Source organism: Cibotium barometz, chromosome 50 (genome assembly GCF_041138505.1).
Source record: "Cibotium barometz isolate CiBa-2024 chromosome 50, ASM4113850v1, whole genome shotgun sequence".
Classification (NCBI taxonomy): Eukaryota; Viridiplantae; Streptophyta; class Polypodiopsida; order Cyatheales; family Cibotiaceae; genus Cibotium; species Cibotium barometz.
In genome coordinates, this window is record NC_141095.1 from 34789240 (window position 1) to 34861328 (window position 72089).

The 72089-nt window shown below is 42.8% G+C and overlaps 1 protein-coding gene across 1 annotated transcript; it reads left to right on the forward strand.

The window, feature by feature from the left end:
- The first annotated feature begins 18986 nt into the window (after window positions 1–18986).
- LOC147610059 (uncharacterized) lies at window positions 18987–56747 on the forward strand. The gene is made up of 6 exons (XM_086786742.1): window positions 18987–19797; window positions 19882–20385; window positions 20488–21293; window positions 21444–21522; window positions 54452–54637; window positions 54748–56747. Exons 1-6 carry the CDS (start codon window positions 19711–19713, stop codon window positions 56488–56490), a joined length of 3405 nt encoding a protein of 1134 aa, XP_086642868.1. The 5' UTR covers window positions 18987–19710; the 3' UTR covers window positions 56491–56747.
- The last annotated feature ends 15342 nt before the right edge of the window (window positions 56748–72089 follow it).

Genomic DNA, 72089 nt, shown 5'->3' on the forward strand with positions numbered 1-72089 from the left:
TAGTCTTGTTACCCTAAGAGTTAGAGTAGTCGTCGTGGTAGTCTTGTTCTTCATCATCATCGAGTCCAACGTGTGTAAGTCAAGATGAAAATTGTTGGAAGCTCCATGGTAGAGATTGTTTGGTATAACTTGCACATCATGCTTACACCACACATAACAACATGCCGACACTCATGCATAAACTCAAGACTATTGATTTCATGATTCCGACATAAATTGCTTAAGTAATAATCACATAGCTTAGAATAATGTTAGTCCAAGTTAGGTGTATAATCTGAAAGTTTACCCTAATCACAAGTCTTTGTGGAGCTAAGAAAATAACTAAAGCATGGAATCGAACGATTGGTTGAAAGTGTATAATAACCGTTTGACAATAACGCTCAAATTGATCTCGTCATGACGCCACTAGAGTGATCCACATATCTATCAACACATCTAAAGTCAATGTTTAAACGATGAAAGTATAGGATTAATCATTAAAAAAAGTCTTTCTTTCTCTCTCTTTTTCTTCTTCTTTTCCTTCTTGTCTCTCTTGTTATTTTTCTTCTTCTTCTTCTTCTTCTTCTCTCTTTTCTTCTTCTTCTTCTCCTCTTCTTTCTCTTTCTTCTCTCTCCTCTTTTCTTCTTCTTCTTCTCGCTCTTCTTTCTTCTTTCTCTTTCGTCTCTCTCCTCTTCTTTCTTCTTCTCCTCTTCTCTCTCCTCTTCTTTCTTTCTTCTTCTTCTTCTTCTTCTTCTCTCTTTTCTTCTTCTTCTTCTTCTCCTCTTCTTTCTTCTCTCTCCTCTTCTTTCTTCTTCTTCTTCTCTTTTCTTCTTCTTCTTCTTCTCTCTTTTCTTTTTCTTCTTCTCCTCTTCTTCTTCTCTCTTTTCTTTTTCTTCTTCTCCTCTTCTTCTCCACTACGCTTCTCGCGCCATGCAGTTCTATTTAATCCCACATAGTGTCTTATTCGCGTAATGAGAGGAGTATAAAGGGTAAGCAATACATATATTTTCTTTAGAAAATATTAAAATTTGGCAAAATCAGGGTCCAACTCTGAGGTAGATCAAAACCTAGTGAATCAAGGAAAAGCTAACCAATCTTTTATTCAGAATGGTATTTTATTTCAAAATGATAAGGTTTATGTATCGGATAAGCCAAAAATTAAACTGAGGATCCTATTTGAGTGCCATGATGCACCAGCGCGGCGGCAAGATATCCGGGCATACAACATACCTTGGCTTTGGTTAGAAGGACCTTTTATTGGCCAAAAATAAAGGATTTTGTTCAAAATTATGTGGTCAAGTGTCATCAATGTCAGATTAATAAGGCAGAGTGCCATAAATCTGTTAGGTTATTACATTCTTTGGATATTCTATCTCAAAAACGGGAAAGTATTTCCATGGATTTCAGTATGGGACTTCTATGTACCAGCAGGGGTCACGATGCCATTTGGGTAGTCGTGGATAGATTGACAAAGATGGCTAGGTTTTTACCCACAAAGACACAAGTTAAAGCGTTGGAATTGGCTTACCAATTTGTCAAGCAACTGTTTAGACTGTATGGTCTACCTTCTGATATTGTGAGCGATCGGACTCTAAGTTCACTGCTCATTTTTGGCATGAATTTTTGGCATGAATTTTTCAAGACATTGGAAACTACTTTGAGTATGAGTTCCTCTGATCATCCACAATAGTCTGATGGAAAAATAGAGCGTGTGAATCAAATTGTAGAGGATATGCTTTGTGCATATGTCTCTAGAAAACCATCAAGTTGGGAAAAATATCTTCTAATGATGGAATTTACCTATAACAGTTCTAAGCATACGGCTACTCGCTATAGTACGTTCATGCTTATGTATGGATATCAACCCAGGGCACCTGCTGATGTTGGTCTTAAGGACATTGAGCTTAATACATCGAGTGATTTCTTGCGTGATATGCAAGAAATGTTGACCCAAGCTCAGGATTCAAGCTATGTGCTATTGGAGTGAAGTCATATCTCTTGGTGGTCTGGGACACTAAGGTAAGGTATGTAGTACTTTATTTTTTATTTATGTGTGCACCCTTGGGCTCAGGGGTGGTTGGGTGGATGAGTATATGCCTTATTTATGCATGTTTATGCATAGTTATTAGCTAGATAGATCTTTAGGGTTTTAACAACCTTCCCTATTGCCTTTGTCTCTTAGGAGACACATGCACCTTGGTGACTACCTCACCGTCGTTCGTTGATCACTCACCGGTGTGGTGCAGTGTTTGAGTGCCATTAATGGTTCTGGTTAGCTGGCTTTGACGGTGTCCGTTATCGACGTGTTGCCTTTAATGGTTCCGGTAGGCTGGCTTTAATGGTGTCCGTTTTGCCGACATATTGTAACATCGACGGTACTAGTTGTACGTTTCACTGCCCAATCGGTTTCCCTCGTCTCTCGACACATGTGCATACGTCTCTCGTTAATGTGACCTTCACGCCACGTGGTTCTTCGATATTCATGCTTGCACTGCTTTGCACCTTCACATAGAGGACCAAGAGATCCTGGGCCATTTGAGTACCCCAAACACACACACACCATTCTGACGGAGCGTACTTGTAGCATTATATCGTGGTGATGTGTGTGAACACACTAAGGACCGCCGAGACTTTTTCCCTCACTAGGAGGTTCCCCCCCGTGCGTATGTATACCCTCTTATCTACTCATTTTGGGGTGTGTACTTATCTTTTGTATCTGGCACACATTTGTTGATTCTAATCTTCTGAAATTGTGTGCTCTCAAGCTTCTCTATCTTGTGTGTGTGCATTGATGCAACCCTAACCCTAATTCTAACAATTGGTATCAGAGCTAGCTTCCTTGACACTTGATCTAGTAGTCTGCCTCCCTCCTCACGACCCTGTTTTTTTTATCTTCTATTGAGATACCCTCTTAGGAGAAGAAGGTATATATTGTAATGTGATGTATATGGAGTATACAAAGTTTTCAAGGTCTGCAGTGCGATTCGAGTGCGTTTTGGACACAACAAGGTTTCTACAAATGTTCTATAGAGAGACGTCATTTTGGATTGGTTCCGTTCGATTTTGGGTGTTTGGACTGTGCAGTGATGAAGATTTGGTGTGCAACAGCATCTACAGTGTCTTCAATAACATCAACCATCATACTTTCGCCAGTTACACACTATTCTCTACTCTATGTTATTTTTCATACACTTTGCAGGTGATTTAGTCAGCTGGCAACCATCCGGGGTTACATTCAGTGAATACTGACTACTTGCAGTGTGTTGAAAGATTTTGCATCTGGTAGACAATCATGGCTGGCAGTAGTGATGTAGTCAACACGTTGTCTGCTGAGGACAAACTACATGTGACTAATTACCCATTGTGGTCCTATATGATGAGGCATGTACTGGTTGCTAAATGCCTTTGAAATGTGGTCAATGGTAGTGAAACTCATCTGTTTCAACCAGTACAGCATCGAGATGTTAAGAAGTTATAGCATATACATAGTGTTGTATGTGGTCCTATGAGGACACCATCTATTGGGAGATATCTCTACTTCGTCACTTTTATTAATGATTACTCCAAAGGCATAAGACATCAATGTACAATGCCATACACACCTCAGCAAAATGGTGTGGCTGAGAGGAAGAACAGGTCTCTCATGGAGATGGCACGATGTATGGTGAAAGCCCAAGATTTACCTCGTTTTTGGTTAGAGGCAACTATGTGTGAAAACTATGTGTTGAACAAATGCCCTACCAAGGCCTTGGAGTCTAAAACTCCTTATGAAGCTTGACATGGAAGGAAGCCTTCTGTGGCTCATTTGCATGTTTTTGGTTGTCTTGCTTATGCTCTTGTGCCTGAGCAACAACGCAGTAAGCTTGATGATAAGGCAGTTAAATGTATATTTGTGGGATATATAGTTAAGAAAGCAAGGGATATAGACTTTACCATCTGGCCTCAAAGCGGCTTTTGGTAAGTAGAGATGTTGTTTTTGTCAAAAACTCAGCTCAGCCCATGCTTTCATGCAAAAAACAACAGAATGTATGCTCACATGACTTGTTTGATTCGCTCCTACCTTTGTTTAATGGAGGGCAACCATATGTACACACCCTTCTATCTACTCATTTTGAGGTGTGTACTTATCTTTTGTATCTGGAACACATTTGTTCATTCTAATCTAGTGAGTTTGTGTGCTCTCAAACTTCTCTATCTTGTGTGTGTGTGCATTGTTGTAACCCTAACCCTAATTCCAACAATATTCTGGGCTCTAATACCAGTGAAATGGGAAAGTACATGGGACCTCAGGAAGCGTGTCCACAAAAAACACAGACGCGAGAGAACATCAGATTGGGTCCCAACTGCCCCCCCAAAGCGTGTGCCAAAAGCATCCTCGCTTGAGTATTTTTATAGTATTTTATTCCATCAAAAATAGATTACATGGTTGTTTTAGCCCAAGCTTTCTTTTTTACAAAAATTGGATAGTGAAATATTTCAAAAATCTCACTTCCAAGAGAGAGAGAGAGAGAGAGAGAGAGAGAGAGAGAGAGAGAGAGAGAGAGAGAGAGAGAGACCCAAAATGACATACACGATCACGCTCCATGATTGTGTGAGCTTTTAATGATAATGTAAATTCTAAATATTCTTTTCATGATAACTATTCGGCCTTAACTTTCTAAGTGTTCTTTTTTATAATTCATAATATTCTTTCTTACCATCTTGTTATTACCTTTAACCTCTCCTTATTAGCACTTGACAAAGGAATGTCAATGACACCACTTTTTGAACCATCTAACTATGCTTTGACCCATTGGTCCTTCATCAATCCAAGCTTGATCTTGTGGGAAAGTGGAAATGGAGAAGAGTCAAAGAAGGGCATTAATACCTAGAAAATAACTCCCTTGCTTTTGGAGCTCCCAATCGTCAAAGAATTCATTAATTTACATATCTAAGGTAAGCCTTGAATTCATATTTATGCTTTTAATTATTCAAAAATGCATAGTTTAGCTCATAAATTGTCATCATCAATTCTATTCTTTGATTTGAATTATTTTCCTAAAGAATAATCCTTTCACTTGAATATTTAGTTCTTTATAAAAGAGAAATTATAGAGGATCAAATAAATGATACCCTTGTACATGTGAACCTTAGGATTTATATTCTAATGGGAAATCAATGGAGGCCCCAGGATCTCTTGGAATTCTCTACTGAACCTAAATATTTGGTGGACCCATAGGTTTAAGCCTCCCTTAGCCTTGCTGGATACTAGGGCTTCCAAAAGAACAAATAATAAGGGAATTAGGAGATTAGAAGACATATGGGATTTCTCTCAAGCAAGATGGAAAGAGCTCCATTAGATTATGGGAGAGCTCACATTGCAACAAAGTGAGATTTAGGTCCTAAGCTCAGTCCTTGCTGAGATGTAAAAGAATTGGTATTCTATAGCATACAATGAATTCCTAGTTTCACGATTGGAGCTGGTTTAATGGGGCTAAACTTGATAGAATCAATACAAAGACATTCTATGAAGAAATGTGTAACGAGGAAATAAATGTCAAATATTGTAACAAAGTCTAGAGAATCATCTGGGATGGGAACATTTGGAAGATAACATGGAATCTGATATGGGATGCTTTGATCCCAGTGAAAGCCCAAGTGTTCTTGTGGAGAGTTTGCCTCCTAGGTTTAAGCTATTCCAAACAAACTTTAGTGTTCGGACATGCCCTAGATGTAAAGTTGCTATTGAGGAAGGGAGACATGCTTTCTGGGAGTTCCCTTCTTTAAGGTGGTTCTAGGGGAAAATAGGTAGATGGGTAGAAGAAAATTTAGGAGTAAGAGGGCTTGGAAGGGACTAGTTATTAGGAAAATTATACAAGATGACTCATGAGATTGATCTGATTTTTTGCATCATTAGGTATCAATGCCTGTGGGGTGATTTGGGTCTCTAGAAATGAGCTTATCTTTTGCAAGGGGGACAAACATGGAATAGAGGCCACTAAAGTTATGTTTGAAAGTATACCATTTTGTTGGTCTATGTATCAATAGGATGAATAATTATAGATATACTGAGGTTGTATAAGCATTACAATCTGCTAACCCAGTATGCATTAACATTTCACCTTCCCATGTATATACCTGAGTTTGATCATTGGTAGGTATATACATGGGATGATGTTAGAGCTAAGTTTCCCAAATTTGGACCAAGATCCAGAAGGTGGTACCTCAAAGATAAGCAACCAGAAGAGATTTTCATGGCCCTAGTGGAAAACCCTCTAGAAAGGAGGCCAATAGTGAAAATATGGATTAAAGGAAAGGAGTTTGAACAACAGTCCCCCAAGGGATACACCTCTGATGTGCTTCTTATTGCTTGTATGCAGTTGGGATACCACTTCTCATGGGGAAATTCTTCTTTCTGGAATATGTGGCAAAAGTATTCCATCTCCCTCTGGAGGGAGCCACCGATGTCCCGTCTCCAAAAAAAAAAGACATGGAGTTATATTTCTACTCCAAAGGGTTTGGCAAGGAGTATAAGATGAACAACCACAGAGAAGCCCACAACCACTTACATTTCTAGTTCATCATTGAGATAATCATCCTCACACATAAGGTCACATACATGTGCAAGAAGGCCTTGGGGTTATACTCGTATACATATGCAAGAAGGCCTTGGGGTTATACTCGTATACATATGCACAAAAGCCTATTGCACGGGCCCACATTTTTTTCTGACAGCTGCTCGACAGTTATAGGGGGAGCTTAAAAGTATTTATCTCAGTTCTCAAAGACAAATATTGGGGACTAGTTGTATCTATTGCATCAAGGCATACTAGATTTTTGAGAAACTATGCATATGCATGGTGATGGTGATTAATACTAATCCTACATTAATATAATGATTAAGTTAATCTAAGATGGGTGATGCCTAAGCATAAACATGATGATTAATTGCTAAACCAATTAAGCAAGAGACTTAAGCACAATTAGGTTACAAGATTGAGATTTGTAGTCATATAGAGGCTTAAGATATTGCTTCATATTTCATTGCTTGAAATGGTACCCTTTTATATGAGGAGGTACACCTTTTGGTTTGCACAACATCAATGTGGGATAATTCCCTTTGTTCATGTGGCTTCATGCTATACTTTGCTCTTGCTTGGCTACTCATTCTCACTCCCTACCTCTTCCTTGTGCTTAACGACACCACATTTCTCAGCCCCCCCCTTGGTGCCATATTTTTAGGCTATTGGTGGTCAGATGTAAGGTTTACAACATATCATCACCCCCCTCATTTCTAACTTGGCTAGGTAACTCAGAGGCTCTTTTGGCTTGGTTACTCTCTAGCTTAGAGGTTGTTTTAGAGATGGTCAGGTGAATTTTACTCCCCTAGTGTGGTACTTTGGCTACTCTTTAGTGGTCGGAGTGTTCTCAAAACATATCAATTTGCCAACTCATTTGGTGGCTTTTACAACATATGATTTAGGTTAGGGTAGTGATTGGTAGCTCCTTTGTTGCTCAGTGTTGTTGCTTCCTTGAGATCTCCTTGCCTTTTCTTGTTGATGAAGATCCCTTATTACTTCCTTCATGCTTCATGTCGATTTTGTGTCCTTCTTCGCATTGTTGAATGCTTCCTAGCTCTTGGTATTTGCTCTTTGGCTTGACTCTTGGCTCTTTGATTGCTTGTCCTTGCTTGTCTTCATGTCCACATTTTAGCGTTATCTTCTTCATTATGCCTTTGGTGTAGACTTTGTCTTTAATGCCACTTGATGCTTCCACTTAGTGCTTTGATTTTTTGTATGTGAGCTCCATGCTTTGTAATGTGGTCACTCCATGCATTTGTGCTCTTGGAAAGTGTTTTGTGCATCTTTGCTTATACATGTGTGTACCCATTCATGCTAATGAGGTGCTTTTCCAGTGTGTATGTTCCTTCCCCAATGAACTTCTCAATGCTTTTTGCCATGTATCTATTTTCCATTTAAGAAGATCTTACCAATGAGCTTTTATTAAGTCTTTATGGCAATGTCTAATCTTATACAAGTGATAGTGAAAATGCTTTAAAGGCTTCTTCTTGATAATAACTCAAATGTCAATTGATGAAATTTGATGCTCATACAAGGCTAATACAACCCAAATGTGTGATTGATATGCTCAATTTTTGCTAATTACTATAAATTTATTGTTACTTGATTGATTAAGAATTAATTATTACTAGGGCCAAAAATTGGAGGATTCAATTGAGCAACTTGAAGAAGTTTTTGATAGGGATTTTTATATAAGGATGTTGCCCTTGATGAGGGAGAAACACATGAGCAAGATCTTCAGCTCAATGTGGGCCGAAAATCGCAGATTATGCTAGAATGGGTGATTGGTTTTTTGATGCTCCCACCTCATGTAGTTAATGGAATGCCTTGAGATTCAAGCTATGGTCAACTTGTACCATGCTCCAAGCTCACCTAAGAGGTCTTAACCTAATTTTGTGTGTGGTGGGATAATAGAAGAAAAAACCAGTTAGGGGAGATGCAACGATTTTTGCTCATACAGCACGAATCTAGCAGAATGGTGTGGTGACAATGGGCATCTAGGAGAGATTGACTTATGGCTAAAAGGATTTGGGTAATGTGCTATGAATTGAGATAATGAAGCTTAGCAAATTTTGACCATAAGAAGGGTGTGAAGATAAGGTTGAGATTAGTGAGCTAATTAGCACTAATGATCATGAGTTAAGTTAATAATGGAGAGGCTCATGATGAGAGGGGAGGCTCTGATACCATGTTGAGAAACATGGGTACAATGTGAATATGCATGGCTATGGTGATTAGTACTAATCTTGTGTTAATATGGTGATTAAGCTAATCTAAGATGGGTGATGCCTAAGCATAAACATGATAATTAACTACTAAACTAATTAAGCAGGAGACGTAAGCACAATTAGGTTACAAGATTGAGACTTTTACTCATATAAAGGCTTAAGAGCTTGCTTCATATTTCGTTGCTTAAAATGGTCCCCTTTTATATGAGGAGGTGCACCTTTTGGTTTGCACATCAATGTGGGATAATTCCCTTTGCTCATGTCGCTTCATGCTAGACTTTGCTCTTACTTGGCTACTCATTCTCACTCCCTACCTCTTCCTTGTGCTCAATGGCACCATATTTCTCAACAATTTTAACACCCATTATAATAGCCTCAGGTATAGCAGAAAAGCTATAGTTTTAGAAGAAAATAAAGAAGGCACAAGATAAGGATGAGGTGTTAACAACAAGAAAAGCAAGGAGAAAACACTTGAAGGGACAAAAGAGTCAGAGAGTTAGGTGGTGACAAAAGTCAATCCGGATGACCTTCTCACAAAACCCATCATAGCTGAAGTGCTACAAGCTTAGACTCCGAGACTTATCCAGTAAGACACAACTATAGCAGGAGGATCAAGCCTTGTTACTTTTCTAGATCATATGGATCCTTCCCTGCTTAAAAGCTACCTACCATTATAAATTTCAAAGCGTGGAATAGATGCACCTCTCAATGTAAGCACTAATAGCTCAAAAGGAGGCTTTACATAATAAATTGAACAGATCCAAAGCTGAGCTGCAGAAGTTGCAACGATTTGAAACAAGGTGGCACACCTTGGAAGTTGAGTAGATAGCCTTGCGTGAGTGATGTAATGTTTAGTAATCTATGTATCACATAATCTTGAATGTTTGAATGATGGTTTGTATGCAATTGTGTTTAATATTTAACTTATGATTCCTATGTTGGTTTATCTAGCAATAACATTATTACAAACAAGTCCTATCGAGCTAGTTAATTCAATTATTTGTAAGCTCCAAGGCTCATTGAGACATCCTTTCCCAAGATTATTAAAATCGAAGACCAACAAGCCAATGCCACACCTCACAAGGAGATGCCCAAGTTGAAACCAAGGAGGAATCGTAAGAGAAACAAGAGAGCTACCAAAGATACCCATTTCACTAATACCTCAAAGATGCCCAAGTTGAAACCAAGGAGGAATCGTAAGAGAAACAAGAGAGCTATCAAAGATACCCATTTCACTAATACCTCAAAGATGCCCAAGTTGAAACCAAGGAGGAATCGTAAGAGAAACAAGAGAGCTACCAAAGATACCCATTTCACTAATACCTCAAAGATCCCCAAGGGTAAAATATGATAAGTGTGGGTACCAAAGGCCTCACTACGCCCAATGACACTAAACTCTTGACTTCTCTAAAAACCAAGATCAAAAATCTAAACCAAGTATGGATCCCAAAATCCAATATTTTGAGCTTGCAAAACAGGCTGTATTTGACTAGCTACTACTGATATGGATCCCAAAGAAAGGGAGAAGTTGTAAACTATAGAATTATCATCCTCACAAGGTTGGGTGAATCATAAAATGCTTCTTAAGATCCCAAGGCATCTACCAAAGGAAAAGGACTAACTAGAATGCATTGAAAATCATTGTGTTCAAAGAGAATACATGAACAAGTCACACCAAAGTAGGTGTGGGTGTCTAAAAAGATCGACAACAGAGTATGAGAACTAGAATGCATTGAAAATAATCATGCTCAAAGAGAATACATGAATAGGCCACAACAAAGCAGGCATGGGTACCTAAAAAGATCAATGAAGGTAAGGTCAAGATGCCGTAGCTATGGGCTGAGGGAGAAAGAGAATAACTCTAAAAACAAATCAAAGAAATCCCATCAACCTCTTGCCTACATGAGATTCCCTTAGGAGGATAGATCCCAATTACCCTACTTCCACACCAATAGTAGGAGTAGAAGAATTGTTGGCTAGCAAACCTCATTCATACGAAGCCCCAAGACCCTCAAGTCTTCAATTCTTACATCAGTAAAACCTTATTAGTAGAGGTGGATGTTAATTACACCTCAAATCATGGGACAAGTTTGCTCAAAGAGAATACATGAACATGCCACACCAAAGTAGGCATGGGTACCTAAAAAGATCGATAACAGAGTATGAGAACTAGAATGCATTGAAAATCATAATGTTCAAAGAGAATACATGAACAGGCCACACCAAAGCACGTGTGGGTGCTTAAAAAGATCAACAAAGGCAAGGCCAAGATGAAGCCGTGGACCAAGAGACAAAGAGAATAACTCTAAAAACAAACCAAAGAACTCCCATCAACCTCTTGTCTACATGAGATTCCCTTAAGATAGATCCCAATAACCCCTACTTCCACTCCAACAGTAGGAGTAGAAGAATTTGGCTAGCAACCCTCGTTCATACGAAGCCCCAAGACCCTTAAGTCTTCAATTCTTACATTGGAAAAAACTCATTGGTAGATGTTGATGTCAATTACACCTCAAATCATGGGATAGGTGAAGCTATTGCTTGCTTATTCACGAATAGCAACACAAAACAGAAGGGAAAGACAAGTGTGTAACCCACCACAATGTCAAGTCATCAGAGGCCAAAATGTGCCAAGGGAATAAGAGTCAAGAGTTGGGTTGTGAAAGGCCAAAAAGAGCCCAAGTGTAAATCCTAAGCACATCACATCTTTAAAGTCAAATCGCTTATGCTAGAGGAGCAAGAATAAGTGTCAAGTTAAGTCACCTATGCGGGATGCGATAGACATAAACATTAGGTCCAAGTCTAAGTCCATTGAGTCATAGAGATTGTTCTACTCATGTACTATTCATGGAAACGTTTTTAGAAAAACCTATTTTTGGATGGAGGACCATTAGTGAGATAATGAAAGGGAAACTTTTCTCTCCTTGGCCTAGTGTACAACCCATCATTAAAGAATTCCATGTTTAATTCTTTCTCGCACTACATGACTATGCCATAAAATTAAATAAGCAACCAGAGTAAAAACCTCGTCTCATCGACCACCCATGGATCCCCACTAAGCATACTTACACAGCATGTTCTATGCATTTAAATATATACCTAGGTGTGCCTATATTACCTACACACAGTCACCTTGGTCAAAGAAGAAAAATGCAAAACAAAAATTTAGTACATTTGAATTTTGGATCAGCCATCTAGAATCCTGATTGCCAATTCCAAATTTTAGATTGCCAAGTCTTACATCATTACCCTTTTTTAGGATCATTGATCTCAATTTTAGATTGTCATAATTCAGATTGTTGATCCCAAAATTATCAAATCCCTAACACTTTTGGATCACTACTCTAATATTTGGATCATCTCATAGACGGATCTCATCAATCGACCCACTTGCCACTTCAACAATCCAATTGAGATTTATATATAATGCAGAATTCAAACTAGGGGAGGTTCATTTCATTGATGATCCAAATTGAGGAAGAGCATACATGCTGCCAAATTTCCTCTAAAATTTCCAAATCACCCTCCACTTGTGCAAGCGCTCATCAGCAAATTACATTGTGCTCCCAACGATTTACATCCACCTTCAGACTACATCAATTTGCATTAGAAATCCAAATCTCTCTTGTGGAGATACAATTACAAATTGGAATTTTGGCATAGCTCCCTCGAATGATGTGGTTGAAGAATGTGCAATACATGCCGAGGATTTTATAGGTCACATATGCTTTGCTGCAAAATTAACATGGGGTCAGCCCCACTACCACCAAAACTCTACCAATTAGTGTAGAAATCTTCAAGCTCCCTCGAATGACGTGGTTGAAGAATGTGCAATACATGCCGAGGATTTTACAGGTCACATATGCTTTGCAAAATTAACATGGGGTCAGCCCCACTACCACCAAATCTCTACCAATTAGTGTAGAAATCTTCAAGCACGTAAATTTAGTATTGTTGCTTTGCCAATTGCATTGCAAGCAGTCTTAGTTGCCAATTGCATTCCATAGGGGCACACTGATCACTACATTGCAGGGTTGAAGACAAGTCTATTAGTCATGTCTATAGCAGGTAGCATTCTTGGGCCTCGTCTCGCAAGACTGGGCAATCTAAAGCTCCAATGACCAAAGAGCTAGTTCCCCCATATATAACATACGAGATTACCATGGACAAGGTGGGATACTTCCGTATAGAGTACTTCCGTATAGAGAAGTTAGAGTAAGTGGGGTGATGTATGCTTAAGTTTCACATAAAGGATGGTCACACTGACAAGAACTATTATGAAATGGCCCCATCATCAGTGGAGTGGCATCACCTAATCATAGATGATGCAGAAGCTAGTCGGCTACCTAGACATCTTTAGAGGGCTACCATGGGTTATGGACGATAGGATAACCAAAGCCTTCCATGTTGATCTAATCTAGGGCCAAGGCACACAAAGAATAATAATTAAACTCACCATGGAGGTAGTACAACCAAATCCTTCTAGGTTGATCCAATCTAGGGCCAAAGTGGACAAAGGGTAATACTTGGACTCACCATGGAGGTAGTACAAAATGCCCTTCGATCCTAGAGTTGGACATGATTAGGTGAAACATAATGCCTCAGAGGTAGAGAGAGTAGCCATGTTTGGCAAGACCAAAATTACAAAGTCCCATTGGATAAATGTGTGACTATAGTATCTCATTAAGCCCGATAAAAGAGAGTACATTCTACATAGAAGCTCATGAATTTTCTCATGAGAGAAGAGAGTACACTTTGCATAGAATTCAATGTAGGAGCTAACATTTGAAAGACTAGGTGTATAGGGTAGGTATAGACTTATTATAATCGCCATTTAGAGTATTGTGCTATCTTGGGACCCTTCAAAAAAACTCATGGAGTTGAAGCTTGCTTGAAGTCCTTCTCTACACACCAATACATCCTCTTACACACATTCTTACAAAGGTACAAATTGACCTTTCCTTGTAAATTATGCAAATTCTTCTTTATGTTCTTATTTTTATAAATGAAGATAGGAAATTCTAGGAAATATTTAAATTAATTAAATTCTTTGTATTTTACCTAGATAGATAATCTTTATGTGAATAATTAACACATAGAGCCTTAGGTTGAGAAATGGACCATGACCCTTGGCTATGACCATAGGAATGGTGTTCTTTTACACCCTAATTAACACATAGAGCCTTAGGTTGAGAAATGGACCATGACCCTTGGCTTTGACCATAGGAATGGTGTTCTTTTACACCCTAAGATAAATTAGGAAATGGATGGAATTACTTGAGCCTATTCCAATGTTGATTTAATTATTGGGGTAGATGCAGGTCTATAGATAAAGGTCTAATCCCTAGCCCTACTAGCAGAGAGAGAAAATTCATGTGCAAAAAACAATCCCTAGCCCTACTAGTAGAGAGAGAAAATTCATGTGCACCAGCCCATGTGTACAAATAATCCCTAAATCAAATCAAAATTTAGGCTAAGCTAATTAGTAGCTTCTGAATGGATTTTTAGAGTAAAGACGATTAGACTTAGCTAGATTAATTAACCGAACCTTAATTAAGGATAGAGAGAGAATGTATATTAATTTTATGTACCATAAAATTAGAATTTAAGCCCTTGAATAGCTTAGTAATTTTGATAATAAATATTTATGAGATTGATTAATAATTTAGCCTAGAATTAAGACTTTAGCTTTAGCTTAGCCCAAATGTGTAATTGTGCAACTAATTAACACATAGAGCCTTAGGTTGAGAAATGGACCATGACCCTTGGCTATGACCATAGGAATGGTGTTCTTTTACACCCTAATATAAATTAGGAAATGGATGGAATTACTTGAGCCTATTCCAATGTTGATTTAATTATTGGGGTAGATGCAGGTCTATAGATAAAGGTCTAATCCCTAGCCCTACTAGCAGAGAGAGAAAATTCATGTGCAAAAACAATCCCTAGCCCTACTAGTAGAGAGAGAAAATTCATGTGCACCAGCCCATGTGTACAAATAATCCCTAAATCAAATCAAAGTTTAGGCTAAGCTAATTAGTAGCTTCTGAATGGATTTTTAGAGTAAAGATGATTAGACTTAGCTAGATTAATTAACCGAACCTTAATTAAGGATAGAGAGAATGTATATTAATTTTATGTACCATAAAATTAGAATTTAAGCCCTTGAATAGCTTAGTAATTTTGATAATAAATATTTATGAGATTGATTAATAATTTAGCCTAGAATTAAGACTTTAGCTTTAGCTTAGCCCAAATGTGTAATTGTGCACAAGTTGCACTTAGTGTAAACTAAGGGTATATTCTACACAAAATTTCAAAATAAATTTCATAGAGGAACATCATAAATTAGATAAATTTATAGGAATTTGATCTCTAGATTATATGAGAATTTCATTATAGGGAATTTAAAAAGAGGTGACCTAGTTGTAGAGAGAGAAAGTTAATTCAAGGTGTAGATTTATTGTAATTCTAGTGAGTATAGATCTTAACCTAAGTTATTTTTCTAAAGAGAAATAAAGAGAAGAGGACCTAGATAAAGCTAACCTTAGGAATTTGTTCTCAAATTGCAAATTCTCTCTCTTTAAAAAGATGGTGAAAGAAGTAATTGATCGTTTAGGCTCTCTATGAAACTGGTCAAAATTGATAAGTGATTTAAATACTAGAAAGTAGGTGGCTGGGTGGACTCAAATTACAAGTGCTTTCTAAAAATCTAGAGACCAAACTTGACAAAAACTTAGGGAAAATGTAGGAATCAGCTTTAGATCATAGAGTCTTTAGCGGAATTAAGGGAGAAACAATCCCTTCATAATCAAGGAATAAGATGTCGTATTAAGCCCAAGAGAGCCACTGATGCCTCCTATTTGTGAGAATTATGAAGTGGACATTTAACTTGGAGGAATCATACCAATTTCTATCGTAAGCTCTATTCCAATCAGCTAGTTGGATTGCCAAATGATAGGATATTGATGTATGGAGGCCCCGAGTGAGTTTGTTGTACCCTTAGACTAGTCTTCCACTGTGGTGTCTCTTTTAGTAGGGGTATGGATTTCATAGAAGTATACATTTCCTTGCTTTTGGTTATGAAATTTTAGATGAAACCCATGTACCCCAGTCAAAAAAACACGTGAAGGCCCAATCAAGAAATACACATTTCCTCACTATTGGTTATATAATTCTAAAAAATTCAAAGAAATTTATTCTTAACTAATTTAACTTAAATAGCATTTAAAGGAATTTAACGAGCTAACATTCCACACTGAGGACGTACATCTGACAAAATGGCAAGAAGTTATGTGAGAAAATACTATGACACTTTCCTATCCAAATGGAAACACATGTATTTATTCCAAGAAACCTGAGTTAGCCAACCATTGAAAGATGCATAATTCTCCAGTAAGCTCATGCATTTATTTCATGAAACATGTTCCAAGAAAAACACGTGTATGCAAACCAAAAACACATGTCATATCCATCAAGTCATGTGATTTTGTTCCAAAGAAACACAACAATTGGGCTCAAGAATAAATCACCTTTCCTTAGGAACCATGTAGTATTCTCTTCATTAAATACGTATTCTTCTTCATCAAAGTATGTAATTTTCTCTAGGAATTTTGTAGTCCCAAAAAACATCAAATCTTGCATTGTTTGCGCGTTGTCCTCCCATAGTATCGAATTACATGTTGTTTGACAAGAAACATGGGTTCTTCTTGTCGATGAATTACATGTTCTTTTTTCTTAGGAAATATCTGAGTTACCTTGTAGAAACATGCATTGTTCTTCAAGAAACACATGTTCATCTAGATAGCTTTAAAGATTCCTCTTGTTGATAAATTTTGGCCCAACACTCAGCAGACTACTTCACTTTTGAATTAAGAAAAAAGAAGAAGCTAAAGCTAGCAAGCCAAGCCCTCGCTTCCAGTTGATAATTTGTTAATGAGGTTGCAAGAAACAACTTGATTTTTTAGAAAAGTTCTTTTCTTTTTGAGAAAACTACATCAAAACGAGTAGAATCCATCCCAAGCACCCTCAAGAGTAAGTTAGCCAGTCAACCCATCCATTGGTGGATAGTTATCTAAGTCACACTTCCTTGGTGTTTGATGACTCCCATTTAGGTTAATAGGCCTCCATTTAGGCCTATTCGTACATGTGGACAGTAAGCCCATTGACACTCCTACTCCAAATTCCCCCAACTGCATCCTAGAGAAGCTTCACTTCTCGACTCCATATGATTTTATCCTAGTATTCAGAATACCATTGCCAATAGGCCCTCTAGTCTTAAGAGGTAGACTCAAAAGCATCAGGATCAGGGGACATGAATGCAAATTTGTTGGGGTAGGAGCAATTCCTCCTCCCTCAACCATAATTGAAATAATAACAATCCGAGCTTATAGTGTGGGTGCTTTTGGATTTTCTAGCTCAATGTTTGGCCTAAGAGAAGGGTTTTCAAGCTTTAACCTGCTACGATCATCCAGCTTGCTTTGGGTCTTGAAGTTCTATAATATCTAGAATGGGAAGGGGAGGAAGTAGAAGGCTTAAGATCGTTAAGCCTTATATCTAGAGGTTTCCATTGTGGATCGAGTCTAGGAGGAGTCTAGGAGTAGGAAGCTCTAAAATAGGGTTTATCCATAAAAGGACCTTACCATCATCATAACAACCCAACCATTCATGGATCACCCATGCATTATTACATTATACACTAGCTATAGGCATACACCACCCCCAACAGCTATACCATGGCACCTTATCCTTACCCTCAACCTCTTGTAATAGCCCTCTTGCAATAGCCATAGGAGGAGAGAAGATCTGCTCAGATTAGCCCATGGAAATAGGGAGGGTGGTTACTACACGAGGATCACAGTAGATACCAATGCCAACACCTAGACCACTAGGGACCACACAGGGATCACACTAGACACACTAGTTCCAACACTTAGACCACCATTGGAAAGAGTAAAACTAATCCACAATTCAAAGATGATGACCAAGTTTGACGGGACTAGTGGCCTTATATCACATATCACATGTGGAGATGCTCAACCAAATTTGCGAGACTTGCAGTTGTATGCGTAACTAAGTTAAGGTGAGTACCTTTCACCTCACAATAATGAAAGGCAAAGCAGGATAGTTGTTTTGTTCGTTGGAACCTGAAGACAAGGGGGATTTCAATACTCTAAAATGTGCTTTCATTTTGAGATACTTCCAAGGAACCTAGAGCCCAATAGAGCATCTTTTACCATATGTGGAGGAGCCTAATTAGACCAACTTTACCATAAAATGTGCTTTCATTTTGAGATACTTCCAAGGAACCTAGAGCCCAATAGAGCATCTTTTACCATATGTGGAGGAGCCTAATTAGACCAACTTTACCATATGTAAAGCAGTTGTTGGAGATTACCTTAACTGTGTGTCCTACCTCCATTGTATGTTGATAAAGACAAGTTTTGAGGTAAGAGGTTGACCAAGAGATTCCTGGAAGGCCTCCAAGACATAACATTACATAACACACTATATGCCAAAGGACATAGGCCCTTGCAATATATGAGAACTAATGGACATAATTTTGATGATAGTTACATGAGAAATCATGCACGCAATATATATGACGATAGAGGCCTCATTTGATGTTGTTCCTTCCAAGTCAAGCTTAAAAGTATAAGAACCCCTGGTAGCACAACTAGTTGACGAGCTCAATGTAAGCAAATGACCCAACAATGGTGTTTGGAGATATAACTTAGGTCAACCCTCTCTCTACTCCAATGATGTGAGTTGGTCTAGTGTCCAACTTGTTCTGTAAATCACACTAGCTCAAAATTACAAGGAGGTATCTACTGGTGCACACATTTGTATGAGAGTTGGTAACCATAACATGATTCGTTAAGAGCTAATGCAAGACAAGTTGAGGGATCAATTTGCAGAGGGATGTGAATCGAGAGTATTGCAGTTTGATGCGATATGCAATTGAGAAGAGCTGGTGAGGCTTGTTCAAGGATGTGAGAGGTTGGACATGGGCTATACGGCCAAATCAGTTGGACATCTCAAGGGCCCATGCCCCCCCTAGCTATAATAAATGCATCTCCTTCGCCCATTGTACCTTTGCAGGCGATCGTGCCTATCGACAATTTGCTTCCATTGCCCAACAGACCCAAGTCTATAACCACCCTCAACAAAAACGTGAAAAGTGTAGGCACCAAAACAACGCCCCACTAGATTTTTCATTATGTCGAAGCAACTCTAAACCTTAAATTTTCGTCATTTTGATCTTAGGTACATAATTTCTTTCCTTGTTCTAAGGTAGGACCGCCATTCCAACCCTTTCCTTTTGATATTTCCCTAGCCTACACTACCTCACGCCCTTCGTGGGCTTCAAGCTTCCATGGCCATGCGTGCCCCTGTCTGAGAAAACACGAAGGGAAGGAATCTGTGTTGGCCCCTGCTGCAGCGCCATCGCCAAGCTCGTATATTTAGTCACCTGTTAATTCACTAGATTAGCCTTAATTGCGGTTTAAATGCCTACTAACACATTTCAACACTTGCTACTTGAGCCATGGCAAGGTGCTGCCCTTGGATTGTGATTAGTGTGGATGAAATTCAGATTAACAAGCTTAATCAGCTTGTAATCACAGTGCGGCCAGTGTTAGCAACCAAAAAATTGTGCTGTCCACGTACTATTACGTACAAAAATCCAGTACTTAAGAGTGGATTAATAATGTTTTAACCCCAGGTTGCATATGCTGGAAATAAAATGCCAAGCGGCATGAGCTGATGATGTGTGCTGGATCCACAGGTCCTTGATGATTAAGGATTAAGCAGGTTTAATGTAATGTTTTCAGTTTTAGGGTTTGCACAGAAGTCTGGCAAATCCCAGCCATGTGGAATGTTGAAAGAGGGGTTTCTGTGCACACATTATACTTGAATTGTGGCCATAGACAAGAACTCAGATCATGGCAGGGCTTCTGCTTCTTTCCAAGGGCGTTTCACTCAAGGGTTGCAAGAAGCTATTTTCAAGAAGCTTTACACATTTCTTGATGGTAGGGACTGCAATATTGTTTTTGAGTCGGCAGTTTGCATCCGCATCGCATCGTGATGTTTTTTTTTTGTTGTTTTGCCTGCAGGAAGTGAGGGAAAGAGGGCAGGTAGAGGTTGTTGGCCAAAGCAGCAAGCTCAGGTTTCTTTATCCAGGAGGAGAAAGCATCTCTGCTGGCCTTATTGAAGATAGCAACTTCCTCCTGTTTACCCCGGCTGGGTTTTCCCATGGAAAAGATTGTCCCCGTCAGCAGCCGACTGTTGCTGAAGTAGCAACTGATTCGTGTACTAACCTACAGCATGTGCGGTTGAGATACACTGACACCTTTGAGGGTAGCTTGGCATCAGGTTTGAACAGGAATGTTCCCCTTCTTGATGGTGCTGATGCACCCTCTGTTGAAAGCAGATGGCGTGCAGGTGTCTTTGAAAGTAGCCACAAAACACAGATTTTATCTTCTGTTGGCGGTTCTTTGATTGGAGCAACCCACACAGCTCTTGTTGACTCGAGGTTTCTCTTGGAGAAATGCCTGGCAGCCATCAATGCAGATCAACTCATGTTTTCTCTTGTGGCCACCTCACAAGTTCATGAACAGGTAGTGCTTTTGCTACATATTGTCTGTGAGCAAGCTTCTGATACAATGGCTCACTAGGGAAAAAGTAAGCTGACAATTAGTTTTTTGGCTTTGCCTTTACAGGTTGTACGCTCTTCTTTTCAATCCTTTGGCATGGTAGACCCAAATCACTTTTTCTTAGTCCAGACACCAATAGCTTCAACTTTGCAATACTGGAACATTTTGTGTCCTTATGTGCCTATGACGGGGCTTCCTGAACCCTCCTCTGATTGCCCGATTCCTGAAAGAGAGATTTCTCAGGAGACGGTTTTGGATAGAGAAGCTTGTCTGGAGAAGATGTTGGAAAAGGAAGATGCACAGGAGACCCTGGTTGATGATGACGGTATCAGGATTGCCAAGGTTTTAAGAGAAGATGGGCTTGAAACCAACATCTTTGACTCTCCATCTAGCTTCAGGGTTTCGATTCCGAAGCATATCATGGAGTCAATGCCATCGGCTCCAAATGACTCTGTAGCGTCTGAGTCTGGAGAAGAGTTCGGTATTCAAGTGAGGATGGTTGCCATGGATAGAGTGGATCTTATAAACTCTTGTATAGAATGGTTACTGCAAGATGGCCCAGGGTCGACGTCTTTCCTTGGTTTGGTCTGCAAATATGGTCCCAACTGTGGCCCTTGTCTGATTCAGCTTTCTCTTCACCAGCGTTGTGTGCTGATCTCGGTTCCGAGCTGGAAGTTTCTGACACCAACACAACATCCGAAAATGCTGAGGAAAATTTTGTCAGATGAAAACATAATCAAAGTTGGGGCCGAGATTCACAAGGATGCTCTTGCTTTGTTTCACTACTTGGGGCTGGTGACCAACAGATGCATCAAAATAACTCATCTTTCCACCGGCCAAAGGCGAAAGAAGGGAGTTCTTTCAATTTTCAGGTTCCATTTTCTCATGGCTCGTCTGCAACAGATTTTAGTCTTTTAACCTACTGATTTCATATGGAGGTAGGAGGAGGGAGGGAGGAACACCTTTTTAAGAGAGTAATGATTTTTGAAAGTTCTGATTATTAGTTTCTATGTTCAACACAGGGATTTATTCAATTGGGGCTGGATGGAAAAGAAGAAAGTTATTGCCAGTGATTGGGGATCATACCTTAATCTTGATCAGGTCAGTTTTTTGTTGTTTGGATATAAAGATAAATTTGCCTGGAGCTGGGCTGCAAACTTATGCTATTCCTTTTTTTAACTAGTGGACTTTTTTGTCCGGACAGTTTTACTGCTCAAAACTTTTGTACTGGCGTCCAGGATTTCCCCCTCTTCACATGCCACCGTTCCAAAAAAACCCTGCGCACCCTGCTTCAAGGGAGGCTTTTGAACTTTCAGATAAACCCCCGAGTCACAGGGATGTGCATTCTGGAGTGTTCACAGTCAGCTCATGATGGGTCTGTTCAGACTGGCCACGGGCATTCCGAGGGTGCCAAACGCTCAACTAGGCTGTCTGGGGCTGTGGGCTCCTTCCCCCAAGGGGAGGCTTTTGAACTTTGTGATAAACCTAGGAGCTACAGGGATGTGCATTCTGAAGTGTTTGCAGCCAACTCATGATGGGCTGTTCAGACTGGCCATGGGCATTTCAAGGGTGCCCAAAACAGCCAAAAACTCAACTGGACAGCCTGGGGCTGTGGCCTGACAACGCTCCCCCCCAACCAAAACCCCCAAAATCCCAACCCAAAAAGGGGAGAAAAACTTACACACCCATTTTTCGGCATTGCAGTCTGGCAGCCCTTGAGCAGACAGAAACACAGCCCTCTTGACTTTCATTTGCAGCCCAATAAGCCTTGGTAAGACCTCTTTCCTCTTGTAATCGTGTTGCCCCCAGGTTAGTCAACCCTGTGATCAAGCATTAACAAAGAGGAGAAACACATAAAGACTCGGACATCTGGCTCACCGTCCAACCTTAGAGCCATTCAGGCTCACCTCTGAGCACAGGGGGATAGTAGCATCAAAGACATAGCTCCACGTGCAAAGTCCCTAGTGTCCCATACCACCAGAACACACCCATCAGATGTAAGCACAGAGTAGTCTCAGGGCCTTGAGTCCAGGTCTGAGGAGCTCTCTCTGAAACTAACTCATAAAGTCACTTATATAGGTCTCCTATAAACTAGGAGCCAAATATAAACTAGGAGCCAAATATAACACGTCTCATAATAGCTACTGACCCCCACTTAAGATGCCTTACCCAGAGGCTATGGTTAACCTAACTTGAAGGTCTTAACCCTAGTTAGCCTTGGGACGTAACATACTTCTCCCCTTAAGAACCATTGATGTCCTCAGCAATAACAATAAATCTAGGGAAGTGACTCTTTAGACTACGCACTGACTCCCATGTGGCCTCGACCTTAGACCGTCCTTTCCATTTGATCAAGGACTCTGAATAGATGGTATGTTGAGACCGTCTACTACATTGATCTAGAACCAGCTCGGGTTCCATTGGAATATAGTGGCCGGACAAAAGGTAACATGTGTGGACAACCCCAAGTGTGAAGGGGGACCAAGGGATAAATATTTTAAGGTTTATAACCTTGGGTGGCCCCTAGGCATAAGTTTTAATAAACTTTATGGGCCCTATGATAAGTATGGGGAGAGGGGGCTACTCCACTTTTAGAGTACACGCGCCTCTCTCTATTCTCTCTCTAGCTTTTTGGGGAAAAAAAACGTGAGGTTGGCTGGAGTGCTGATTTGCAGTCTTGGGAGTTTCTGAAAAAGAAATGCATACAAACAGGCTGCAGGCTGCATCTCTTTCTTATCTCTTGCTTTTGGAAAAAAGAGGGCAGTCGGGCAGAAGCTAGCATGCATGGAGTCTTCTTCTCTCTTGGTCGACTGCAGAACTACGCTGAGGCTCTTTAATCCTTGATGAGGCTGGTGGGCAGCGCTGATTACAGGCCTGGAAACACATCTACAGGACTCAGCGCATCTGGCTACACCTCTCTTTTTGGAAGAAACTGTGTATGGGCTGCGCTACCTTGACTGGCTGCTGTACTACAGAAGATACAGGCGACTGGTTTCATGGGGGAGAAGTCACAGGCTGGCTGCTGTGCTGTACTACATAACAGAGACACAGGCCTCTTTTCTTCTCTCTCTCTCTCCCTTTGGCTCTTGGAGAACTGGACGGCTGCTGAACTTCAGAACGTACAGGTGCCAGCAGGTTCTTTCTTTCTCTCTCCTTTGCTCTTGGCAAGAAGATGGTTGTCAATTGGGAAGTGGGAATTGTGAGAACGGAACACAAGGCTGGACAGCAGGTTCTCTCACAAGTTTTCTCTCTCCCGGCTGCAAGACAAGAGGATAGGATAGTTCGGGGCTTTTCCTCCAGTCTTTTCTTCCTTGTGGAAACTGACATCAAGACTGTAAGTTTCTCTTTCTTTGTGAGCAAGTGGGACTGCAGGTGATGTCATATGAAGTCTCTCTTTTCACTGGCTCAAGACTGCTCTAGAGTGGTTCTCTCTAGCCCTTTGTGAGAGGAAGGGTTTGGCAGTTCAGAGGGTGGAAACAAGACCAGATTATGGGCTGTTTTGGATGAGTTTGTGGACTGGTTTTCATGGCTATGTGCATGGTTCAGTCAGATGCATATTCAAGGCCTCATGGATGAACAGAGTTAGCAGACTAGAGGTGATAACAATGTGGTGTTCTTGGGATACAAGGCTGTGTAACCTCTATGCTAAGAGGTCCTGAGGATTGGCAGATTAGACTTGCAGACATACGAGCCATGGATGGCCATGTTGTAATCATCTAAATCTTTCCATTGAAATTGAATAAAGAAATACCGAAAGGGGTGCCAAGCTTTGGGGCCAACAACTGTCATTCTCCTTTTTGTTTTGGAGCACTCTAGCTTGTGTTTATTTGATTAATTGTCTGGACTACAATTGGATTGGGTGACTGCTATTCTACCGCACTTTGGTTTCTACTAGAGGCCGGCTTCAAGGTTCCTTTGCCGGGGAACATCATCAACTTTCTTAAGGGGGTGAGCTCGTGGTCGTCTCGAGGAAAGCCTTTGCTGAAAATTTCAGCAAGAATGTATGGGGACATGCAACCCGGAATGCAAGGAAACATGTATGGGGGCATGCAGCCTGGTATGCATAGTGGTATGTTTGGAAACATGGGGAGATCAGTAGGAATGCATGGTATGCCAGGTGTGGGAACCGGCAATGTTGACCCTATAATGGGGATGAATGCATGGTATGCCGGGTGTGGGAACTGGCAATGTTGACCCTATAATGGGCATGAATGCAGGGGGTAGCTGTAACACGCGGAAGCTCTGGGAGTCTTCTTTCAGCCCTAAACACTCTTGGAAACCACCTGATGCAAAACGCAGATATAGAGAGAGAGTAGAGAGAGAGAGAGATATGTGCTGGAAATTCAGTATATTCATATGGTACAAAAAGGTACCCTAATCTACAGCCATAGGCTGCCTTACATAAAAGGTGGTAAACACCAAAACAGTCCTACTATTGTGACCCACTCCCTAGTGGAGTGAGTGATCTTGACTATGAGCAAACATGCCTATTTATAGGCCCTTGAACTCTTGGAGTGCTGGCCGACTGTTGGTCGGCTAGCCGACTGGTCCATAAATCACATGTATTGATGCGCCTGCAGCCGCCTTCCCTCTGGTATAGCCGACAGTCCTTTGGTTCAGCTGACAGACCCCTTCCATGCAGCCGACAACATCCTTCACGTCCTTCTCCTAGTCCACACTAGCCCAAACAGCAATTTATGCTCCAAATTCCTGGTTTCTAGTCATCTTTTATGGCTGCCCCTTCTGGATTAGCTTCTAGACATGTCCATGGGCAAACTTGCACATGACATCCCCCTCTGCTAAACTTGATGACGGGATTCCAACCTGTTCTTGGATGACTGTCATCATCCCATTCTATTCCCGAAGTCCCTCTGTCATCCATCCATCTCTGGCAACCCTTTTCTCTGAAAACCTGGCCCGGTCTCCAAAACCACTCTGACTCTGAATAATATCTATGCATCTGGTCCATCCAATCCCCAATCTGTTCCTGCCCTGACTCTGAACACTGTCTTGGTCTTCATTCCTGAGAAATGAGTCTGGCACTCTCACTCCACCCCTTGGAGGATAATCCTCCCTTGGGACCGTTGCCCGAGAACCTATCTGGCTCACAGGACTGCCATCCCCTCTGGCTTTGTGGAACACCACCACCTCCTCGGAGCTCTTCCCGATCTTGTGTTCCTTGCCTTGGGCTTCGTACCTGTGTACTTTCCTGTACCTTGGACCTGTACACCATCATATGGGATTGAATCAGTGTTTAGCTTTGCTGAGCCTGATGCTCTGATACCAATGTAACACGCGGAAGCTCTGGGAGTCTTCTTTCAATCCTAAACACTCTTGGAAACCACCTGATGCAAAACGCAGATATAGAGAGAGAGTAGAGAGAGAGAGATGTGCTGGAAATTCAGTATATTCATAGTACAAAAAGGTACCCTAATCTACAGCCATAGGCTGCCTTACATAAAAGGTGGTAAACACCAAAACAGTCCTACTATTGTGACCCACTCCCTAGTGGAGTGAGTGATCTTGACTATGAGCAAACATGCCTATTTATAGGCCCTTGAACTCTTGGAGTGCTGGCCGACTGTTGGTCGGCCAGCCGATTGGTCCATAAATCACATGTATTGATGCGCCTGCAGCCGCCTTCCCTCTGGTATAGCCGACAGTCCTTTGGTTCAGCTGACAGACCCCTTCCATGCAGCCGACAACATCCTTCACGTCCTTCTCCTAGTCCACACTAGCCCAAACAGCAATTTATGCTCCAAATTCCTGGTTTCTAGTCATCTTTTATGGCTGCCCCTTCTGGATTAGCTTCTAGACATGTCCATGGGCAAACTTGCACATGACAGTAGCAATCTTGTGAGGTCACTTCCTTACGATAATCTAACACCTATGGGTAAGGCGAAGGATTATAAGGATGGGGGAGCTGCAGTAAAATTTGACACATTCAGTGGGACCAAAGATAAGCTACAGGCACTTATCTTTTTACAGCAGTTTGATGTTGCTTTTTCTGGTGGAAATTACACGGAATCCTCGAAGGTGAGAAAAGCCGTGACTTTTTTGAACGGTAATGCATTGCAGTGGTGGTCCACTCTTCTTTTGCAAGGCATAGCACCATCTACTTGGGTACAGTTTAAACAGGTGTTCTCTTGCGTGTGGCTGACATCTATATTTGAGGTAGATGTAATGACAGCATGGCATAAGTTGGATGCATCGAAATGTGAGAATCTTGAGGATTATAATAAGAAGTTTTGGGAAGCTTTACTCTGAGTTACTTCTTATTGTGCAGTGCCATTATCTGAGCAGGTTGAGAAGTATTGTTGTGGGCTGCCCAAGGAAGTGCGTGACTATTGCATAAAGACTCGAGTAACGAATATGTCGCAGATGATAGAGAATGCCATGATGGCAAATGCGTTACTCACTGGAGTCTCATCTGGATTTAAGGGTAGCAAAAGCACAAGCAAGAAAACTGAAAAGTCAGGGCATGCTTCACGTGATGCAAAAGGGTCTACAGAGAAGCGGTATAAGAAGTTACCAATGCCCAAGAGAACTCCCGAGAAGAGAGAGGCTTTGATGGATGCTAAGAAATGCTTTTTCTATACTGAGGAGGGACATATGTCTCTCAATTGTCCCAAGCGTAAGTCCCAAAAGGACTCTGGTAAAGGGGAGCCCAAGTCTAAGAAAGCAAAGCCTTCTGCAGGGTTAGTTCGTGATCTTGTTGGGGAACAGCCAGGTGGTGAGGAGACTAAGTTGTGCAGGGCATGGGGCAAAGTTAGAGATCAGAATACTTTGATTTTCTTTGACACAAGTGCTAGAGCCAACTTTATCTCACCAGATTTGGCTGGCAGGTTGGGGATCTGTGCAGAGGAGATGGGGCCTTTGTATGAGGCTAATATGGCTTGTCCTGGGTATGCAGAACCCGTTACCCCTACTATTGGGAAGCTGAGGCTTCATGTGCAGGGTTATGTGGACAGTGAGGATTTCTTTATCATGCCACTTGATGGGTGTGACGTTTTGTTGGGTATGCCATGGTGCCATAGAGTACATGCGGTGGTGGATACGTATAACAGGAAGATTATTTTGACTCATAGAGGGAAAGAGCATATTTTGGATGTAAAGCTTAAAAGAGAATCTCTTCCTATTGTATCGGCTTCGGCCATTTCATCAGTAATGAAAAAGCATCCTTCCGCGTACTTGGTTTTTGTAAAGGATGCAAAAGATGAGGAGTCTAATTCTAATTTGTCTTTGTTAGATAAAGACAAGACTGATTTTCTACGTGAGTACAAGGATTGTTTTTCCGAGTCATTGCCAGGAGAACTTCCTCGGGAAAGGCCAGAAGATCATGCTATTGATCTTATTCCGGGGAGTACCCCACCAACAGATGCTGAAGAAGAAAACGCAGCCAAAACACTTCAAAACCTGCCTCTGAAGAGCAAAACACAGCCTGTAGGGCTAGCCACAGCAACCAGAAGAGGGCTGGACCAGAAACGCAGCAAGGTACTGAAATGCAGCTACTGTATGGGACTAATCTGCAGCCGGAGAAGTGATGGAAGCAAAATGCATAGCAAAGTGGGCAGATTTGCAGAGTTTGGAACAGCTTGGACCTAAGCGTATGATACTCTCACATGCACTCTGCACTCAGTGCATGGTGACAAGATGGCTCATCATCAGAAGTGCAGCAGTTGTACAGTTTTAGAACCCAATAGGATGATATTTGTCGTACGCCGTGACCCCATTGTACATCCTCAGTCCAAGATAAGTCAGGCACGAGCTACGTAGGTCATTCCTCAGCCTTAGTGGGTCAGTCAGTCAGTCAAGTCCCTTAACCCACTTGGAGAGAATCATTCATGCATGTAGAGTCAGTAGAAGCCTTAGGGTTTGCATCAGAAAGCACTCTGCATCTTGCATAATATGCATACATATGCCTGTGCATCATTTAGAACATCCCCAAAGCCTTAGGGAATTTACTGGGATTTATCTGGTATTTTTCTCATATTTATTAGTATTTATTTATCATTATTTGCATTATTGGGCATTTATAAATATTAACTTTATTAAATGACCAACCTCCAGTTAGTATAAATAGGCTTGCCTAGAGCCTCTTTTCCTCATTCAGTCTTCATTGTGCTAAGAGCTCTCCTCTCTCTTGCTTTCAGCCCAAGACTAATCCAACCCTAGAGCCCATAAGCTTGCTTCTCTAGCCCTTGAGAAACCCTAGCTTCATTCAGCCCTAGGTGCTTGCATTCAGCCCTGAATTCAGCACTCAGTTCAGGCCTAGATTCAGCATACCCTTCACCCTCAGTTCAACGCCAGAAACCAGCAGTTTGCAGCCTGCATATACCTGCGTTTTCTGATCCAGCAATACAGTAGGCTGCGTTTCTGTCCCAGCCGTACAGCAGCAGCTCCTGCAGTCCCTGATTCACATGCGTTTCAGTCCACAGCATCCTCCACACCTCAGCGTTTCTGTCCACAGCAGATTCCAGCCCTGAAGCAACAGTCTACAGCAGTTTCCAGCCCTGAAACTGTTGTTTGCATCAGTGTCCAGCCTTCTATGCATCATCAACACATTTAGCAGTCATCTGGTGAAGGTAACACAGCATTCATATGTGTTTTCAGCATTCTAACAATGTGTAGAACAGTCCACCTTCTTCTTCTTTGAGCCTCAGGTGTGCAGCCCTTCCTCATGCCCTTGGGAGGAGTGCATAGGCTCGAGATCAAGTCATTGAGGTGTTTCTACAGCAGTGTACAGATCAGCCGCTCTCCGATCCTCCGAGATCTTGCGTTTGGCTTATCTACAGTCCAAAGTCATTCTCTCTAAAGTAATAAAACAAATACTATCTCGTTATCGGGATAGGGGGCCCTTCAGTGGGTAATTCGGGACCCAATCTGGTGTACAGTTCTCATATCTCTCTCTCTCTCATCTCTTTAAAGTTTGAAGTAAATGAAATGGATTGCTAAACTCACGAAACTCAGGATACAGAAGACGGTGTGAGCATATTGTGTGACAGGATCAACCAATACAAAGTCCTCCGCTGCATATCACATTGGTATCAGGTTCAGATAGTCCACACACACCGTATCCTAGCGTGGGGGCATCCTCGGATGGTTAGATTGCGTTCCGGCACGACCACCGACTTCAGCATCATGTCTACAGGAGAGAGTACTCATCAGCCGGAAGACGTCTCCCCCGAAGGAGACCTTGTTCTTCCGCCTACAGCAGACACCATAGCTCTTCTTAGAGCTCAGAACCAGCTGCTCATGGAGCGTCTCCAACTCTTGGAGGCAGCAACAGCACGTCCTTCTACACCTCCAGCAGCACCCGACTACATCTCCCTCTTCTTTCAGATGGAACAACAAAGGAGAGAGGACGAGGCCCGAAGGCGAAGAGAAAAAGAAGAAAGACGGGACTATGAGGAAGCCCAATGCAGGATCGACGAAGACCGGCGTCAGGCTGAACTCGCCGCTCGGGAACACCAACGTTAGCTTGATCGAGAACGTATGTTACTCGAACACCAACGGGAAAAGGAGGCCATACACCTGAGGTATCAGCAGCTCTCCTCAGTCTCCCCAGTCATAGGTGTCACCAGCCAGCATCCCGCAGCAGCAACCACCATCATTCGCAGTCAACCGAATTTCAGCAAGTATGATGGTAAGTGTGACCATTCTTTAGTTAATCAATTTGTTCATCAGTTTAATGCTCATTTTCCATTAGCTAAGATCACAGACCCACAAGACAAAGTCCACTTAGCGGCTCCCCATCTCACTGGTGAGGCAGTCACTTGGTGGCAGCATTGGTCTAGTATTCATACTGACCAGGCCACAGGTGTCACAGCCTTTGACTGGGACATCTTTGTCCATGACCTGAAGACGAGATTTCTCCCGCCCCAGTACATGACCGGTCTGAGAGACGAGTTCTATGGACTCAGACAGAACGGATCCCCAGTGCTTCAGTTTTCCGGTAAGGTTATTACTTTAGCACAGCAGTTAGGGTTATTTGAGCAGGCCAAGATGGAGCAATTCATTCGTGGATTGGACTCCAACATTCGGTTCACAGTTCGTAACTTTGAACCAAGTACATATAACCGGGCTCTGACTCTCGCTCAGAATGAAGAAATGAAGCTCAACGGGGGCAAGCCCAAGCAGACATCTCAGTCCAGTACCCAAGCAGACATCTCAGTCCAGTACCCAACCCCAGCAGCAGCAATCAGCTGCACAGACAGGGAAAGGTAACGCATCTTCTAAAGATGCTAAGAAGGACAGCAGTAATAGCTCCAGTTCAGGGGGTAAGAAGGATAAAGAACCTAAGAAAACCCCTGATGAAAAGGCTAAAGCAGGCATTACTGGAGGTTATCTTCCTCCAGAGGAGCAAAAGAAGTACCAGTCAGAAAATAGATGTTTTTTCTGTCATATTATAGGGCATGGTAAGAAGGATTGCCACAAATGGCAAGCGGCACAAGCTGCCAAAGCTCCTTCTACCACAGTTGCCACAGCCTCCCCAGCTCCTCCAGCCCCGCCTACTACCTCAAATGCAGTTCAACTTTTACCTTCCATGCATCCTATACCATCCGTGGTATTTGATGCTAAGCAGGAGGGTGAGAGCGATGCTGCTCAGAAGAGCCTCATCCGAGCTTATGGCTCTGCCCAGGGTCGACAGTTTGTAGTCCTTTTCGATATGGATAGTTCTGAAGACGCCATCTCTCCCTCGTTGGCTAATAAATTGAACTGCACATTAGTCCCATATCATCTGGATGTGGACGGGTTTACACCTGGTCTTCGCACCCACATTTCCAAGAAGGCACAGCAGTTTGCCTTTGAAGTTCAGAAGGCCTCATTTCAACGAGATTTCATCGTCTCCCCTCTATTAGGGTGTGACATGATCTTAGGAATTCAGTGGTTCCGTCAGTATGAGCCTATTCCCAATTGGGCACAGGACACTTTTACTATTTGTAAAGGTTTTCTTGAGCCTGTCATGATTCGGGGGGATAGAAGCATTCTTGGCATCCCATTGATTTCGCATCTCCAGGCCCGACGAGCTATCCGCAAGGGAGCAGAAGGAGCACTCCTTTATGTTCGTGCTCAAACAGCCCCTCCCTTATTAGTAGCATCCATTACATCTTCAGTCCCTCAGTTAGCAGACCTCCTATCCAGACACCAGGACATTATGCTTAGGGACGATCTCCCATCCATTCTCCCACCCTCTCGCCTTGAGGACCATCACATTGATTTGGTCCCTGGATCAGATCCTCCTTGCAGGTTTCCCTATCGTCTTTCCAAGACTTTAGAGGGCGAGTTGGAAAAGCAGTTATCTGAGCTTCTCCGAGCCGGATTCATTCAGCCTTCTTCCTCCCCATTTGCTGCACCTATCCTATTTGTCCAAAAGAAGGACAAGTCTGCACGCCTTTGTGTAGACTACAGGGCATTAAACAAACTCACTATCAAGAATAAGTTTCCTATGCCTAGGATAGAGTACATTTTGGAGCGTTTAGACGGTGCTAAGTTTTTCACTAAGATCGACCTCAAGAGTGGTTACCATCAGGTCCGCATTTTTGAAGCTGACATTCCAAAAACAGCTTTCAGGATAGAGTGTGGTCACTACGAGTTCGTAGTCATGCCTTTTGGGCTTACAAATGCACCCGCAACGGTCAATAAGATGATGTCTAGGATTTTCGCAGTCCACATTGGGAAGTGTGTCTTCATATTCCTTGATGACATACTAGTCTTCTCAGCCACTGCGGAGAAGCATGAGAAAGATGTGGAGAAAGTCTTGCAACTTTTGCGAGATAATCAGCTCTACATAAACGCCAAAAAGTCTATCTTTGGTGTTAAGGAAGTTCAGTATTTGGGCTACATCATTGGTTCCGATGGGATTAGACTGGACCCATCAAAGGTTCAGGAGATCTTAGATTGGGACATTCCTAAGACCGCCCAAGAAATCCGTTCATTCGTAGGTCTTTGTCAGGTCTATAGCACACATGTCCATCAGTTTTCCAACCTTGCAGCACCTCTTACCGACTTGCTCAAGGGGGTGAAGACTCGCAAGCAGAAAGTCTCAGTTACAGGTAAGGCACTTGATGCATTCCGTGCACTCCAGAAAGCTACCTCAGAAGCACCTGTATTAAAGTTAGCATCATGGGACGAACCTTTCGAGGTCATCACCGATGCCAGCAATGTAGCCATAGGTGCAGTCCTCCAGCAGGACAATAGACCCGTGGCATATTACAGCAGAAAGTTGGATGTCGCCGAAAAGAATTATTTGGTATATGACAAAGAGCTTTTGGGTGTGATCACAGCGCTCAAACATTGGAAGCCTTTTCTTTATGGACAGGCTTTCATAGTGAAAACAGACCACCAAGCACTTAAGTGGCTTCAGACTATGCCAAGTGCCCAGTGGAGTGATCGACAGGCCAGGTGGAGTCAAATCTTCCAACAGTTTGGAGGTATGATTGAATACATCCCTGGTAAGCATAACCCAGTAGCAGATGCTCTCAGTCGAAAGTCCAGCATCCAGGCAGTCCAAGAAGCTACCATTCTCGAAATCACGGGGAAGGACTTGGATAGTATGAAAGACCAATATGTCGACTCCCCTGAGTTTGGTACTCAGTATAGTTTGGCCCTCACTTCTGAGCCTGGCCACTATTCAGTACAGAACGGTTGGTTGTTCTACAAGAACTGTCTCTGTGTTACTCGGGAAAAGCGTTCCGCTCTTCTCCACGATGCCCAAGACTCCTTAGTTGGAGGACATAGGGGTATCAACAGTACCCTCGAGAAATTAGAACGGTCCTTTTATTGGCCAAAGATGAGGCGTGATATCTATGCACATGTACAAGCCTGTAAGATTTGTCAAAAAGTCAAGGTTCCCCATACAAAGAAAGCAGGTTTACTTCAACCTTTGCCTATCCCCGAGATGGACCTTTCATCGACATATCTATGGACTTTGTAGGGCCTCTACCAGCATCCACTGGATCTCGTAACACTCAGTGTTTTACCATTGTGGATCGCTTTAGTAAGTTCTGCATGCTCATCCCATGCAAGTATACGGCCACAGCCGAGGACGTAGCCCGTCTGTTTCTCAAGCATTGGTATCCAATTTGTGGTTTGCCTAGCACCATAACATCAGACAGAGATTCCAAGTTTACCTCGCATTTCTGGAGGGCATTATTTGAAAACTTTGGAACTAAGTTGCAGTTATCTAGTGCATTCCATCCCCAGACAGATGGCCAGACAGAAATTTATAATCAGTTGGCCTTCGATGTCCTCAAGTCATATTGTCATGACCAGCAGTCCAAATGGGAGCACTATCTTCCATTGGTCCAAGCTATATTGAACGACACTCATTCATCCAGTGTCGGACGGACTCCATATAAAGCAGCCTTTGGTCGCCGTTTTTCTTCTCTTTTGACGAGAATGGTGTCTCCATCTTTAGAGGCTAATAAAACCACGGAAGCATTTTTCGAGATCATTGAGTCAGTCAAAGACCGCTTGACCAAAGCTCAGGAAGCATATAGCAGATAGGCAAATAAATCTAGACGAGATGTCCACTTCAAGGAAGGGGATTGGGTCTATTTGCGTATCATGAAACAAAGATTGAAACAAGTGGGCAAACGTTGTCCCAAGCTTTCATTCCGTAGTTTTGGCCCTTTTCCAATAGTTAAGAAGATAAGTGATGTCTCAATGAAGTTAAAGTTGCCTGCCAGTTGGACAATGCATGATGTTTTCCATGTTTCTTGGCTAAAACCATATGTTGGTCCAGAAGTGTTTGATGTTTCAGATGAACAGCAGCCAGACGTGGTAGACGAGGCAGAAGCTATTGAGCCTGAGCAGATCCTTCTTCATCGATGGAAGCATGGTTTCGGTCGACGGATTCGTCAGTTCTATACGAAGTTCCGAGATCGAGACACCCACGAAGCCGTATGGCTCGACGAAGAGTTCTTCCAGGAGTACCCCCAGTTATTGGCGGACTACTTGGAAGCCATGAACCTGCCGCCAAGCTAATCAGGAGGGAATGTCACATGCACTCTGCACTCAGTGCATGGTGACAAGATGGCTCATCATCAGAAGTGCAACAGTTGTACAGTTTTAGAACCCAATAGGATGATATTTGTCGTACGCCGTGGCCCCATTGTACATCCTCAGTCCAGGATAAGTCAGGCACGAGCTACGTAGGTCATTCCTCAGCCTTAGTGGGTCAGTCAGTCAGTCAAGTCCCTTAACCCACTTGGAGAGAATCATTCATGCATGTAGAGTCAGTAGAAGCCTTAGGGTTTGCATCAGAAAGCACTCTGCATCTTGCATAATATGCATACATATGCCTGTGCATCATTTAGAACATCCCCAAAGCCTTAGGGAATTTACTGGGATTTATCTGGTATTTTCCCATATTTATTAGTATTTATTTATCATTATTTGCATTATTGGGCATTTATAAATATTAACTTTATTAAATGACCAACCTCCAGTTAGTATAAATAGGCTTGCCTAGAGCCTCTTTTCCTCATTCAGTCTTCATTGTGCTAAGAGCTCTCCTCTCTCTTGCTTTCAGCCCAAGACTAATCCAACCCTAGAGCCCATAAGCTTGCTTCTCCAGCCCTTGAGAAACCCTAGCTTCATTCAGCCCTGAATTCAGCACTCAGTTCAGGCCTAGATTCAGCATACCCTTCACCCTCAGTTCAACGCCAGAAACCAGCAGTTTGCAGCCTGCATATACCTGCGTTTTCTGATCCAGCAGTATAGTAGGCTGCGTTTCTGTCCCAGCCGTACAGCAGCAGCTCCTGCAGTCCCTGATTCACATGCGTTTCAGTCCACAGCATCCTCCACACCTCAGCGTTTCTGTCCACAGCAGATTCCAGCCCTGAAGCAACAGTCTACAGCAGTTTCCAGCCCTGAAACTGTTGTTTGCATCATTGTCCAGCCTTCTATGCATCATCAACACATTCAGCAGTCATCTGGTGAAGGTAACACAGCATTCATATGTGTTTTCAGCATTCTAACAGTGTGTAGAACAGTCCACCTTCTTCTTCTTTGAGCCTCAAGTGTGCAGCCCTTCCTCATGCCCTTGGGAGGAGTGCATAGGCTCGAGATCAAGTCATTGAGGTGTTTCTACAGCAGTGTATAGATCAGCCGCTCTCCGATCCTCCGAGATCTTGCGTTTGGCTTATCTACAGACGACAGCAGGTGTGGACTATCCACGATTAAACACAGCATTTATTCGGGTATTTAGTGTGGTACTTTGTCCAAGAGCTGGCCGACCACCATCCTCAATCCATATTAGCATAAGTCATAAATCAGCAATCATCAAGTCATTTCTTCAAGTCAGAAGTTCAACATGAAGTCAATATCAACATCAGCATCATAGATGTGTTCATAGATCTCATCTCAATTGTAGTCATTTGCTCATTAATATAATTGCGTTCATCTAAATTCATCTCTACTGTAATTGCACTCATTAATATACTTGCATTGCATTCATCTAAATTCATCTCTACCATAATTAAGTTAATTAAGGTTGTAATTACTACGATCAGCCTCATCATATAACATCACTTGTCTCTTTTTGCACGCTCTATTTGATAATATGGGAGCCAAATTGAATTTCTCTTATGCTTATCATTCACATTCAAATGGACAGAGTAAAATTGCAAATTCAGCAGTGCTTGATTTGTTGAAATGTTAATGTCTCTGACCACAAATCTATTAGAATTGTGCATCTCAGTGTTTTGGGGCTTTACTATTTATCTAGGATTTTACTGGATTTTCTCCTATTTATTTGTCCAGGGCCAGTCAGCCAGCCCTAGAGGCAGTCGGCCAGTTCCCTCTTGCACTATATAAGGAGTTCCCCATTATTCACTCATTCATCCACTTCCCTTGCACATAGTTCAACATCCAGTTGCTGGCCATTGCCATTGTAAAGCTTTACTGCTGTTATAAAAGGTGATCTTGTCCAACCCTCTCAATCTTCTTTGCACTCTCTCATATGTTTACTGTTTATGCTTCCGCTTGTGCATTCTCCTTCATGGTATCTGTGATATGCAGCGGAAGACTTTGTATTGGTTGATCCTGTCACAGAATATGCTCACACCGTCTTCTGTATCCTGAGTTTCGTGAGTTTAGCAATCCATTTCATTTACTTCAAACTTTAAAGAGATGAGAGAGAGATATGAGAACTGTACACCAGATTGGGTCCCGAATTACCCACTGAAGGGCCCCCTATCTCGATAACGAGATAGTATTTGCTTTATTACTTTACAGAGAATGACGCCTGGTTGATTGGCTGTCTAAGCCCCTTGCTGCAGTCGACTGTTGTTGGGCTACGGACTGGGCACTTATGCTCCTCCTGAATGCTTGTGATGATGATGATGATGAAGTTGATAATGTTGATGATGAAGAAGATGATGCTGTAGATGATGGTGGTGCTAGCTTGTCACCATGCAACCCGAAGGGTGTGCACATGACAAGGGGTGCGAGGATCACGATCTCCCACAATCATCTTTGGCATGTCATGGTGCTTGAAAATTTGGGCAAAAAATATCTTCGCCATATGCTCTGGTTTTATGGTCTTCCGTACTAGAATGAAATGTGTCTGTTTACTAAACCTATCCACAATAGTCCAAATAGCATCATTTTCTTGCTGCGTTTTGGAAAGATCCATGATAAAATCCATGGTGATACTCTCCCAAGGCTGATTTGGAATTGGCAATGGTTGAAGCAAGCTTGGAGTCTTATGCCTATCAAATTTGACTTTTGTGGCAAACCAGACATTGGTGTACATAGTCATCGATGTTTTTACGCATCTGCGGCCGAAAGAAGTACTTCTTTAAAGCCTGCGTAGTGGCAATAACCCTCTTTATTGCCCCAGATTCAGCCCTGTTTTCAGCATCTTCTTCTTTGTGTTTTTCTCCCAGATCCACAGCCCTTGCTGCTGCGTTTTCTGGACAGCAACGTATGGTCACTTCTCCTCCAGTTTTGGTGTCTTCAACTGCAGCCATCTGGCGTTTTCTGATCAGCGTTTTTCTCACTTGGAGATTAGACAAAAGGCGGCCTGTTTTCTACAGGACAGCAGCCTTTTGTGCTGCGTTTTCCTCTCCGGTGGCCCTTTCCCCTTTGCAGAGGGGGCTTGTGGTGTTGCAGGCTTTGGTGGCACTCTTGGTACCTGTGGAGGACACTTCTTCTTCAGAGTTTGTGCATTTTTTGAGATTGAGCCCAAGCTTTTGTGATGGCTGCACCGACTTCTCTTCATATGTTTGCTGAGTCTGCCAAGTTGGATGGTTCCAACTATACCCTATGGGAGGTGAAGGTGAAGTCGGCCTTGCGTGGCGTGGATCTTTGGGATTGGCTTGTTACACTAGCCAATGCCACCCCTCCCACCCTTGCTTCCGGTGGTGCGACTCAGGCACAGATTGATATTTGGCAGTCAAATGATCGACGCGTTTTCTCCTTTCTGATGTTGAACTGTCAGGATGTTGGTTTGGAAGGATTTTGCAGATCTCTATGAGAATAAGTCTCTGGTCGGATTTTGGCGTTGGAAAAGCAACTTATGAACTTATCAGTTTCTGCCTTTCCATCTTTATCTGGTTTCATCTCGAAGATGAAAGATCCTTGGGACGAGCTTGCTGTTTGTGGCAAGGACATCTCCACTGAGGATATGGCTATTCGGCTGCTCTCCAAACTTCCAGAGAGGTTTGATGCATACTTTCAGTCTCTGGTTTCTTCTCCTCATCCTGTTCCAGTTACTTGGGAGGAAGTTCTCCCCTCCGTTATGCAGATTGAGTCTCGCTTTGAGGAGCGTACTGGCACCTCTGGTGGCCCTGATGGAGCTTTGGCAGCACGAGATAAAGGGAAGACTCAACAAAAGAAAGGAAAAGGGGGTTCTGACAAGAACTCCAAGGATTCCGACAAGGATAAAGACAACAAATCTTCAAAGAATAAGGACATTGAATGTCATTATTGTGGCAAGAAGGGTCACAAGTCACCCCAATGTCACAAGAAGAAGTGTGATGAAGCAGCAAAGAACTCTTCCTCAATGGCGGTGTCTCAACCCAAGAAGGATGATGGCATTCTTCTCTTAGCAGGTACTCGGCGTATACTTGCTCTTGTGACTTCTCAATCACGGTCTTGGATTGTTGATAGCGGTGCTACTGCTCATATGACACCCCATCGAGATTGGTTCGAGGACTTCACTGCCAGATTAGGCGAGATGACTCTGGGTGATTCTTCTTCTGTGCCAGTGCATGGTCATGGCACTATCCCCATCTTCCGTTCTGATGAGGACAAGAGGTACTTCTCTGACGTTCTGTATATTCCAGATTTGGCTTTTAACCTTTTGTCAGTGAGTGCTCTTACAGCTCAGGGTGCGGAGGTGATCTTTTCTTGTTATGAGATTACCATTCGTGATAAGGCGACTGGTAGCATCTTGGCTCAGGGAGTCCAAGATAGTGGTCTCTACAAGTTGACCGCTTTGCTTTCTTCTGGTGCTTCTTTTGCTCTTTGGCATGCTCGGTTTGGCCATTTGAGCTATCAGCTTCTGCAGCGAGCTTCGAAGGATGGGTTGGTTGAGGGATTACCGACCATCAAGGCTTCGTCTTCTGCTTGTTCTCTTGTTTACAAGGGAAGCAACACTGAGCCGCCTTTCCGAAGGAGGCGACACACAGATCTTCGACATCACTTGCTCTCATTCATGCAGACTTATGTGGTCCTATGAGTACCGCGTCCTTGAGTAAGGCATTGTACATGCTCGTGATGGTGAATGATTTTACCAGATATACTTGGGTTTTCTTTCTGAAGACCAAGGATGAGACTTTTCAGCACTTCTGTGATTGGAAAGCTGAGGTGGAAAAAGAGACCGGTCACTCGGTCAAGGCTCTCAGGACCGATGGAGGGGGTGAGTTCATATCCCAGGAGTTCCAGCAACATTGCAAGACACATGGCATTCGGAGACAGCCTACTACATCATATACTCCATCACAGAATGGAGTTGCCGAGAGGAAGAATAGGACCATTATGGAGATGGCCCGTGCTATGCTTGAGCATTCTTCATTACCTCGACGTTTCTGGGCTGAGGCGGCTTCCACTGTTGTCTACATTCAGAATAGGTCTTCTACTGCTGCTCTTCCCAACAAAACTCCATATGAGGCTTTCCATGGTGAGAAGCCCTCCGTTGTTCATTTCCGGATATTTGGGTGTACGGCGTGTGTTCATGTGCCTAAGGAGCACCGCTCCAAGTTGGACTTAAAGTCTCAGCGCATGACTTTTCTTCGATACAGCAGTGTGTCCAAGGCATATCGTCTTTATGATCCTCAGGCCGGTAAAGTTGTTGTGAGCTGTGATGTGGTGTTCGACGAGACTCCTACATCTTTAGAGGGGGGTGGTGAGCTTCTGCTTCCTTCACCTCCGTCTCCGCCTCCTTCTCCTTCTCCTCCTGTTCCCGCTGTTTTTGTTACACCTCTAGCTGAGGATACTCAGTCAGATGATGATGACCCTGCTCCTCCTCCGGCGAGTTCGAGCAGATCTGTACCTGGTTGGTATTATCAAATAGTTCGTGATTCTGGGTTACGTGAGCTTCCTTCTGCTCTCCGCCTGGTTCTCTTCGGCGGTCTTCCAGAGTTACAGGGAAACAAATTCATGAGGGCAACATGTTTGTTAATTATGCTCTTATGTCTACTATCATTAATGGTCCTTCTGATCCCACTTCTGTAGACGAGGCTCTTTCACATGAGCCTTGGCATCGTGCTATGCAGGCGGAGCTAGATGCTATTGAACGGAATGGCACTTGGATTTTGGTGCCTTGACCTCTGCAGTGTAAGGTGATTGGTGTGCGTTGGATTTTCAAATCAAAGTTCTGAGCTGATGGTAGCGTCGACAAGCACAAGGCGAGGTTGGTTGCCAAGGGTTATGCTCAGCGCCCTGGTGTCGACTTTGATGAGACCTTCGCTCCGACGGCCCGAATGACTACCATTCGCACCGTTCTTGCACTTGCACGACATCATAGATGGCCCGTTTTCCAGATGGACGTCAAGTTGGCTTTCCTGAATGGAGAGCTTACACAGGAGGTTTATATTGATCAGCCGCCAGGATTTGTTGTTCCGGGCAAACAGGATCATGTGTACCGGCTGAAGAAGGCTTTATATGGTCTAAAGCAAGCTCTGCGGGCTTGGTACCAGCGGATTGATGAGTTCTTTCAGAAGCTCGGCCTGCGCCGTTCTTACGCAGATTCGAACCTTTATATCCTTCTTGAGAGGGGATTGATTGTTATCATTGTGGTCTATGTTGATGACCTCATCTTTACAGGTTCTTATTCTGTGTGGATCCGTTCTGTTATGGATGCTTTGGAGTCAGAGTTTGAGATGACGGATCTTGGCCTCTTGCATTATTTTCTTGGCTTTGAGATTTGGCAGACCTCGAAGGGCATTTTCTTCTCTCAGTAGAAGTACACTCGGGAGATTCTCGACAGATTTCAGATGACTGGGTGCAAACCAATATCTTCTCCTATGGATATTGGTGAGAAGCTTTCTTCACTTGATGCTTCTCCAGGGACTGATCAGGGACAATATATCGGGTTCTCATTGGTTGTTTGGTATGGTTGACCTACTCCCAATTGGACATATGCTTCGCAGTTAGTTTATTGAGTTCCTTCTCATCCAAACCCCGTCAGCAGCATTGGCGGTGTGCTCTCAGAGTTCTTCGGTACTTGCGTGGTACTCTGGATTTTGGCATCTTTTATGGCCAAGGACGCACTGTTGTTGGATGGTCTGTCTCAGACTGGGCTGGAGATCCAGAAACACGGCGTTCGACCACTGGTTGTGTTTTTTCACTTGGGTTTGGAGCCATTTCTTGGAGCAGTAAAAAAGCAGCCCACTGTGGCGCTTTTCTCTACCGAGGCTGAGTACCGTGCAGTTTGTTATGCTGCATGTGAGGTGATATGGTTGCGGAGATTATTGGAGGAGCTCGGTTGTTCTCCTACCGGATCTACTCTTCTTTGGTGTGACAATCAGAGTTGCATCGCCATCGCCAAGAACCCTGTGTTTCATGCTCGTACGAAACACATTGAGATTCAGTATCACTATGTTCGTGAACGGGTTCTTGCTGGGGATTTGTGTTTGGAGTATTGTCCTTCCGCGGAGAATGCTGCAGATTTGTTCACCAAGCCAGTTTCTTAGGCTTCCTTGGCTCCTCATCTTCGGATTCTCGGAGTTTGTTCAGCATCTGGTGCTGAGAGGGGGTGTTAGCATATTCATCCCCAGATTCTGCTCTTTTATGGTGCCCATTTGGTCCCTTTTGCATGGCCCTTGCTTGTGGGCTGGCCACCTCTTTTTCTACTATTTTTCAAGGATTTTTCCCGGCCTTTCTGGCATTTACCAGTCGGCTATGTCTAGTAGCTCCAGTCGGCCTGTTTTGTAGCTCCAGTCGGCCATGTCTAGTAGCTCCAATCGGCCTGTTTTGCAGCTCGAGTCGGCCAGCATTCCCTTACTATAAATAGTGGGTGCTGGCCTCTCTTTTCTCATTCAGTCTTGTACATATTTTGCTCCCTCACTTATGAGACTATTCGTGTCTCTTGCTTGGGACTGTTTTGCTTCAGTATATTCAGCATAGTTCTCTCCATATCTCTCTCTCTTGTGCACTCTTTGTTCAACACATTCTAGTGCCACTTTGCTTCCACTCTATGCACTCTTTCACTTCACAAATGGAAGCATGGATCAATCGAAGACAAAGACAATTCAATACAAAGTTCGAAGACCATGGTACCCATGAAGCAGTATGGCTTGACAAAGAGTTCTTTCCAGAGTACCCCCAACTCCTGGTGAACTACTTGGAAGCCATGAACTTGCCGCCAAGCTAAGCAGGAGGGAATATCACATGCACTCTGCACCGGAGTGCTATGTGACACACTAGCTTTATATCAGTGCAACATGTATACAATAGGATTATCTTTTTTAGGAATATTTTGTCGTATGCCATGATGCCATTGTGAGCCCCACCCGGGACATGTCAAGCACGAGCTACGTAGGTGAGTCTCCACAGCCATAGAAAGAAAGAAAGAAAGATTTTATTAACGTCTTCCAAAAGACCGAACTCGGCCTATGAGACAAATCAGTGTACTTGTGTGGGGTATCCTCTGTCATCCCAACAAAATGAAAAAGTACTGAACTAAAAAAGCTGACTCTGGGTGTGCAATAAGTACAATGAGTGGGGGAGGTGATGGAGCTCTACTACTAGGAGAATGCAAAGCTATATGCATGGAGTATACAATCATGATATGCAACCTAGCTAGCTCCATCCTGTACCATACAGGGGGTATTGTGATATGCAGCGGAAGTCTTTGTATTGGTTGATCCTGTCACACAATATGCTCACACCGTCTTCTGTATCCTGAGTTTCGTGAGTTTAGCAATCCATTTCATTTACTTCAAACTTTAAAGAGTTGAGAGAGAGATATGAACACTGTACACCAGATTGGGTCCCGAATTACCCACTGAAGGGCCCCCTATCCCGATAACGAGATAGTATTTGCTTTATTACTTTAGAGAGAATGACTTTGGACTGTAGATAAGCCAAACGCAAGATCTCGGAGGATCGGAGTATGGCTGATCTGTACACTGCTGTAGAAACACCTCGATGACTTGATCTCGAGCCTATGCACTCCTCCCAAGGGCATGAGGAAGGGCTGCACACTTGAGGCTCAAAGAAGAAGAAGGTGGACTGTTCTACACATTGTTAGAATGCTGAAAACACATATGAATGCTGTGTTACCTTCACCAGATGACTGCTGAATGTGTTGATGATGCATAGAAGGCTGGACACTGATGCAAACAACTGTTTCAGGGCTGGAAACTGCTGTAGACTGAACCTTCAGGGTTGGAATCTGCTGTGGACAGAAACGCTGAGCTGTAGAGAGGGCTGTGGACTGAAACGCATGAGCAACAGGGACTGCAGGGCTGCTGTACGGCTGGAACAGAAACGCAGCACTGCTGCTGTACGGCTGTGCAAAAACGCAGGTGAATACAGGCTGCAAACTGGCGTTGAACTGTGGACTGAATCAGGGCCTGAACTGAGTGCTGAATTCAGGGCTGAATGAGGCTGAAGACAGGCACCTAGGGCTGGGCTGAAGCTATGGATCTCAAGGGCTGGAGAAGAAAGCTTATGGGCACTAGGGCTGGATTAGTCTTGGGCTGAAAGCAAGAGAGAGGAGAGCTCTTAGCACAATGAAGACTGAATGAGGAAAAGAGGCTCTAGGCAAGCCTATTTATACTAACTGGAGGTTGGTCATTTAATAAAATTAATATTTATAAATGCCCAATAATGCAAATAATGATAAATAAATACTAATAAATATGGGAAAAATACCAGATAAATCCCAGTAAATTCCCTAAGGCTTTGGGGATGTTCTAAATGATGCACAGGCATATGTATGCATATTATGCAAGATGCAGAGTGCTTTCTGATGCAAACCCTAAGGCTTCTACTGACTCTACATGCATGAATGATTCTCTCCAAGTGGGTTAAGGGACTTGACTGACTGACTGACCCACTAAGGCTGAGGAATGACCTACGTAGCTCGTGCCTGACTTATCCTGGACTGAGGATGTACAATGGGGCCACGGCGTACGACAAATATCATCCTACTGGATTCTAAAACTGTACAAATGTTGCACTTCTGATGATGAGCCATCTTGTCACCATGCACTGAGTGCAGAGTGCATGTGACATTCCCTCCTGATTAGCTTGGCGGCAGGTTCATGGCTTCCAAGTAGTCCGCCAATAACTGGGGGTACTCCTGGAAGAACTCTTCGTCGAGCCATACGGCTTCGTGGGTGCCTCGATCTCGGAATTTCGTATAGAACTGACGAATCCGTCGACCGGAACCATGCTTCCATCGATGAAGAAGGATCTGCTCAGGCTCAATAACTTCTGCCTCGTCTACCACGTCTGGCTGCTGTTCATCTGAAACATCAAACACTTCTGGACCAACATATGGTTTTAGCCAAGAAACATGGAAAACATCATGCATTGTCCAACTGGCAGGTAACTTTAACTTCATTGAGACATCACTTATCTTCTTAACTATTGGAAAAGGGCCAAAACTACGGAAAGAAAGCTTGGGACAACGTTTGCCCACTTGTTTCAATCTCTGCTTAATGATACGCAAATAGACCCAATCCCCTTCCTTGAAGTGGACATCTCGTCTAGATTTATTTGCCTATCTGCTATATGCTTCCTGAGCTTTGGTCAAGCGGTCCTTGACTGACTCAATGATCTCGGAAAATGCTTCCGTGGTTTTATTAGCCTCTAAAGATGGAGATACCATTCTCGTCAAAAGAGAAGAAAAACGGCGACCAAAGGCTGCTTCATATGGAGTCCGTCCGACACTGGATGAATGAGTGTCGTTCAAGATAGCTTGGACCAACGGAAGATAGTGCTCCCATTTGGACTGCTGGTCATGACAGTATGACTTGAGGACATCAAAGGCCAACTGATTATAAATTTCTGTCTGGCCATCTGTCTGGGGATGGAATGCACTAGACAACTGCAACTTAGTTCCAAAGTTTTCAAATAATGCCCTCCAGAAATGCGAGGTAAACTTGGAATCTCTATCTGATGTTATGGTGCTAGGCAAACCACAAATTGGATACCAATGCTTGAGAAACAGACGTGCTACGTCCTCGGCTGTGGCCGTATGCTTGCATGGGATGAGCATGCAGAACTTACTAAAGCGATCCACAATGGTAAAACACTGAGTGTTACGGGATCCAGTGGATGCTGGTAGAGGCCCTACAAAGTCCATAGATATGTCGATGAAAGGTCCGTCGGGGATAGGCAAAGGTTGAAGTAAACCTGCCTTCTTTGTATGGGGAACCTTGACTTTTTTGACAAATCTTACAGGCTTGTACATGTGCATAGACATCACGCCTCATCTTTGGCCAATAAAAGGACCGTTCTAATTTCTCGAGGGTACTGTTGATACCCCTATGTCCTCCAACTAAGGAGTCATGGGCATCGTGGAGAAGAGCGGAACGCTTTTCTCGAGTAACACAGAGACGGTTCTTGTAGAACAACCAACCGTTCTGTACTGAATAGTGGCCAGGCTCAGAAGTGAGGGCCAAACTATACTGAGTACCAAACTCAGGGGAGTCGACATATTGGTCTTTCATACTATCCAAGTCCTTCCCCGTGATTTCGAGAATGGTAGCTTCTTGGACTGCCTGGATGCTGGACTTTCGACTGAGAGCATCTGCTACTGGGTTATGCTTACCAGGGATGTATTCAATCATACCTCCAAACTGTTGGAAGATTTGACTCCACCTGGCCTGTCGATCACTCCACTGGGCACTTGGCATAGTCTGAAGCCACTTAAGTGCTTGGTGGTCTGTTTTCACTGTGAAAGCTTGTCCATAAAGAAAAGGCTTCCAATGTTTGAGCGCTGTGATCACACCCAAAAGCTCTTTGTCATATACCAAATAATTCTTTTCGGCGACATCCAACTTTCTGCTGTAATATGCCACGGGTCTATTGTCCTGCTGGAGGACTGCACCTATGGCTACATTGCTGGCATCGGTGATGACCTCGAAAGGTTCGTCCCATGATGCTAACTTTAATACAGGTGCTTCTGAGGTAGCTTTCTGGAGTGCACGGAATGCATCAAGTGCCTTACCTGTAACTGAGACTTTCTGCTTGCGAGTCTTCACCCCCTTGAGCAAGTCGGTAAGAGGTGCTGCAAGGTTGGAAAACTGATGGACATGTGTGCTATAGGCCTGACAAAGACCTACGAATGAAAGGATTTCTTGGGCGGTCTTAGGAATATCCCAATCTAAGATCTCTTGAACCTTTGAGGGGTCCAGTCTAATCCCATCGGAACCAATGATGTAGCCCAAATACTGAACTTCGTTAACACCAAAGATAGACTTTTTGGCATTTATGTAGAGCTGATTATCTCGCAAAAGTTGCAAGACTTTCTCCACATCTTTCTCATGCTGCTCCGCAGTGGCTGAGAAGACTAGTATGTCATCAAGGAATATGAAGACACACTTCCCAATGTGGACTGCGAAAATCCTAGACATCATCTTATTGAACGTTGCGGGTGCATTTGTAAGCCCAAACGGCATGACTACGAACTCGTAGTGACCACGCTCTGTCCTGAAAGCTGTTTTTGGAATGTCAGCTTCAAAAATGCGGACCTGATGGTAACCACTCTTGAGGTCGATCTTAGTGAAAAACTTAGCACCGTCTAAACGCTCCAAAATGTACTCTATCCTGGGCATAGGAAACTTATTCTTGATAGTGAGTTTGTTTAATGCCCTGTAGTCTACACAAAGGCGTGCAGACTTGTCCTTCTTTTGGACAAATAGGATAGGTGCAGCAAATGGGGAGGAAGAAGGCGAATGAATCCGGCTCGGAGAAGCTCAGATAACTGCTTTTCCAACTCGCCCTCTAAAGTCTTGGAAAGACGATAGGGAAACCTGCTAGGAGGGTCTGATCCAGGGACCAAATCAATGTGATGGTCCTCAAGGCGAGAGGGTGGGAGACTGGGTGGGAGATCGTCCCTAAGCATAATGTCCTGGTGTCTGGATAGGAGGTCTGCTAACTGAGGGACTGACGATGTAAGGGATGCTACTAATGAGGGAGGGGCTGTTTGAGCACGAACATAAAGGAGTGCTCCTTCTGCTCCCTTGCGGATAGCTCGTCTGGCCTGGAGATGTGAAATCAATGGGATGCCAAGAATGCTTCTATCCCCACGAATCATGACAGGCTCAGGAAAACCTTTACAAATAGTAAAAGTGTCCTGCCCCCAATCGGGAATAGGCTCATACTGACGGAACCACTGAATTCCTAAGATCATGTCACACCCTAACAGAGGGGAGACGATGAAATCTCGTTGAAATGAGGCCTTCTGAACTTCAAAGGCAAACTGCTGTGCCTTCTGGGAAATGTGGGTGCGAAGACCAGGTGTAAACCCGTCCACATCCAAATGATATGGGACTAAAGTGCAGTTCAATTTATTAGCCAACTGGGGAGAGATGGCGTCTTCAGAACTACCCATATCGAAAAGGACTACAAACTGTCGGCCCTGGGCAGAGCCATAAGCTCGGATAAGGCTCTTCTGAGCAGCATCGCTCTCACCCTCCTGCTTAGCATCAAATACCACGGATGGCATAGGATGCATGGAAGGTAAAAGTTGAACTGCATTTGAGGTAGTAGGCGGGGCTGGAGGAGCTGGGGAGGCTGTGGCAACTGTGGCAGAAGGAGCTTTGGCAGCTTGTGCCGCTTGCCATTTGTGGCAATCCTTCTTACCATGCCCTATAATATGACAGAAAAAACATCTATTTTCTGACTGATACTTCTTTTGCTCCTCTGGAGGAAGATAACCTCCAGTAATGCCTGCTTTAGCCTTTTCATCAGGGATTTTCTTAGGTTCTTTATCCTTCTTACCCCCTGAACTGGAGCTATTATCGCTGTCCTCCTTAGCATCTTTAGAAGATGCGTTACCTTTCCCTGACTGTGCAGCTGATTGCTGCTGCTGGGGTTTGGTACTGGACTGAGATGTCTGCTTGGGCTTGCCCCCGTTGAGCTTCATTTCTTCATTCTGAGCGAGAGTCAGAGCCCGGTCATATGTACTTGGTTCAAAGTTACGAACTGTGAACCGAATGTTGGAGTCCAATCCACGAATGAATTGCTCCATCTTGGCCTGCTCAGATAACCCTAACTGCTGTGCTAAAGTAATAACCTTACTGGAAAACTGAAGCACTGGGGAACCGTTCTGTCTGAGTCCATAGAACTCGTCTTTCAGACCGGTCATGTACTGGGGCGGGAGAAATCTGGTCTTCAGGTCATGGACAAAGATGTCCCAGTCAAAGGCTGTGACACCTGTGGCCTGGTCAGTATGAATACTAGACCAATGCTGCCACCAAGTGACTGCCTCACCAGTGAGATGGGGAGCCGCTAAGTGGACTTTGTCTTGTGGGTCTGTGATCCTAGCTAATGGAAAATGAGCATTAAATTGATGAACAAATTGATTAACTGAAGAATGATCACACTTACCATCATACTTGCTGAAATTCGGTTGACTGCGAATGATGGTGGTTGAAGCTGCTGCGGGATGCTGGCTGGTGACACCTATGACTGGGGAGACTCAGGAGAGCTGCTGATACCTCAAGTGTATGGCCTCCTTTTCCCGTTGGTGTTCGAGTAACATACGTTCTCGATCAAGCTCACGTTGGTGTTCCCGAGCGGCGAGTTCAGCCTGACGCCGGTCTTCGTCGATCCTGCGTTGGGCTTCCTCATAGTCCCGTCTTTCTTCTTTTTCTCTTCTCCTTCGGGCCTCGTCCTCTCTCCTTTGTTGTTCCATCTGAAAGAAGAGGGAGATGTAGTCGGGTGCTGCTGGAGGTGTAGAAGGACGTGCTGCTGCTGCCTCCAAGAGTTGGAGACGCTCCATGAGTAGCTGGTTCTGAGCTCTAAGAAGAGCTATGGTGTCTGCTGTAGGCGGAAGAACAAGGTCTCCTTCGGGGGAGACGTCTTCCGGCTGATGAGTACTCTCTCCTGTAGACATGATGCTGAAGTCGGTGGTCGTGCCGGAACGCAATCTAACCATCCGAGGATGCCCCCACGCTAGGATACGGTGTGTGTGGACTATCTGAATCTGATACCAATGTGATATGCAGCGGAAGTCTTTGTATTGGTTGATCCTGTCACACAATATGCTCACACCGTCTTCTTTATCCTGAGTTTCGTGAGTTTAGCAATCCATTTCATTTACTTCAAACTTTAAAGAGTTGAGAGAGAGATATGAACACTGTACACCAGATTGGGTCCCGAATTACCCACTGAAGGGCCCCCTATCCCGATAACGAGATAGTATTTGCTTTATTACTTTAGAGAGAATGACTTTGGACTGTAGATAAGCCAAACGCAAGATCTCGGAGGATCGGAGTATGGCTGATCTGTACACTGCTGTAGAAACACCTCGATGACTTGATCTCGAGCCTATGCACTCCTCCCAAGGGCATGAGGAAGGGCTGCACACCTGAGGCTCAAAGAAGAAGAAGGTGGACTGTTCTACACACTGTTAGAATGCTGAAAACACATATGAATGCTGTGTTACCTTCACCAGATGACTGCTGAATGTGTTGATGATGCATAGAAGGCTGGACACTGATGCAAACAACTGTTTCAGGGCTGGAAACTGCTGTAGACTGAACCTTCAGGGCTGGAATCTGCTGTGGACAGAAACGCTGAGCTGTAGAGAGGGCTGTGGACTGAAACGCATGAGCAACAGGGGACTGCAGGGCTGCTGCTGTACGGCTGTGCAAAAACGCAGGTGAATACAGGCTGCAAACTGGCGTTGAACTGTGGACTGAATCAGGGCCTGAACTGAGTGCTGAATTCAGGGCTGAATGAGGCTGAAGACAGGCACCTAGGGATGGGCTGAAGCTATGGATCTCAAGGGCTGGAGAAGAAAGCTTATGGGCACTAGGGCTGGATTAGTCTTGGGCTGAAAGCAAGAGAGAGGAGAGCTCTTAGCACAATGAAGACTGAATGAGGAAAAGAGGCTCTAGGCAAGCCTATTTATACTAACTGGAGGTTGGTCATTTAATAAAATTAATATTTATAAATGCCCAATAATGCAAATAATGATAAATAAATACTAATAAATATGGGAAAAATACCAGATAAATCCCAGTAAATTCCCTAAGGCTTTGGGGATGTTCTAAATGATGCACAGGCATATGTATGCATATTATGCAAGATGCAGAGTGCTTTCTGATGCAAACCCTAAGGCTTCTACTGACTCTACATGCATGAATGATTCTCTCCAAGTGGGTTAAGGGACTTGACTGACTGACTGACCCACTAAGGCTGAGGAATGACCTACGTAGCTCGTGCCTGACTTATCCTGGACTGAGGATGTACAATGGGGCCACGGCGTACGACAAATATCATCCTACTGGGTTTTAAAACTGTACAAATGTTGCACTTCTGATGATGAGCCATCTTGTCACCATGCACTGAGTGCAGAGTGCATGTGATAGGTATAGAATGGTATACATCAATGAAGGGGGTGTCCATAGCTCCCTGAAGAGAGTTTGCATGTGTCAGTTCTCTTACCCACTTGGAGAATTCATCGGATAGGTTCATGTAGAGGTCAATCTCAGCTTAGTGTTAAGCTTTTACCTTAATTAAACATGATTCAAGTATCTTAATGCTTAAATACTTGAGTAAACGTGAGGCAAAGAGCGGAAAGCTGTGTTGTTTGCATTGAGACACAAGGCCTTGTTAAATAAGGCCTGAAGAGGTACAAATGAAGAGGCACATCCCTGATGAAAGGATGTGACTCTTGAATGAGTAGTTATGTCCTTTGGACGTAGAGATGTGTCCTTTTAGATCCGCTACTCGTTCGGCATAATGAATGGTAGTAGCAAGGTCGACAGGGTTGTACTTTTGCACATCGGTAGAAGTGTGGGGTTTAAACCTTCAATGAAGGCATGAAGCTCGTTCCCTGGGAACAAAGAATCAATCTCCAGTATCAGATTAGTGAATTGTTACATATAAGAAGCCAAAGAACCAGTTTGGTTTAAGTGGCGTAAATGAGTTCGGGCTTGAAAATCCGCATTGGTAGGAATGAATTGCTTATGAATGACCCGCTCAAATTTTCCGCACGTCGTAACCGTTTTTCTAACATGTTGTCGCTGTTGCCACCAAAGTAAGGCAGTATCCTTAAGTAAGGATGCAGCAAATGTAATCTTCTTGACATCGTAAGGATCATCGAGTCAAAATACAGGTGAAGTTTGTAAAGCCATTGTTCAAGGGTACGCTTATTGCGTTGTCCTCCATAGGACTTAGGAGGTTTAACTTCCAATTTATTTGTTTTACTAGCTTGCAAAAGACGACAGAGTCTTAAGAGCATCACTTCCACCTTAGGGGGAATGTTGTCTTCATTGTCTAGTACTGATGTTGTAATGTCAACTGCTGGTATAGAACTGGTATGAGAATGGTGATCCGTCTGCAACTGTTGGAACTGAGAAGCCAATGTGGCCATGGACTCTTGAAGTTGCTTTTGAAAATGTTGTTGCATCTGCTGTAAAGCTTGTTGCCAATCCGTTGGAGCTAGATTGCTAGGCTGGTGGGTTTCGTCCTCTATAGTAGTAGGCTGAGATGAAGACTCTGCAAATTGAGGCTCCTGGGGTTGTAGTTGTTGATGCCTTTGGACCCTAGTGAGAACCATTGGCAAGTAGGGGGAGCATATACATTATGTGAATTGGAGAAGGTAGGTTACAAGTTGGCGAGGCTGTTATAGACCATCCTGTATAAGGAGGAAGTTCAAATGTAACCAAGAGAACTGGGATTGGTTGTTGTCGATGAAGAGGGAGTAGAGGGGCTTTTCATTTCTATGTAACCCATAAATCCCGATTCGCACACCTGAAGTGCGTAGTACCCATATGATGATGCATTGTGGCTTTCTTGAAAATTAAAGTGCCACATTGTCTTGGCTGTTGTGTGTGCTATATTTTGCGTTTTTTTAAAATGATGAAAACAACAAGGTATATGGGCTAATCACACCTGAGATGTTTGTGTTTGAAGAAGTCCGACTGAATGCAGCTACTGCACCAGTCAAGCACTAAGCAAAAGCTGCAAATAATGTAGACTTGCGATGCCGAAAGGTTGGAACAACGCCATGAACTCGTGAACCATGTGCAGAAGGGGGAGAACTTGCCGTCGGAGAAACCACTGAGATATGCGCACAGGGGCTGGCCGTTTTTTTTTTGGTTGTTTTTCTCTTTATTTCTTTTTTCACCGGGCTGGCCACATTTGCATACGTAAGGATTGCTAGCTGTTTTTTTTTTCGCTGGTCGCTGGTCAGCTGGCCATTTTTGTGTTAAAAAAAAAATGTTGGTCGACCTGGCCTCCGTCGGTTGCCTAGGAAGGCTTGTGTGAAAGCCTTAAGTTATAAAGCTTTAAAGCTTTATGCTTTCGGTTAAAAAAAAACGTTTAATATTTTTTTCGCTAAAACGTCAAACAACGTGTTGAATGGGGAAAGGGGTGGTGACTTCTTGCAATGTTGCCGTTTCTGCCTAGAAGAGCCTGAAGGTTGACGCATGGGAGTTCAGAAGGAGTTTGGCACTAGTTGGGCAAAGCAAGAATACCCGGTGAGGCTCACAACTAGCCATCGTTTTTTTTTTCAAATTTGGGGGAAAACTAAAATCAAGAAAAATTAGGCAAAGGGGCCAAAATTGGCTGGAACATTCTCTCCTGCTCTTCCATACAACCCTTTGATTTTAGGGTTAGGGCTGGCTGATTTTTAGGGTTAGGGTTTTTTGATTTTTAGAGTTAGGGTTAGGGTTTTTTTGGATATCCTATAGGTTGGAACTTGTTTGCTATGATACCATTGTTAAGCTTTTAGCTTAATTAAACATGATTAAAAATATCTTAATGCTTAAATACTTGAGTAAACATGAGGCAAAGAGCGGAAAGCTGTGTTGTTTGCATTGAGACACAAGGCCTTGTTAAATAGGGCCTGAAGAGATACAAATGAAAAGGCACATCCCTGATGAAAGGGTGTGACTCTTGAATGAATAGTTATGTCCTTTGGACGTAGAGATGTGTCCCTTTGAAGAGATGTGTCCTTTGGTGATGACCCATTTGACAGGTTGTGACCCTTCATTGGTGTCCTTTCAATGAATAAGAGTAATTAAGGATAATTAAGGGAGATCAAGTCACAATCGTGACATTTAGTCATTGCATTAGTCATGGCATTTGCATATGGGCCAGCCCATAAGGCACCCCATCATGGTGGCTGCCTTGCATATGGGGTTAAGAACCTTGTGCCACCATTCATAAGCATGTCGGCCGTTGTCAAGTGCCCTAGAGGGCGTGGGAAGCCAGTAGAAGCCTCCATGCAAAAGTCGGCCAGCATAAAGACATGCAAGGCATAAGTCGGCCAGCTTAAACATTGATTAGCAGCAGGCCGTGAGGTGCTCCAGTTGGCCAGCATTAAACGGCAAAAGGGACGTTGTGCGCAGCATTTAATGCTGTAAAATAGCATTTTTTGTCCGTCAAAACAGGCCGACAGCATGAAGATAACTGACCAGCAGCATAAAATCATATATAAGCAAACGCTTCAGCAATAGCATAAATCATTCTCATCAAATCAGTTTACAATGATGTGTGCCTAGAGCCCTCTGGCCTTGTGCATACATTCAGCATACAATACTTCATTGTGCTACAGTCCCAAGCCCTTCACAAAGAGCTTCTTCAGCGTTCAGCCAGCATATGTGCAGCCCGCAGTTTTGGGTTTGCATAGTGGTCATCAAAAAGGAGCTTGGACAGCATATGGTTCAGCCTACGTTCAGTCTACTTCGTCCTTGCGTTCGACAGTCCTCAGTCATCATTCATACTCATTGTACAAAGTTCCCCAAAGAAATATAACCAAATACTCTTGCTTGCAGTGGGTGTGTGCCCTTCAGTGGATAATTAGGACCCAATATTGTATCGACTCTATCTTCTTTCTCTCTTCTCTTCTCTCTAAAGTAAAGTGGAATTGCATAAACTCACAGGTATAAAGAAAACTTTGTTATGTGTTATGATGATCAACCTATTGCATGCTATAGGAGATCAACCTTTTTGGTATCTTTTTGGATAGGTTGCTGTAGTTGTACAGACTTTTCATTGTAATTATTCACCATTAATTCAAGGATTAGAGTCGGATACTTGTGAGTACTTGTTTGAAGTTCGTTGTATATCTGTTCACACTTCACTGCACTAGTAGTCTTACATTTCTAGTCTTCTTGGGCTGATTGTGCTAGTATAGCCCATGAAAATTATGGAAGTCAGTATAGCCCACGAAATAACAACCCTCTTAACTTGGTAGTTGACATGTAAATTTTGAATGGTGTCACAATGGTGGGTATGCAATCTGGGTATGTGTGGATTAATGTAATCAAAATACATCTATATGTGGTATGCATCTGCTTGCATCATATCCTGGTGCATCATTTGATTTCATTAGGTTTATGTAGTCATGGTAGGTACCACTAACAAGGTGCTTGTCTGACAGGTCAAGTATACGGTTCTAGGTGCTTGGTCATCTCGATTAGTCTGGGCTCGCCAGAGCGAGATGTGGAAGGGAGATGCACCTTCGTTTTCGCTGAAAAACATGCCATATGAATTACTAAATTATTTTGGAAGGTCGGTTTTCAGCCGTGAGTTGGTGAATAGGAAGGATAAAGACACAACTGTTGAGGTATGTGGTGGACACATCCTTACTCCTTTCTGCTTGTACACTTGAATGCTATCCATTGATTATTCTAGAAGTGCAAGCTGTACAGGGTTCTGACTAGTGTTGTACGTCAGATGACGGGTGCGAAGATTGAGGTCCACAAGCACTTTTTGAAGCTTCAGCAAAGCCATTTCCGGTCCCGAGTGCTGGGACTGAATTCCACGGTGGAACTGAGATTCAAAAATGGCCGAGAACCTGAGAAGTATCTAACCATGGTGCGTAGAGGAAACAAAGTTGTATTGGACCCTGACAGGTCTTCAGAGGCTCCTGCTAATAGTAAAATATCCCAGGAAATTGACATAGATGTTGCTATGATCAGTAAAGTTCTTGTTGATAATAGTGACAATGCAGATGTGCAAAGGCGGAAACTTGAAGATGTCTTGTATTTCCTGCTGTGTACTCCACCTGCATGCCCCCCTCACATTCTGGTAGCATTGGGATGCTCGATTGATAGTGTTGGAGTCAAGCCCAAGTCTTTTGATCTAGAGAGAGCATGCTTGGATAGCTGTAAGACACAGCTCAACTCCAGCCAATTGGATGCATGGCATCATATACTTTCAAATCCTCTGTCAGCTGTCATAGGACCACCTGGAACAGGGAAGACAACGCTGATAAAAGCGATTGCCAAGGCGTGGGAGCATTTGGGAGAGACAGGGGAGACACTTCTTTGTGTGGCTCATCAAAATGTCGCTGTTAGGCACATGGCTGAGTCAATGGTAAAGGAAGGGATCACAGGGGTCTTGTTGTTGATCAGTGAAGACTACTATGTTGATTGGCACGAGGAACAGTACACACAAGTAAAGGACTGTATAGTGATCTCAGGACCTCAGACAGCTGCTGGCATGAAAACTTGGGCGTTCCGGAATAAGGTTACAGCGCCCAAGGTCATTCTCTGCACACTTGCTGTGATTGGAAGCCAAGCTTTCTATACAGGCTTGATGGGGACCAAAGTTTCTTTCATGATCATTGATGAATGCTCTCAGGCTGCGGAGGGACACTTGATCTCAAACTTAGTATGCTTGCCTCATCTACAAATGCTTAGTGTTCTTGGAGATCCTTCCCAGCTTCCTCCTTATGGAAAACCACTGCAAAGCGTCTTTGATTTGGTTTCACACCAGTGTGATGTTAAATTTTTGCACCAACAGTACCGGATGCCATACTGTATCTCTAAGTTTGTGTCAGAGGAGTTCTATCAGGGGAGACTGGAGACTGTCACAAATAATGACCAGATGGACCGTCGCTCAGTAGCCAAACCTTTGATGTGGATCACTGTTTCAGGTTTCCCAAGACAGGCTTCTGGCACCAAGAAGTCTCTATGCAACATAGCAGAAGCAGAGGCAATTGTAAGCTACTGCAAAGAATACAAGAAAAAGATTGATGAGGCAGGGTTAGAGCTAACTCCGGGAAAATTGATAATCTTGTCACTCTACGAAGGCCAACGCATTATGATTAGCAAATTTTTGAAAGAAAGTGACCTGGAGAAGATTCCAGTCTATAACGTGGATTCGTTTCAAGGGCAAGAAGCTGATGATGTTCTCATTTCACTGGTGGTAGGTGACCGAGGCTCGTCATTTGCCGTGGACAGGAACCGAGCTTGTGTTTTGCTGTCAAGAGCCAAGCGCCTCATGTACATCTTTGGCAATATGGATTCCGTAAAGGCTTCTAAGAAAGGCAACCATGCAAAGGTTGATAATATCTGGAGAAGTTTAGCAAACTACTGTGAAAAGAATCAGTGGGTTGTCTGTGAGGATGACTTTAGACATATGGTTGAGTCTATATTTCAAAAAGATGATGTGGAGGTTCATCAAAAAGATTAATATGCAGGTGCTTAGAAAAGCGTAGGTGCAATATTGTTTTTGTAATTTTCTTAGCAGGGTGAAGGAAGAAATTTTGGCATTGGCATGAAACCCCTCCAATAGCTAGTTATGCTCTCACAATCATCTATGGCGTGATGTCTACTCCAATAGCTATCATATTGCTAGATAAAAAATTACTCTCAGCCTTTTTGATCTCGCTGCTGCACACCCGTGCATTCTTGTCAAATGTGGCATCAATAAGATAGATTCAACTTGCATATGGGTTTTGATGTTTTCAGTGTGAGTCAAGTCCTTTTCGAGACCCACCAAGGATCTTATCAACGTGTCGTTCTATACCCTTCGTGCGTGATGCTGAGTGCATGGTCATTCGTTTGGTTGTCATGATCACGGTGAAATCTTGTAAGAACTCTGCAGACTAGCTCATTCTTGTCATTGTTGTGATTATCATGAACCCACCTTGAGGTTGTCTTTGATTATCAGCTATGACACAAATTGTCTTGCTGCAAGGATGGCATTGGTATCAGTTACTTGTGGTCACGTGGCCCGACTATAAGCCATGGCAGGATCACTAGATCTTGACAACTTGTAGATATTGCTGCAAAGGCCCAAGTTCTGACTGACCTAGCTTGCCACTGTTGAAGGTGGTGTTATTTAAGACCGGCTATAGTATTGGGAGATTCAGGTCAGAAGACCCCCAAAACTCCCCCCCCCCCCCACTTTTCTTTTTTTCTCCCCCTCCCCTCATGTGAATGATGTCCGTCTAAATAAATTGGATGTTCTATGCGGGCGGGGTGAGGGATCCGATGGCATGCCATATGTGCCTGGCAGTTATGTTGCCAATTTGGCTCACGTCTTTGGGGTCCACTAAGGCACCGGAACCAAGGAGGTAGGAATGGGTGAAATTTGAAAGTGTCAATTGAAGGGTGAGACTTGTGCCACCTTCCTCATAAAGCCATTCCTACCATTATGGCCCAAGCAATCGTGCCCCACATGACAAAGTAGATTGCTAGGTTTGGAGGTGAACACGTGGAGAATCCTCCACCAAACCTGCGGTGCCTTTGGGCAATCCTGAATGTAGTGGCTCTGCGTCCCTCGAATGCCAAACTTGTGCAGAATTTGAGAGTGGAGGCAACCAAGTGATCATGTTTACTATGCGAACTTGGCGGTGGGGCATGGATAGATTTAGGACCGACGGTTTTCTCAGATGCTGATCTCCATCCAAGATTATATAGAGGTCTTAGATTTCTTGATTATGGATCTAGATAGGGTTGATGTTATTCTAGGAAAGCAATGGTTTTATAGCCACGATGTTCATGTTGATTAGAAGAATCATACTTTGTCCTCTCTTATGGAAGGTCTTTCGATTTGTCATGAGGGTAATATTGCAGTCCCATCCTCTATTTTGGTAAATTCAACCAAACTTTGTAATGTAATTGGAAATTCAGATCACGAGGTGTATCAGCGTGTTCCTAATCCCCCTTCATCTAATGTTAATTGTAGCTTAAATACGGTTAAGTTGGATGCTTGGGAGACAGGCTTCGGAAGACATTAAGGTAGATTTTGTTGATGTCTTCCCTGTTGAATTGCCTTATGGTTTGCTACCTAGTAGGTCTATAGATCATAAGATTGATTTGCTTCCAGGGTCTTAGCTTGGGAGTATAGCACCTTATAGGATGAGCCAGCTTGAAGAGGATGAGATTGCCTGACAATTATCGGAATATCTCCAGATGGGACATATATGTAGGAGTAAATCTCTTTGGGGAGCTCTAGTGCTTTTGAAGCACAAGAAGGACGGTACTTGGCGGATGTGTGCGAATTATAAAAAGTTGAATAGTTATGAAAAAAATAGGTATCCTCTTTCCAAAGTGGATGATTTGATAGATAGATTACAAGGTGTTGCCTATTTTATGAAGATTGACCTTTGTATTGGTTATCACCAGATATGTATATCTAAGGAGGATGTCTTTAAGATAGGTTTTGTACGTGTTATGGCCATTACGAGTTTCTCGTATTACCTTTTGGGCTCACGAATGAATGATCTCTTTCGAACTCTTTCGAGATTATTTGGGCAAATTCATTGTGGTATTCTTAGATGATATTTTAGTTTATAGTCATACCCTCGAGTAGCATGTTAAGCATCTCAGGGTAGTCTTGGGGATTCTAAGACGGGAACGACTATATACTAAACTCTCTAAGTGTGAGTTTTGTGTAAGGAGCTCATACATCTAGATCATTGGATTTCTTGGGATGGTATGAGCATTGATCTTGAGCGGGTCTAGAAGGCGTTGGATCGGCCAGTTCCTCAGATAGTGAGGCAACTTCGGGCATTCTTGGGATTCACTATCTTTCTTAAAAAGTCAGTGATGGATTATTCGAATGTGATTGTTCCACGAACCTTCTTAGAGGACAAGGGCAGAAGCCCAATAGTCCTATTAGCTGGAAAAAGAGGCTTGATGACGCTTTCTAGACTCACAAGCTTAAAGTGAAAGAGGCACCCATTTTAGCCTTACCGAAACCTGGCAACCCATTTGTGGTTGAGACTGACGCTAGCTATCTGATTCCAGGAGGGCCGACCTATGGCATTTGAAAACAAGAAGCTAGAAGAAAGCCACGTTAGGTGGCATACTCAAGAGAAAGAATTGTGTAGTGGTTATACACTCATTGAAAATTTGGAGACATTACTTGCATGGATCCAAATTTGTTACCTTGGCTGATGATGAGTTGATCAAGTACATTTGTGATAGACATGAGTTGAGAGGGAGGAAGACATGGTGGGTGGAACTTATGCAAGACTTTGATATGGAGATTAACTATAGGAAGAATAGTTTGATCCGGGTTCCAGATGCTTTGAGTCGAATTGGAGAGGTGAATCTTTTGAGTTTCACTGAGATTAGTGCTGATTTGTATGCTTCCTTGAGGGTGTTGCATTGTACCGATGGGCATTTCAGTTGGTATAGGGAGCAAGTTCAAGAAGGGAGCTTCACAGTTTTAGACCATGACTCAAGTGTACCAATTGTTAGGGTGGCTAATAGTTAGTACTTGATCCTAAATGGATTACTGCTCTAGGATGATAGAGTCTGTGTACCGGATTGTGTTGTGATTAGGAAGAAGATTCTTTATGAATGTCATGATTCTCCTATATAGCAGGTTATCCGGGAGAACGGTGGACTTATGATTTAGTAAAACGGATATTTTACTGGCCTAAGATGAAGGCAGAAGTCCAAGACTATGTGGTGGAGTGTCATTAATGTCAAGTTAATAAGGTTAAACATCTTAGAGCTGGAGGGTTGTTACATCCTCTAGAGATTCCTTTTGGGAAGTGGGAAAGTATTTCCATGGATTATCACTAATAATGAGCCATAGCCACTTTGTTATAACGTCCTTGTGGCCTTTCCCTAATCCCAGGGCTCCCCAACCCTAACTAAATTACGACTTAATCTTGAGGATTAGTGTTAGGTACATAACAACTATTAAGAGACTAAGGTTATGTAAAAGGGGAGGAGAAGGGTGTGTGTGTGAATGGACTTATGGTCTACTAGCTCACCTATTTAAAGGTGGAGCTAGAAGGCATTTTATGAGCATGAAGCTTAGTTGTATTTTGAGCAACTTAATAAACAAGATTTTTTCTTGTATTTTGTGATTCTCTCTCCTCCACATATTTGATCTATTTCATGAGCACCCCACGAATTCTAACATGGTATCCAGAGCTAGGTAACTTGTTGCAAGGTGTAGAATAGGTCAAAAAAGTGGTTTTTAGAGTGCATCTCATCTACCCCCCAGCCAGTGGTGGAGGCCTTCTAGCAGCTTGAGGAGGACGAATCTCGGCATGCTTTCAACTAGGAAGATGAAGACGACTACTGGGCGCTCAGTTTCGTACCACCAATTGACAGGTTTAACCTCTGGAGGCCGCTGCATTAAGATTTGAGCAGGCCATCGTCGTTTCTTCTGCGCAGCTGCTGTTGTACAGCCATTCGCCGTCTGTAGGCGATTATAAGCTATGCAGGCTTAGGGCTTTTGAAGCCCATAGTCTCAAGGCTCTACAGCCGAGAGATGAGTCTCAATGGCTATCCGATGCGCTCGTAAGAAGCAAAAGACCAGGGTCCCCCTGTGAGGAAGCCATGGAAGCTTCAATAAAAACTTCACAATAGTGTTTTTTTTCACTAATCTCCTCTTCTTAGCTCTAAATCTCTTAAGTGCCTCTTGAAAGGGCTTTGCTCCAGATCCTCTGAAGTTGTTGGCATACACTATGAGGTGCTCATAAGTCTCATTCACATCAAACGTCGTCAAGCTTCATCAACATCTTCAAGTGCACAAAGCTTCTCAAAGTGTGCTTATAAGCACTAATAGTGTTGATTAACACTAATGAGGCTACTAATCCAACAAAGGGGAGCCATTCCAAAGTGTTTCTAAACACTAAGAGTGTTCTTAAACACTAATGGTGAATCTAATCACCAATGCAAGTGTCATTAGACGCTAGAAATGTGCTCTTAAGCACTAATAGTGTTGCTAAACGCTAATGGTGATCTTAATCACCAAGCAAAGTGTTCTTTGACACTAATGAAGCTAATCTCCATTAGAATTAGTGGTTGGGTACAAACCCTAAGTGCTAAACCATAAACTTCACCATCTTAATCTCCTTTTTTATACAACATCCTTGGCTTGATTAAGGGTTTGTTGCACTCTCATAAACCTTTCTCTTTCTACTTAAGCCAAAACATCACAAATTTTTGGTTTTTTCTTCTTCATAAATCAGCCCATTACTCTCTAGTAATCTCCTTCAATACCCAATGTCAAAGGACAACACCCAAATTAAGAAGTTCTCAGGAGAGGGCTTCCACACTTGGCAAGTCCTTGTCAAGTACAAGATGATGTCCAAAGGTTTTTGGCCATATCTCCGGCACTAAGGTTATTGATCGAACTAAGGTTGAAGATATTGAAGATGATGAGAGGGCACAAGCCATCATGATGCTTCATCTTGATGAGGCTCTCATTCACCATGTGGACCAGCTTCCGACTACAAAGGAGAAATGGGATGAGCTTGACAAGCTCTATGGAGCTTGTGGTAAGAATTCCAAGATCTCACTTAAAATGAAATTTTTCAGCTTGGAACTCAAAGAGGGAGACGACATTGGAGCCTTCATCTCTCACTTGAAGGGCCTTATGGCTCAACTTGCATCAGTGAATGCGAGAATGGATGAAGATGATGCAGTGGGGCTGTTTTGCTAAAAGCAGTCAAGAAGGTGTATCCCACCTTAGTCACCACCGTGAAGAACATACCTAATCCCACCCTTGAAGGAGTCATTCAATCTTGTCTTGATGAAGAAAAGAGACCAAAGGGAGGAGCTGAATCTTCAAATGCAATAACTTCATCGAGCATCGAACAAGCTTTGTCACATCAAGTGATCAAAGAAAGATGTGTCCATTGCAGAAAGGTGGGTCATTTGGCAAATAATTGTTGGACCAAATATCCCAACAAAATGAAATGTAACAAGTGTAAACAAATGGGACATATCACTTCTGAATGTCCTAACAAAGAGTCAGAAGCTAACTTTATATCAGCCCCTAACTCCATTGAGAAACTGTTTTAAATCTCAATGTAACCACACCTATATTCCTAACCTTGTACGCCTAATGTTATAAAGGCATCCTATGTCCAATACCACCTATTCCAATTTTTTCATAGTTGGTATTGAGGGGGAGTATTAAGAGACTAAGGTTATGTAAAAGGAGAGGAGAAGGGTGTGTGTGTGAATGGACTTATGGTCCACTAGCTCACCTATTTAAAGGTGGAGCTAGAAGGCATTTTATGAGCATGAAGCTTAGTTGTATTTTGAGCCCAACCTGTATTGCGAGAGCGAGACTCTATAGGCTCTAATCTCACTGATGAGGATTTGCATATAATTATAAAGAATTTTCTATGCATGTATATATATCATAGTAACATGGAACTTCTGTTTCTTAGCCAAAATTTGTGGAAACTCTGTTTTTTGAGTCATTTCCATTTCCGTTTCATCGTTTCTTAATCACATGAGAATTTTTTCATGTTGAAGCTGGGAAACCATGAGACTCAATCTTTGTGATCATACATAAACCATTACTAATGGTGAAATAGAGACTTGCATAGCTTGTGGATGCATGGTGGTGAGTGCTTGAAACATAGTCTCTATGATGGGTATGCTTGCAAGAAGACATCATAATGGATGCATGGTGGTGAGTGCTAGAAACATAGTTTCTAAGATGCGTATACCCGCTAGAACACATTATGATGATCTAGAAAATCTTTTTCCTAGTTCAGAATTCACTACTATAACTAACCAACATATGGCTTAAAGCAAGGATATCTATAGGTATATACACTATATGGAGACCAACTAGTTGATCAAGTAGCTAATATTGGTCCACATTGCACAACTAACAATTATTCAGGCAATTTAGAAAACTTGTAGCCCCTTATATTGATGACATCCTAGTCTTTTCTAAAGACCTTCAAGAGTAAAGGCTCCCTAAGAGTCATCAACTTTTCTTTCCCAATTGATCTTTGAGAGGACTTCTTCATTTTTCTTGAATAGAAAGTCAAGATCTTCTTGCTATTTTTTCCAAGATTTCTTTAGGTCCGTAACGTGATTATTAGGCTGAATATTTTCATTAGCCAAAAGATTATTATCTCCTATGGCTTTGTTGTAATAGAAAGAAATCCTACTCAATTTTTTGAATTGTTTAGCAAGTTAGATTAATTACGGATGATTTGGGTGGTGATTTGTCTCTACTCCTTGAAAAGACTTTGGTTATTTGTGCAGCTTGTTGGAGAGTGATCTCGTTTGTTTTTCCTTTCTTTTGGTCATCTTCTTTAGATTCTTCTAATTGTAGGAAAATCTTTTGGAGCTGTTTAGTACACTTGCTGGAAGACATCATAATGATTTAGAAAATCTTTTTCCTAGTTCATAAGTCACTACTATAACTGACCAACATGGCTTAAAATAAGATTACCTATGGGTGTATGCACCATACGGAGACCAACCAGGTGATCAAGACTATAATACTACTCTAGCCATTGTAAACTAGCAATCAAAGGCTCTCTGAGCAATTAATGAAAGACGAGTTCAAATAGAGCAAGCCATTTTCCATGCAAATGAAAGACAGCCTGTTAGAATAAAAAATACAAAAAAAATTCTCAGAATCAAAGGTTCCCTTGATCAAAATATTTTTATGTAGAAGAATTCTTCATCTTCATATGTTGATCCTTCCCAAGCCATATCTTCCCTGAGGTTATTGCTTTTTTGTCTATTCTAAAAAGTTTATTTACATTCTTCATTCTATGAGGTTGTCTGTCATTTGCTTACAAAATGGCTTGCTTTGTTTGAACTGTTCGTTCATAAATTGCTGAGAGAGCCTTTGATTGCTATATATAGAGGAATGGGTACCTATGCAGATGACACCTAAGTGTACATAGTTAAATCATAAATCTAAAGCATTCTTAAGATCTTTTTCTCTATTTAGAGAGGATAGAAGCAATGACATACAAAAGAGTAGTAACCATTGGGAAGAAATGGCTTTGGAAGAACCAAAGAATGAAGAAGAAGAAGCAATAAAATGGTTTGGGTTTATATGAAGTTGTTACCTTAACAATAGTGCTAACAGAGACATTGAGAGATTAGCCTCATGATCAGAATCAAAATCATGATAACTTCAATGATCAAAATCTTTGTATATTAGGCAAGACAAACCCTAGAATGAGGGTGGAAAAACCTAGGACTCTGAATACAGGAGAGTAAGCTTCGTCTCAAAGGAAGTTGCGTAGGAGGATGACTTGACCAATGATGGAGAGAATGCTGCTCATGGCCTCTGCAAAATGAAGAGGAAGAGAAAGAGAAAGAGAAAGAGAAAGAGAAAGGGGACCACTAGCCAACCCAAGCTCCCCTTTTGTCCCCTAAGCATTGAGGAGAGGGCTAAGACCCTCTGAATTTTGATGTGAGGGTGGGGGGATTTTTTTTGGCGAGCAATTGCGTGCGAGCGGTTTCCAAAAATTAGCGAGAGCAGTTTTAAAATAATGGGTTTTTTTTGGCTATATAGCTCTCTCTCTCTCTCTCTCTCTCTCTCTCTCTCTCTCTCTCTGTGAAAAGTAGAATAAAATTATTCCAACAAAATGATACAGCCCAATCAAAAGAAAAATAAAATTATTCTAATAAAATGATACTCCATAACATTCTTACACATCCCATACATCTCTAAAGTTAATTTTGGAACATGAGTTGTCCACTAAACCAATTCAGGGTAAGTCCGTTCTCTATGTAGACATTCAATTACCTCCCTTTCTATCAAAATTGGATGAACATATTTTCATTTTGGCTCAATCCCATGACTCTACACAAATATAAGTGCTTGCATGCTCAGTAGGGTTTTTGCTTTTCTGAGCCTTCCCAAGAAATTTGGACATGCGCATGATGGATGCATTTTTATGTGCACATCATAACTTCCCACATGAGAAACTTCTCCAAACGTCTCAATGGTCAAAGCCTCATGTTTGGAATCTTGAAACACTTGCACTTGTGTAACTTGTGCATTAATATCTAGTGCTTTCTTAATCCTTTTTGCAGCTTCTTTTGAAATGCCTATTTTGTATCTTATGCGACGACCATCTTGTGACATATCATTTCTGAATGTGTTTGCCTCTTCCTTGGGAATTGAGCTCAAAGGAGCTTGTTTCTCCCTTCCCAATGTCTTACTTTGTAAGTTATAGCCGGCAAGCACCAATGCGTTGACCTTTTCAATAGTTAGATTAGTGCCTTCAGCCACTAATATGACTGGCCATATAGCAGGCACACTGTGTGGGGGATGGCTAGTGCCTTCCACTGGCCATATAGTAAACACACTGTATGGGGGATGGTCAATGTTTTTATCTCCACAACCTATGTGTGCATGATGTCATTATTACAAAACCACATCATTTGACTAGTCTTCCCAGTAGCATGGGAACTTGTTGCAAAAAATGATGGTGCATGTACTACTTTTGCACATCCTATAATGATGCGACCACACTTACTACTCCCTATATGATCCAAACAGACCACACTTGCTACTCCCTATATGATCCAAACACTTTACTCGGCTGACCATTGGAGTTCTCCTAATTTCCCAAAATGTCTTGTGTATGGGTGCTTCCATTATGACAGTCACTTGATTCATATCTTGTGTCCACATCTTCATCGTCGTCGATAAAATGTATTTCTTGTGATGTCCAATAGACCTCCTATCTCTCACGTGTGCACGTTGTACTCAGGTATATAACTAGCATCATTACCCATATCAATTACATTAGATTACTGTCTCTTGTGTTAGGGTGATTCTCGATCACATGCCACGACGGAGTTGGAGCCTTGTACATGGGTGTACCTACAGTGGTGCTCTTTACTATCCTTACAACTTGTGCTAGCCTTGGAGTATGTACATTTTCCCTCTCAATAAGCTTTTCAAGACTTGGACTTGCTCCAATATTCTTGCTCGTCATGTATGAATTTTGCTTTGCACTCTAAAACAACAAAGCATTAGCCATGTCTGATGATACACATGCATTTGTAGAGTGTTATTTTTATTTGAACCCCTCCCCGGCTAGCTAGCTTCCATGTTTAGCCTTTGATAAGTTTGTTCGTGGTGTTGAACATGACTGATCACTGCTCTTCTAACAGTTTGAGACATATTAGAAACATCATTAAAGACACTGTTTTTTAAGACAATGGTTCTTATACATACTGAAACCATTACATTGTCCCAATGTGCAATGCGCACTTCACGGTGGCAGGTATATCTAAATCTCTTACATTTCCACTATGCCACCATTGTTGGATAAGTCAACCTTGAGCTAGTGTAGCCTTTATTTTTTTGTTTACATAGAATGGTTACATTCAAAGGATATGTATCTTCAAGTTCGGTGTGGCGTCATTTCCTTCATAAAGGAAGAAGAGGCAGAGTTATTAATGAACTTACAAACCTCAACATGTATACAAATATTTTGCAAGTTTGACAAGAGGTTCAATGTCTTGTATACAAGTATTCGGTGGTGGTGAATGGTTTAATTGTTTTTCTTTTCAATAGAGTGACTTGTGTGCATGTACCATACACACTAGGCCATGATATTTTTCTTATGCAACGTTTTGATCTTGCAAATCCAAATACTCTACTACTGTTAACCATATATTGGTTAACACATTCCTATGACAACTATGTCTACTCACTTATGTAATGGGACCCACACTATATTGTAAATCCTTTAATTTGATGAGGGAAACACCCTAAAGATGTTCCCAAGTATCGAGCTTCAAAGGAAAAACAAGACGATCTTGGTCAGTTGGCCAAACCATAGAAAAAAGCCTTGTAATTATGTTTTGGGTGCCTTGGGTCACTTACTCCTGGGCGGCCTAGTGGGAAAAGACTTGGAACTAAGCCAATTTCTCTTGTTTGTAACTCATTCTCCCATTTGTGCAATAGGAGTGGAGTGTTCTCTCTCCCTCTCTCTTGCAACTCTAATCTAGCATGTGTGGTGTGCTTAGGGTTAGGGTTTGGGAGTACTAATCATTTGTTCTCTCTTGCTTCCCTCTTGCTTCTTCTCTCCCTCTTTCTTGAGTGATTAGGCTACCATCACGATCGTCTTTAGTGGAGATCCCACTCGATTTTCACAAAAGAGGTTGCACCACCTGTTGGGTTAGCAACAACCGCCTCGGTGTGTAAATGAGTGCGGGAGTATAGCGGCGACGAGCGGCTATGGTGGAGCTCTTGAGCATTGCTTGAGCTCGACAGATCGGTAACTTCCCATGACATGTTAGGGTTTTCTTAACATCTTTGGTGCCACTGCTAGGAAGCGCCAATCCACTACTTATCAAAGCCTTCTTTGATTCGAATCCGACAGAGTCTCTATAGCCCGGTGCCACTGCTGCCAATCCACTGCTAGAAGCGCCAAGGCTTTTTTTTTATTCGAATCCAACAGAGTCTCTATAGCCCGATGCCAAGTAAGTAACTATGGCATTCGGTTTTTGGGTTGTTTGATTTATTTTGTTGTTTTTGTTTTGATTTTGTGCATAGCTTGTGGTTGGGAGTAGGATTAGTAAGTGTTTAGCAAAAAAACTAGAGATTTGGGTGATCAGAGAGCTCAAAGAATAGGATTTTTGTTTAAACATAGAGTGTTTTTTACTAGTTTTTTTGCTTTCAAACATGTTTTTTGTTAGATTAGTGTAAATAGGTAGCTTAGGAATGTAAGATAGAACCTTAATCAACCAAAAAACAAAAAAAGCACCAACTGATTCCACAAAGGGTACTCTCTCACCCACAAAAACTGGTAAGTTCTCGATTGCCCTCAAACTACCACTAGAACTAAACCTACTAAGAATATGGATTGGACTCCCGAGTGAGAATGGTCTACAACGGTGGTGGCAAGCCCACATATATCCTATGGTCCACACCAATATCATATTCTTGGATGCGTGGAAAACCCTTGGAAGACCCACACTTACAAAAAGAAAACACTTAGATTCAAATTTCACATGAAATGTGTCTTATGAGTGTTGGGTATTTCATGCCTAAAATCTCTATAGGAAATAACCAGTTGGAGTGCAGATTTCATGTCATAGATGCAAGCGCACTCCAAGGCCAGATTATCATTAGAAAAGAGTGGATGGATGCCACTCACTGCCAAATCAATTGGCACAAAGAAATGACCACCATGACAGTTAATGGCAAACAAGCCACCGTTCTCTTGTGTCCCTAAGAGGAAATCATCCAGACACCCTCACCCCCGATTGCTCTTCCCCCTCAAGTCCCATCCTCATTAGCGATAGTCTCCCCTGTTCTCACACCCCATGCCTCACCAAAGCTAGTCAAAAGGGCACTGTCGACACCCCTCCAACAATGACAATCAAGCCGCCTCATTGTTTACATCCCCCCTAACTCTACATCCTCAACCATGCACACTGCACTCACCCTGACTTCTTACCTTTATCACATGACAATCAATGGTGGGTGCGCAAGAATCTTCTTGTAGCTCAAGTTTTCTACGATGGCTACACAGAACTTTGGAACCCAAAATGGCCATCTCCAAAACCCAAGAGCAAGAAGCAAAATAAGCCAACAAAAACTAACCCCAAGCCAAAGCTTCCATGTTGGCTAGTCCCCGACCGCCTTCTACGACCAAGGATACTATGAAGGCAACACTCTCTTTTGGCTATCCAAGAACGCCACCTGTGCTCATCCACCAAAACAACTCCCTAGGAAGTTGCGACGACAAAAGGAAACCCCAAGCATAGTGAAGGCAATGATGTTGGGTGCCTACCAATGTGCTCAATGCTCAAGGCTTCCATGAAGGCAACACACACCTATGGCTCCCAAAGCCACAATCAATAGCCTCTCCTTAGCGTTGACAACCTTCTCATAGCTCCAAGCCTTGTCGACCCAAAACTAAGAAGCCTTGTCAACAACAATGGGCCTTCATCACTTGGCAACGATGGGTGCCTAAATGTCTCTTTGACGCCTAAGGCTTCAATGATGGCAAATCCATCATTTGGATCCACGGCATAACCCTCAACAATTGGCCCAAACCATAGAAACCAAGCTGGTACTTGTCCAATCCGCCGATGATGATGGTTTGGGGACCAACGGGCAAGCAAGTCCCCTCTTCATCAACTAAATCCTATGGACTTTCCCACACCAAAACCATGGGCACTCAAAAGATCAATGTGCCCAACCCTTTCAACCATAGGAGCCTCATCATGACACTCTACCCCGCCCCTCGACTTTGTCACACGGAACCAAGGGGCAGTGCTACAAATGTCATAGCTTATCCAACCACTCAAAGATAAACTTAAGGCTAAGCTCACAAATCTAGCCAAATGGGCTAATCAGTACAAAACCCTTTTTAGGGGTGCTAAACAATAAGCACATGTAAGTACTCACCCACATGAGGAACCAAAAAAAGTCTCTAGGTGATTAGGAATATCTAGGTGATTATAGGACCATAGGCACACCTATTGCCCTTGCCTATGCACAACACATGCAATTCTCATAGGGCCTTGTCCTATGCGCACACATCGCACACAAAGCTTCATCATATCGGCAACCATCCAAGTACATCTCTCGATGGGGAGACCATGGTGGACGTAAGCCTGATCAATGGTATGACCCATCACTTGAATCTTCTTAACCACCCCCGCTTCACCCGAATAACTATGCTTCATGCCTACTCAATCCTATCCATAACTTCTTCTTATGCTCATCACCTATGGATCCTCGCCACCATCAACTACCACTCTCATCAACATAGCATCCCATTTCAAAGAGCTACAATGAAAAAAGAAGCTAAACCACTAAAAGAAAAAGAGAGAACACTACACCTAGATAAATCCACACCTATAATGGGAGCCAAGATACCCATCACGGTGTCTTGATAATGATGCTAGAGATTGACATACATCACCATCGAACTACAATATCTCAAAGCGCATGCAGTTTCCATCCGAGTGACCTTCTTGTCTCTTCAGAATTCCCCCCTTGCCACTTGCTTACTAACACCATTGTTTTAGTAACCTCCCCTCATTCACACCACCACCTACTACTGGGATACTGATCATTAAGTATTCCATGCTAGTCTACTCATTCAAGTACTCTGACTCCTCTCAAGAGGATGTCTAGCCTCATAGGCGACAAAAAAGTAAAAAAAAAACAGTAACAATAAAAAAAATAAAATAAAGAGTACTACTAGAGGCACATACAAGAAAGCAAGTTCATAAGTGCCCATATGACTAGCTGGATACTTAATCGCAAGTAATCCACTAACTTGTTTCCATCTTATTAACTCCCCCACCCACTCTCATTTCCAGAGACATGAGAACCAACCAAGTGCGACACTTCCCAATGTCCCTCGACAACCTCTTACCGATCACGAGGACGCGATTGAGTTTAGGACGGGGAGTATGTTTAGCACATATTGGGTTAACACATTCCTATGACAACTATGTCTGCACACTTATGTAATGGGCACCCACACTATATTATAAATCTCTTCATTTGATGAGGGAAACACCCTAAAGATTCTCCTAAGTATTGAGCTTCGAAGGAAAGATAGGAGGATCTTGGTCAGTTGGCCAAACCATAGAGAAAAGCCTTATAACTATGTTTTGGGCACCTCGGCTCACTTACTCTTAAGCAGCCTAGTGGAAAAAGGATTAGAACTATAAAAGCCAATTCTCTTGTTTGTAACTCATTCTCCCATTTGTGTAATAGAAGTGGAGTGTTCTCTCTCCCTCTCTCTTGCAACTCTAATCTAGCATGTGTGGTGTGCTTATAGGGTTAGGGTTTGAGAGTGATTAGTGTTAAACACTTGTTCTCTCTTGCATCTTATCACCCTCTTGCTTGAATGATTAGGTTACCATCACGATCGTCTGTGGAGATTCCACACGATCTTCGCGAGAGAGATTGCACCACCCGTTGGATTAGCAACCGCCTCGGTGTGACAATGAGTGTGGGAGGATAGCGGCCGACGAGCGGCAGGTATGGTGGAGCTCTTAAGCGTTGCTCGAGCTCAGCAGATTGGTAACTTCCAATGACACGTTAGCCTTGTAACTGTATTTTGGGTGCCTTAGGTCACTTGCTCCCGTGTGGCCTAGTGGGAAAAGGCTGCATCAAACCAAATCAAAAAGGGAGCCAAACTAGTCCAAATCTTGTCCAAATTCAGCCAAACTGAACCTGGAAAATTCAGCCAAGCTGAACCTGTGAAAAAGGCAATTTCATATTGGGTGTGTAAGTGGTGTGACTAGCTTTAAATTTGCATGAATATCTGGCTAGAAGGCGTGGGAACTCTTTTCCCACGTACCCGGGACAAAACCTAACCAAATTCTTAATTGGATTGGATCACTACACCCATGGGTAGGCTGGACCGATGGATCCGTAAAATGAGACTCAATTCTGTTATCGTACGATAGATGAAGTATATTCCGGATAAAAATTGTTCTATGGAAAAGAATCAACGGCTGTGCCTCTCAAATGAGGAAAAAAGCATTGGTCTCTATGATCCAAGTGCAAGTTTCTTCCTTGATCTGATCGAGTGTCTTTACAGGTTCGGTCGAATCAATTTGGTTAGTAATGACCTTGACTATGTTAGAGTAAAAATATCCCTGAGGAATCGCCTGTGCTTTCCGAGCAAGGGAAGTTTTTTTGGGTTTGGTTTTGGAAGAAGCGAGGGATTAGTCTCTTGTCCGGATATCCGTGGTGGGCGAGGTCTCGAGTGAGGGGCCCTGCCCTGCACAAGGAGTGCTACTTCCACTGCTAGCACTCCTAAATCCGCCGTTGCGCGGAGGGGGAAGGGATCTTTTCAGCTGGTATCAGAGCGAATTGGCTAAAGTGGATCAACCGAGAAGCCAAAAATGTCAAAAATTTATGAAGTAGCAATAAAAGGCTGGAATTGTGTGATGAAATTCATACAAATTGATATTCAGAATGAATTTCATAAATTAGTAATGGGGTCTTCAGATGGAAGTACCGCAATTGTATGGAATCCTTGACTTGCTTGAGACCTAGATATGATGGTATTTACCTTATAATTCCAAGGAACGTGACTACCC

Excerpts from the sequence above, each read along its gene's own strand:
- LOC147610059 (XM_086786742.1), top strand. The coding sequence starts at position 19,711 with ATGGCAGGGCTTCTGCTTCTTTCCAAGGGCGTTTCACTCAAGGGTTGC. Across the intron at positions 19,798-19,881 it reads GCTTTACACATTTCTTGATG|GAAGTGAGGGAAAGAGGGCA; the intron begins GTAGGGACTGCA and ends TTTTGCCTGCAG. Across the intron at positions 21,294-21,443 it reads GGAGTTCTTTCAATTTTCAG|GGATTTATTCAATTGGGGCT; the intron begins GTTCCATTTTCT and ends TGTTCAACACAG.